The sequence below is a fragment of the Elaeis guineensis genome, chromosome 4 (genome assembly GCF_000442705.2).
Source record: "Elaeis guineensis isolate ETL-2024a chromosome 4, EG11, whole genome shotgun sequence".
In the NCBI taxonomy this organism is placed as follows: Eukaryota; Viridiplantae; Streptophyta; class Magnoliopsida; order Arecales; family Arecaceae; genus Elaeis; species Elaeis guineensis.
Genome location: NC_025996.2, coordinates 36,249,648 through 36,321,736, shown reverse-complemented (window position 1 = coordinate 36,321,736; position 72,089 = coordinate 36,249,648). Strand labels below are relative to the sequence as shown.

The 72,089-nt window shown below is 38.1% G+C and overlaps 2 protein-coding genes and 1 pseudogene across 9 annotated transcripts; 2 read left to right on the top strand and 1 right to left on the bottom strand.

Annotated features, from left to right (window-relative positions):
- Positions 1-19,558: 19,558 nt before the first annotated feature.
- On the bottom strand, positions 19,559-52,010 carry LOC105033802 (uncharacterized). 8 transcript variants are annotated; one of them, XM_073256307.1, is made up of 13 exons: positions 51,764-52,006; positions 51,252-51,411; positions 51,056-51,141; positions 46,027-46,305; positions 35,796-36,081; positions 33,891-33,958; positions 30,740-30,991; positions 25,786-25,861; positions 24,030-24,106; positions 23,903-23,952; positions 23,346-23,430; positions 20,783-20,881; positions 19,559-20,072 (listed from the first exon to the last, which is right to left on the bottom strand). In XM_073256307.1, the coding sequence occupies exons 2-13, from the start codon at positions 51,385-51,387 to the stop codon at positions 19,866-19,868; spliced, it is 1,701 nt and encodes a 566-aa protein (XP_073112408.1). In that variant the 5' UTR covers positions 51,388-51,411; positions 51,764-52,006; the 3' UTR covers positions 19,559-19,865. The 8 variants fall into 8 exon arrangements, 7 of the variants coding, with proteins under 7 accessions (XP_073112408.1, XP_029117235.2, XP_073112409.1 ...); XM_029261402.2 differs by having other exon boundaries at positions 51,804-52,003; XM_073256308.1 differs by lacking the exon at positions 51,764-52,006 and adding an exon at positions 46,677-46,943 and having other exon boundaries at positions 51,252-51,304.
- On the top strand, positions 38,734-40,308 carry LOC140856917 (uncharacterized; annotated as a pseudogene).
- A 9,174-nt stretch (positions 52,011-61,184) lies between the features above and the next one.
- On the top strand, positions 61,185-62,909 carry LOC140857451 (UDP-glycosyltransferase 86A1-like). Its single transcript, XM_073256305.1, has 2 exons — positions 61,185-61,775; positions 61,864-62,909. Exons 1-2 carry the CDS (start codon positions 61,262-61,264, stop codon positions 62,781-62,783), a joined length of 1,434 nt encoding a protein of 477 aa, XP_073112406.1. The 5' UTR covers positions 61,185-61,261; the 3' UTR covers positions 62,784-62,909.
- The last annotated feature ends 9,180 nt before the right edge of the window (positions 62,910-72,089 follow it).

The following is a 72,089-nucleotide window of genomic DNA, read 5'->3' as shown; positions in this document are numbered from 1 at the left end:
GGCTACTGCCCCCTCCGCCTATAAAAGGGGGCCCCAGATACGTTATTCAATAAGCTCTCATCTTTCATCTAAAAACTCTGCTAAATTCTCCGTTCGAGCACTCCATTCTTATTGAGGCAGAGAACTGACTTGAGCGTCGGAGGGTCTTGCCGGAGCAACCCCACCTCCGATTTAGACTTTCTTTGCAGGTCCCGACGGCGACCGCGACTTCCTCGACTCCAGCTTCTCCGGCGCAAGCGGATTTTTGCACCAACATGATTGGCGCTAGAGGAAGGGGCTGTGTCTTCGCAATACCCTTGTTCTTAACGGAGCGCTCAACGGATCCACCTCCGGTCATCTTATCCGGCACCCACTCCTCCTTTCCTCACCTGATGCCTTCTCGCGAGGCATTCGCACAACTACCTCCGGCTATGGTCGCCGACAAGGAGTGGCCAGACGATCGGCCTCTATCGGATTCCGTCAACACCATTTCGGGGGGATCCCGACGGGAGGCAACCAACATACCGGCTGTATTCCCCAAGCGGCAAAAGGTTGAAGAACCCATAACCTTTACCGAAGAAGACACCCGGGGAGTCCAATTCCCTCATAACGACGCAGTCGTAGTTTCCTTGAATATAGCAAATTACGACGTCCGTCGCATTCTTGTCGACAACGAAAGTTCGGTCGACATCTTGTTCTACGACGCCTTTTCAAGAATGTCCGCTCTTGGCGGTCATCTGAGGCCGATTTGCTCCCCCCTGGTAGGGTTTACCGGTGATGCCGTTCCGACGGAAGGAATGATAGCTTTGACTGTGGCCGCGGGTCAATATCCAAAGCAATCCAGGGCTCTGGTGAATTTCTTGGTGGTGAAGGCGCCATCCGCCTACAATGCAATCCTTGGCCGACCCGGCCTCAATGCTCTCCGAGCTGTCGTTTCGACCTACCATTTGAAGTTGAAGTTCCCCACCAACCAGGGGATCGGAGAGGTCCGAGGAGACCAAGCCCTGGCCAGACACTGCTACAACATCGCCTTACAAAGAAGCGATCAGGCTGACCCCTGTCCCGTCGATGGACTAGATGCTCGCGATGACCTCACCGAAGAAAGGGACGGCCCAATCGAAGATCTGGTACCAATCCCATTGAATGATGGGAACGCGGAGCATGTGGCGCTAATTGGCTCCAACCTAGGGGAGGAGGTGCGGACGCGTCTTATTGATTTTCTGCGAAGGAATGCGGACGTTTTCGCTTGGGTTCCAGCAGACATGCCGGGAATTGACACGGAAGTCATGGAGCATCATCTGGCCGTCGATCCAAAGCATCGACCGACGAAAGAAAAAATCCGAAGTCATGCCCCGGAGAGGCAGAAGGCGATAGCCGAGGAAGTGGATAAGCTCCTCAAGGCCGGATTCATTAAGGAAGTCAATTATCCTGATTGGATTTCCAATGTTGTTCTGGTCAAAAAAGCAAACGGCAAGTGGAGGATGTGCATAGACTTCAAAAAGCTGAATAAGGCTTGTCCAAAGGACAGCTACCCCCTTCCCAGAATTGACCAACTGGTGGACGCGACCTCAGGCCATGAGCTCCTCACCTTTATGGACGCGTTCTCCGGCTATAATCAAATTAGAATGGCGTCGGAAGATGAAGAAAAAACAGCTTTCATCACTAATCGCGGCCTTTACTGTTACAGGGTCATGCCTTTCGGCCTCAAGAATGCGGGCGCAACCTACCAACGGTTGGTGAACAAAATCTTCAAAGAGCAGATCGGCCGAAACATGAAGATCTACGTGGACGATATGCTCGTAAAAAGCAAATCTTCCAAAAATCATGTCGCCGACCTCGAGGAGACCTTTGATGCTCTCCGAAAGTATAGAATGAAGCTGAACCCAACTAAATGCGCTTTCGGAGTAACCTCAGGAAAGTTCCTGGGCTTCATGGTATCAGGGCGCGGGATTGAGGCCAATCCAGATAAAATTCGCGCCATCCAGGAGATGACCGCCCCAAAGTCGATCAAAGAGGTTCAGCGCCTCACAGGGAGGATAGCGGCTCTTAATCGCTTCGTTGCGAGGTCAGCCGAACGGTGCTTGCCCTTCTTTCAAACCCTCAAGCAGCCGAAGAACTTCTGTTGGACCTCTGAATGCCAACAGGCGTTCGAAGAGTTAAGAAGCTACCTTAGCTCACCCCCGCTGTTGGCAAAGCCTGAACCTGGGGAGGAACTATTTTTATACCTAGCGGTCTCTCCCATGGCCCTCGCGGCCGTCCTTGTCAAAGAAGAAACGAAAGTCCAGCAACCAGTCTACTACATTAGCCGCGCGCTGAGGGACGCCGAGACCAGGTACACCAAATTGGAAAAACTGACCTACGCCTTGGTTGCAGCTCGAAAGCTCCGACCATACTTTCAAGGGCAGACCGTGACGCTACTCACCGATCAACCGATCAAGGCGGTTTTGCACCGGGCTGACACCTCCGGAAGAATGGCAAAATGGGCGATCGAGCTCATGGAATTCGACATCAACTACAGACCTAGACCAGCAGTAAAGGCCCAAATACTGGCAGATTTCATAGTAGAGTGCACCATCCCAGAGGAGGCCGAACCTGAGCAAAGCAAAGTTGGCGACCTGAAGTCTCAACCGAACTCCCCCAACGAAGAGGCCAATCCCTCCGATCGTTTTTGGACCCTCTATGTGGATGGATCTTCCAACATGTCGGGCGCAGGTGCAGGCCTGATCTTGGCCAGTCCGGAGGGAGTCATCGCGGAGTACGCTCTGCGTTTCGAGTTCCCCGCAACAAACAATGGAGCGGAATATGAAGCTCTGATCGCAGGACTAAGGATCGCCAGAGAGCTGGGAATAAGTCAGCTCCGGGTGCACAGTGACTCTCAACTGGTGGTGGGGCAAGTCAGCGGGAGTTACGAAGCGCGGGAGGACAATATGGCCAGATACCTTGAGAAGGTAAAGGAGCTCACCCCCGCCTTCAGCAGCTTCAACATTAGACAGATTCCAAGGCTGGAGAATACCAGAGCCGATCTTCTCTCCAAGCTGGCGACATCGGCTCCGGCCGAATTGCCCAAAGACGTCCTCTTTGAAGTTCTAAAACACCCGAGTACAGAAGAATCGCGGCCCGTAATGGAGATCGACCACGAGCCCAGCTGGGTCGACCCGCTGATAACCTATCTCAGAGATGGAGTTCTCCCCCAGGACGCGAAGGAGGCTCGGAAGCTCCGAAATCAAGCCTCCCGATACATCCTTTATGAGGGCAAATTGTACAAAAGATCATACTCCTTGCCCCTCTTGAAATGCCTCCGGCCCTCGGAAGCTAACTACGTCTTGTGGGAAGTACATGAGGGGATTTGCGGAAATCATTTGGGGACTAGATCTTTATCCCACAAGCTGCTCCGCCAGGGATATTACTGGCCAACGATGCATCGTGATTCCATTGAATATGTCAAAAAATGTGATCGATGCCAGAGATACGCCAACATCCAGAGACAGCCCACCACCGAACTCACACCCTTGAGTGCCCCATGGCCTTTTGCACAGTGGGGGATGGATATCCTTGGCCCTTTTCCCATGACATTTGGGCAAAAGAAGTTCCTCCTCGTAGCGATCGACTACTTCACCAAATGGGTTGAAGCCGAACCACTAGCAAAAATCACGGAAGCAAAAGTTCAAGATTTCGTCTGGAAATCGATCGTGTGTAGGTTCGGTCTGCCTAGAACCCTAATCACTAATAATGGACGACAATTTGCGGGAGCGAAATTCGCCGAATTCTGTGAAGATCTAAACATCTCCCACAACTTCACATCAGTAGCCCATCCCCAGGCGAACGGCGAAGCTGAGGTAACCAATAGAACTCTTTTGCAGGGGATTAAGACAAGGCTTGAAAAAGCGAAGGGAACTTGGACGGACGAACTTTATCATGTGTTGTGGGCGTATCGAACTACTCAGAGGCTACCCACGGGGGAGACCCCTTTCGCTTTAGCCTTCGGTACGGAAGCCGTCATCCCCATCGAGCTTAAACTCCCGTCAGCACGAGTCGTGGCGTTCGACAAACATCAAAGTTCGCAAGGTCTTAGAGCCAACCTCGACCTACTGAAAGAAAGACGGGAGATAGCTCAGGTTCGGATGGCGGCCTACAAACAGAAGGTTGCTCGATATTACAACGCCCGGGTTAAAAACAAAGCCTTTAGAGCGGGAGATCTAGTGCTTTGACGAGCCGCTGTCTCGCAACCTCAGGACCGAGGGAAACTCGCCCTAAACTGGGAGGGACCTTACGAAGTCAAAGAAGTAGTCCGGCCCGGAACTTATTATCTTAAGGAACTCGGAGGAGCCGACCTCCCGCGACCGTGGAGCTCGGAAAACTTGCGGATGTACTACCAGTAACTTCATTTTAATTGAAAATCACATACCTATATGTCCTTGGACAATGCAAACAAACTGTATCAAGAACGAAAGGGAAACCTCATCCCGACAAGGTCGAAGGCCCGGTTCTTTTAGACCGGATGGGGGGAGAGGCCTTACAGCGCCCTAATGTGCCCCCACAGCCATGTCAGGAACAGGAGGAGAACCTCGTCCTGACATGAGGAGCAAGGTCGAAGGCCCGGTTCTTTTAGACCGGATGGGGGGAGAGGCCTTACAGCGCCCTAATGTGCCCCCACAGCCATGTCAGGAACAGGAGGAGAACCTCGTCCTGACATGAGCAAGGTCGAAGGCCCGGTTCTTTTAGACCGGATGGGGGGAGAGGCCTTACAGCGCCCTAATGTGCCCCACAGCCATGTCAGGAACAGGAGGAGAACCTCGTCCTGACATGAGCAAGGTCGAAGGCCCAGTTCTTTTAGACCGGATGGGGGGAGAGGCCTTACAGCGCCCTAATGTGCCCCCACAGCCATGTCAGGAACAGGAGGAGAACCTCGTCCTGACATGAGCAAAGTGGAAGGCCCGGTTCTTTCAGACCGGATGGGGGGAGAGGCCTTACGGCGCCCTAACGCGCCCCCACAGCCAAGCCGAGAACGGGAGGAGAACCTCGCCCTGGCTCGAGCAAAGTGGAAGGCCCGGACTCCTATGGGAGCCGGGCCCCGTTCACGACGCCAAGGAAGACTCCACCCGGACTCCTACGGGAGCCGGGCCCCGTTCACGACGCCAAGGAAGACTCCATCCGGACTCCTACGAGAGCCAGGCCCCATTCACGACGCCAAGGAAGGCTCCACCCGGACTCCTACGGGAGCCGGGCCCCGTTCACGACGCCAAGGAAGGCTCCACCCAGACTCCTACGGGAGCCGGGCCCCGTTCACGACGCCAAGGAAGACTCCACCAGGACTCCTACGGGAGCCGGACTCCGTTCACGACGCCAAGGAAGACTCCACCCGGACTCCTACGGAAGCCGGGCTCCGTCCACGACGCCAAGGAAGACTCCACCCGGACTCCTACGGGAGCCAGGCTCCGCCCACGACTCCAATCACAGGAGGGTTCCGTCCGGACTCCCACGGGAGCCGAACTTCGCCTTGACTTCAGAGGAGAAAAATTCCGAGCGAGAAGGAAAAAGGAAGGCAACGGACCATGACAGCTACGATTGGAAAACGGACAGCAGTCGAGGTACAAAAACCTCTGTCACCGCAAGGACTGGGGCTCCCATCGGGAGTCCCAGCTTTTGAGGAAGTTTTCAACACAAAATAGGACAACTTACTTAGGGTGACAGAAGCTCAGACCCCCGAATTTAAGCCCTAGGAGGGACCCCCGGCCCGAATGGCCCCAAGCGAACCTGCAGCCATTGACGGAAAAATAACAACCGAGTATCTTCGAATGGCGTAAAAGTCGAAAAGGAGCTCGGCAAATAACAATCCAACACGAATAAAAGAGGTCGTCGATGACCTTAGGATGACGTGAAAAAGAAAAGAAGAAAAGGAGGAAGAGAGAAGAAAAAAGAATAAAGAAGTTCGACAGGCGACTATTCGACGCAAGATGCAGACGAGGTAACAAAATCTCCTTTTCATTTTTCAACCAACAAGGTGTACGTTACAAGACCCGATGGGCCAAAAAAAAAAAATTCAACGACATCGAGAACACAGTTTGGAAAGGATACACCGGAAGCCGCTTCAAGCTGCAAACTTCTCTTCCCATTTCGTGTCTAGTACGTGTGGCGGGCCTATCGGCTTTCGCCCCGCCTTGCTTCGCCCCACCTCCGAAGTCCCAACCTCAGGGGGAAAAGGATGGGATAGATTCCCGGGGACGGTAAGGACAACGACAGCGGCGACGAAGACCTGTTTCAAGAAGAACCGGAGTCACCCTGGGGGCAACGGTGGCGCCAGAGATATGCGTCATCACCGAATACTCCATGGTAGCCACCGTCCAAACCGCTCCGGCAAGGTCGGCATGCGCTACTTCCACCGCCCCCGCAACAAATTTTACTGCCCCACAGTCGACGCCGGCCGCTTCTGGTCCCTCGGCCCCGACGGCATCAAGGATCCCGCCACAGCTTGTGACGACAGCTCTGCCCTCTTGACCGGTATCACCCCGCCTTGCTACTCCGAAATTCTCGGGCAGAATACCCTTACCGGCGGCCCTCGTTATTAAACCCCTGTTGTTGAAACGACGGGGATCCTCAGCGGCCACTTGATGATTGGAGAACTCACCGACCGCTGTTCTCCTCCTCGCCTTCCTCCAAGACCTAGACATCCCTTCGAGGATGGCCTCCGGGGTAGAGGATATGACGTGGGAACCCCTTAGAGAAGAATCGAGGGGCTGAAGACGGCAAGGACCGGTGCGGAGGAAATGGCTGAGTAGCTAGGCTCTCAGACGAAAGAAAGGTGCCGTCCTCTCGACAGGATGAAGCCCCGAAGGAAGAGTAGGGGGTTTAAATAGCCAACGGATCTTAGCGCAGTTATGGCGGCGGATGTCCCTAGGCCAACTGGTGCATGCCACGTGTCCCGCATGTCCCACTCGCCGCTATCGAGGATTGACTGTTCGCAAATTTCCGTAGCGCGACGCTTGGAATCGCGTTTCAGCGGGAGTTCCGAAAAGACTCTTCAGGTCGCCTTAACCGAAAAAAGGGCTCTGACGTGCACACATTAAATGCCAACATATCCAAGAGCGGTTATGCACAGGATTCGAGAGGACAACTTCGGCCATGCCCATCTCTCTGTACTTCCTTCGTTCGTAATTCAAACTCGGAAGTAGGGGGACTGGTGTTGGGTACAAAATACCCATGGCCGAAGTTCTCAGCGGGATTAGCCCTTGCGAGCTCAGCCCGAACCCCTACAGGAGCCGGGCTACGTCGCCAACTTCAACTGAAGAAGGACTCCGCCCGAACTCCCACGGGAGATGGGCTCTGTCCACAACTCTCCGAACTCCCACGGGAGATGGGCTCTGTCCACAGCTCCAACCTCAAGAGGGACTCCGCCCGGACTACTACGGGAGCCGGGCTCCATCCTCAACATCAACTGCCGATAAGCCTTGTCCGGACTCCTACGGGAGCCGGGCTTCGTCCTCGACTCCAACGGCTGCAGACAGACTTCGTCCGGACTCCTACGGGAGCCGGACTCCGCCGACAACTTCAACCGCAAGAAGACTCCGCCCGGACTCCTACGGGAGCCGGACTTCGCCTTTGACTTTAATTGCAGGAAGACTCCGCCCGGACTCCTACGAGAGCCGGGCTTCGTCCTCGACACCAACGGCTGCAGACAGACTTCGTCCGGACTCCTACGGGAGCCGGACTCCGCCGACAACTTCAACCGCAAGAAGACTCCGTCCGGACTCCTACGGGAGCCGGGCTCCGTCCTCAACATCAACTGCCGGTAAGCTTTGTCCGGACTCCTACGAGAGCCGGACTTCGCCTTTGACTTTAATTGCAGGAAGACTCCGTCCGGACTCCTACGAGAGCCGGGCTTCGTCCTCGACACAAACGGCTGCAGACAGACTTCGTCCGGACTCCTACGGGAGCCGGACTCCGCCGACAACTTCAACCGCAAGTAGACTCCGCCCGGACTCCTACGGGAGCCGGGCTCCGTCCTCAACATCAACTACCGATAAGCCTTGTCCGGACTCCAACAGGATTAGCCGGACTTCGCCTTTGACTTTAATTGCAGGAAGACTCCGCCCGGACTCCTACGGGAGCCGGGCTTCGCCCTCGACTCCAACGACTGCAGACAGACTTCGTCCGGACTCTTACGGGAGCCGGACTCCGCCGACAACTTCAACCGCAAGTAGACTCCGCCCGGACTCCTACGGGAGCCGGGCTCCGTCTTCAACATCAACTGCTGGTAAGCCCTGTCCGGACTCCTACGGGAGCCGGACTTCGCCTTTGACTTTAATTGCAGGAAGACTCCGCCCGGACTCCTACGGGAGCCGGGCTCCGTCCTCAACTTCAACCTCAAGGGGGACTCCGCCCGGACTCCCACGGGAGCCGGGCTCCGTCGCCAACTTCGACTGTCGGTAAGATCCGTCCGGACTCCTACGGGAGCCGGACTTCGCACCTGACCTTAATTGCAGAGGACTCCGCCCGGACTCCTACGGGAGCCGGGCTCCGCCCGCGACTTCAACTCCGAGAGGACTCCGCCCGGACTCCTACGAGAGCCGGACTCCGTCATCAGCTCCGACTGCTGCCGAACTTCAGCCGACGGATCTGCACTCCCTGGCAGGCCACAATAACGGCCACGATCCTGCTCCACTTCCTGCGGCGGATTCCGCGCAGCTCCATCACTCCCTGACAGGCCGCAGTAACGGTCACAGCACTGCTCCACTTCCTACGACGGATCCCGCGCAGCTCCACTACTCCCTGGCAGGCCACAATAACGGCCACGACCCTGCTCCACTTCCTGCGACGGATACCGCGCGATTCTCCCATCCGCTGGCAAGTCGTGACAACAGACGCCGCTCCACTCCCCGCAGCAGACTCCACGTGGCACGCCCCAGTGATAGCCACGGGTCTACTCCACTACTCTTCGCAGCAAACTCCACCTGACCCTGGACAGCCCTCTGCCAGACGGTTACAGATGTCGCTATCAGGCTACTGCCCCCTCCGCCTATAAAAGGGGGCCCCAGATACGTTATTCAATAAGCTCTCATCTTTCATCTAAAAACTCTGCTAAATTCTCCGTTCGAACACTCCATTCTTGTTGAGGCAGAGAACTGACTTGAGCGTCGGAGGGTCTTGTCGGAGCAACCCCACCTCCGGTTTAGACTTCCTTTGCAGGTCCCGACGGCGACCGCGACTTCCTCGACTCCAGCTTCTCCGGTGCAAGCGGATTTTTGCACCAACAGTACCAAAATTGTGAACCTTAATTGCAACACTAGGACCTTCATCTCATCGACCAAATCTAGTTATCTAAATGACAGAAACTTCTACAAGTAATAAAAATAAGTTTCCCCAGAAATTCCATCCTAGCCACCTCTTCGCACACTCACATCCATTCATTACATGAGATCTCCACCCTCTCAGCACCTCTACCTCTATGCCTTCACATTTAGGCCCATCAAAGTCATCCTCAATGTAATTTCACTCTCACACCTCCAAAACAACTCTCCTTGACCCCCCATAAATTTCAAGTGATGCCTACAATAAGATAAATGACTTACTACCATCCCAACAAGTAAAAACATTACATCAGTCACTAACATTCCTCGTGGAAACCAAATGAATTGCATACAACTTATCCCTTTTCCAAAAAAACAAAACTAGTAAACAAATAGTTACAAAAAAAGAATTCAACATTTAAAAAAAGAATGTTTTATTATTGAATAACAACATTATTGTAAACTTATAATTATTTCTCTCAAGGATCGCCGACTCAGAACCGGACCCCGTGCCGGCCGACAGATGGTACAAGTCGGCATGCCTCCGTACCGGACCATATCAAGCCCGAACCGACACAGAAACAAGGGATGAACCAAAGAGGAAAAGAGAGAAACAAAGAGAGGAGAGGGAGTGAAAGAGAAGCCAGTTGAGACATTGATGGTGGCCACCGAAGTGCCGCAGAGGCCACGGAGGACCACGAAAGCCACCCGAGCTCCGCACTCTATGAGAGAAAATGAGAGCAGAAAGAAATAGAAAGCAGGGAAGGAAGAGAAAAGGAGTAAGGGGAAGGCGGCAGGGAGGCTGTCAGAGGGCTACCGAGGGGCCTCTGTGGCCACTGCATGGCCCAAAACCATCCCGTAGCCATCACAAGTTCGAAATAGGGGCTTCACCACTGTTTAGGCATGTTTTTTGAAAAACACGATACACCATGAAGCCGACAATGGCTTGCTGGCTTCACTTCACCCCTATTTCAATCCCACAATGGCCACGGGGTAGTTTTGGGCCATCCGGTGGCCATGGCGGCCACCCAACAGCCTCCCTGCCACCTTTCCCTCCCTCTACTTTTCTACATTCTCACTCTCTATCTCTCTATTCTCACATCTTACGAAGCTCTGGAAGCCTCAATGGCCTCAACAAACCATTGCCGGCCTTTCTCTCTCCTTCCCTCCTCTCTCTCTCTTCCTCTCTTTCCTTCTCTTTCACTCCATTTTTACTGACGTTCCGAATCGAATGCTTGAACCGCACCAATTAGCCACTGGTAGGGTTTGACATGCCTCGAACCGCCTGGTTTAGGACAATTCGGTGAGCCATAATTTGTATGCTTTACTATATCAAATTCGATAAAAGCTTTAAATATCAATTTCATTGCTTCCTACCAAAGAATTAAGACCATGTTTGGTGTTGCTTTGGGAGGGCCAAAAACTCTTTTGGGTAATTTTGAGGTATTTAGTAAAAATTTTGAAATAACTTTCTACGTCCTCCAAAAGCTTAAAAGAAAAAAACTACTTGAAAGAAGCTCCAATTTGGAGCATTTGAACAAAACTCAACCTAAGACATGTTGGAAAATTATCTTCATTTTAATGAAAATTCTGCAAAGAAAAGAATACCCATTATAACATAATATAATATAACATGATATAATACTATTATTATATTATATTATATAATAATAACTTATTACAATGTATTATATTATTACATTCTAACATCATAATATTATATTAATAATATAATAACATTATAAAAATAATATTATATTTCATATTATATATAATGTAAATTAAAATATCAGAATAAATAATTTATAAAATATAAAATACTATATAATAATAGATTTGATAATACAAATAATTAGATAATAGAAAGCACAATGCAACATCCTTTATTGTCATTTCTTGATACTAAAAATGCTTTCTAAAATGTTTATAAGATGAATGTTGAATTTTCCTATCAATTTAAAAATGTAGATGCCAAACAACAAACAGCTTTCTATTAGAAGCTTTACTAGTGAAAGCTCTATAGACAATGTCAAACAAAGCTTAAGCACCCTTCCTTACATACAGATTCTGCAATATGCATTGTCTTAATAGGTTATTGGCATGGCATACAGTGCACACCCCTATTTCATGTGTATCAGCCCACATCAATGCTTGTAAACTCACGTCAATGTGCATCATTACAATACACTAACATGGATCAAACATGTGGTAGAAGCTTTTACTCTACTTATTCAATTAAATCAATTTGCAACCATCCTAAACAATTATCCAGTAAGTTGTCTAAAACTTGTAAGGGATATTGAACTCTTCACCGTTGGTTTTTCTCTCTCTTTCTGTCTTTTAAGAATTTGAAGGCTAGATCTACAGATTTGACAATTGTAACAGCAAAATATCATCACTTCACACCAAAACAAAGTTTATAAATCACAGTAATCAGTAGTGTACAAGCTTTAGATTAATCATGATAATGATAAAACATCATCACTTTACATCAAAACAAAGGTCAGGAGCAGTGTTCACCGTACCACCCCAACCGCCAGTTCGGGCCATCCCAAACCATAACGAAGGTGAACCAATATGGTTCCACCCCTCAGTTCAAAAAATCAGGCAAGGGAGGGGGAGGAGGAGAAAGAGACACACACACACACAGAGGGAGGGAGGGCGGGAAAAGACTCTCCCGCCATTCGAAAAAAGCAAGATAGAGGATTGTAATTTTATTTTGTCATTTTTGAACTGAAGTCGGCAAATGGTTTGCTACCTTGCTATAGTGGAGTCAGCAAATATTGCCAACTTGCTACAATGAAGTCAGCAAATGGTTTGCTGACTTCAATTTAAAAATGGCAAAAAGATTATGATTCGTCCAAGAACGGCATGGAATGATCCTTTACCACGCCATTCTAATCTTTGACTGGTACAGATCCTAGTACCAATTTGGCAAATCTTGATCAAAACTTTGTGTATTCTATTGTATATAAGCTTCCATGTTACCACCATTATATGAATTTCCCATTGTACTGACACTAAACATTCGTTGACGTATAAACTAAGCAAGCATCCATATGTACCTTTTTATTATGAATTGTAAATATATTCATGTTATTATGTGAATAATACTAATGAATGCCAATTTCTATGATGAAATACCACAAGTTCACAAATCAAGACAAATATCCACGAACCCGGACTTCTATAACATAGTTAATGGATCTTTTTCTGTTTATAGCATGTCAATAGTCGACATTGGTGCAATAAAATAAGAATTAATCCATGTAAAATACACACAGAATATCTTTGCATATCAATTGAAATCTTCCTATGAAATTGTGCTTCAATTCCAATGCCAACCAAGTGTTAGCATAATAAGCATGTTATGCCACCCCTTAGACAGCGTAAGTGTGACCACCTAGTCATTGAGGGTGATTCTACTACTACCATCAAGTGGATCCAGGATCGGATGGGGACATCTACAACTCACCCACTTCTGCATGACATCTGGCGGGCCTCGAAGGAGTGTCTCCTTGGGTACTAGACACATATCAGAAGGTGAATAGGGCTGCGAACTGGGTCACCTCCTATGTAGCAGAGCATTCGGGTGGAGTTTTGTAGATTGATCTATTATCTGTTCCGGCTATTTTGCATGATACTTTATTTTTTGACTTTATTGGATGTATTCATACCAAACAAGTATGATCTCTCCGCCTTATTAAAGAAAAAGAAAATGACTGCACAAGTATGATACACAACACTTCACTTCTTGCTTTTGAAACCAGTAATGAATCCTTGAATCCTTTGAATATGCAAATGATTAATTGGAAAATTTATAGAAGCTAAGAGACATAACAAACAAAGCGTAGCAGCCAATATGGATGCATCCTGTAATTATATGTTTAGATTTCCTTGATTATATTTTCGCTTTCCATTCCAGCAAGATCAACCTAGGGACACTGGATTGTCTGATATTAAGGCCCTATTTGGATAATTCTATAGGATTGGACTAAAAAACCTTCAGGATTAGTGGGTTGATCCATCTATTAAGCATGGCTCTATCAACCAAACACCTCCCAACCCAAATCCTATGGGAAGAAGAAAAAACCCCTCTGGATCCTTTTTTCTTCATGCATCCTAGAGATTGAGATTTGGGCAGGCCCTTGAAAGATGCCAGTTAGATGGACCAACAGACCTGATTCCTGCAAGATTTCAGCTCAATCCTATAGAAATATCCAAACAGACCCTAAGTAGGATTAATCTGCAGTCTAATGTATACTAACTAAATAAATGCAATCTTGATAGTCTTCTAATTATGGCTGAAGGACTCTGATTATCTTGCTACATGAAGTCTTGGATTATATTTAATTAGGAAAGGCTTGAAGCTATGCCATGTGTGTAAAACAAGTCCCCAATGTGAATGTACTATATTTTTCTCTCATCTTATATTTTCTTTTAAAGCCCAAAATTTGTCCCTCTTTTTGGATACAATCATCTCTAGATTGTAGCCCCTTAGATGACTACTACCCACAAGACAACTATTAGATACATAAAACTCTAAGAGACATTACTTGTAAACTCTATATAACATTATTAATGAACATTCTACTTATTTCTAGCTCTACTTACAAACTGATGTTATAAATGCTCAAAGAAAATACTTTAATAATTTTGGTTTAATATCCAATGATTTAACCACCTCCAGTCATCATCTAAACACTATTTCCAATGATCCTTTAGCAAAAAGAACTAAAGTTAAATATTTTATTAGTTTGATGTGGCCTACAACTTGCCAGTTGAAGCTGCCTCTTGCCACTACTTCAAAGAACTAGAGAAAAATTTCCTAAATGAGCATCAGTTTCATCATCCCCAAGTTTAAAGCTTTGCAATTCTCAAGTATTCCATATGTTTCAGTGCTTCCACTTCTAGGGCTTATAAGCTAGCCAAGTGCACTCACCACTTAATCTTTCTACCGCTTATCATCTTATATATGTATTGAATAATCTCTCACTTCTTTTATATAGTAAACCCTAAGTACTGAAGCCAATCAGCTTGTGGTATCTCTTATCCATCAACCTTGACTAAAAACTCTCTTCACTTGTCGCATTAAGGACCATTTTTTAAATATGATAATCCAAACATGTTCCGTAATCACATTTTTGATATGTATACATGCCCCATTGGCCACCCAACATATGGGCCACACAGCACTAATATACATCTGTCCAAGCAACCTGCATATACATGACAAGCAAATCTACTAGAAAAGATAAATTAGGCATTATGTCACATCACGCCTACTCTAATCTGTGGAGATGTTTACTATTGTTATATATAATTCAAAAAGCACTCAGGACATCCCAAAGAACCCACAGATTTAACTTCTCAAAGATCATCATTTCTGCAATTCAGTCTCCCAACAACAACACGCATTCTACAAGTTGAATAAGTGGCATAATGGTTAACAAAAGCAGCAGCAGCACTCATTTCAATTACTTGCAGCGTTTGTGTTGATTCTTAAAATCTCAAAAATTTTATATATACAGTTTAAGCACTTTATAATGATAATCTCTATCTTGTTTGACAACATATTGCAAATCTGATCCAAAAACAAAATTTAAAGAAAAATCACGCACCAGTTTCAATGCTGAGAGCGCCTGGCTGACATATAATATGACGGTGAGCTTCTGGTGCAACGCGACAAGGTTCCCCCGCGTGGCATTCAGCTCCTGCACCTGCCTCGCAGTTCCCACAAGATCACCAGTCAAGACCCTGATCGTCTCCTTCAGCTCCCGAATTCTCATACACGCCTCCACAATCTCCCCGTTCAAGCTCTGCAGCTGCCCCTGAGCCTCGAAGAACGAGTTTGACCGCAGTGAGATCTCCCTCACCAGGTGCATCTCCACCACATCCAGGTATTGCGTCAGTCTCTCCTGAAGCGCAGTATTCTCCTGGGCCGACGGCGAGAAGGGGCAGGCGGCACGGAACGTCGTGCCCTCCTCCAACGCAAAATCCTCCTTGAAGAAGAGGGACGGCACCTCCCGGAGGCACGCGACCAATGCCTCCCCCAGGCCGCGGACCTCGCCGTCGACGGCTGCGGCGGCGGTCTCCTTGGAACTGTGATTGCGGACATCCTCGAAGCGAGAGTAGGGCTCATAGATCGCGGAGAGATAGGGCTGGAAGTCGGCGCGGGAGACGTCAGGGAGGGAGATGGAGGGAGCGAGCGGAGGGGGAGGGTCGGGAACGGTGGCGGAGGCGGAGGGCCACCAGAGGGTCCAGGAGGCGTCGGAGCGGCCGGCGTGGGGGTTGTTGAGGATGGAGGAGAGGCTCTGGCTGACGGCGGCGGTGGAGGCGGAGGAGAAAGAGGGGGATTCGAAGTCGGATCGGCTGGAGGCGGAGCTGGAGCGGCCGAGGGCGATCGGGTCGCGGGGGCGGGGGACGCCGTCGGTGGCGGTGCGGAGTGGGGGCCTTCCCGGCTGGGAAGGCGGCGCTTCCATCACGGCGAAGGCTCAGAGGGGGAGAGGCATCAGAGGAACCCTAATTCCAGGGTCGTAGAGCCAAGATTTGGGAACTGGGGGAGGGAGGGGTCGCGGATCCGATCGCGATCTGGTTTGATATACAAGAACTGGAATGCGATGGAGGGAGTTCAGATCTAGAGAGAGAGGGAGGAGGGGTAGGAGAAGAGTTTATTTCTCTCTGACGAGGAGAGAAGGGATGTGGGGATCCGCGGGGTTTTTATTTGACGATTTTAGTATGGGAGGGAGGTCGCGTTTATTTGCTGGACTCCAGTGGGGAGCGATTTTGGCATTTGACGGTGCGTTGGCACGTGCAGTGCACGTGTTTATTCGGTTGCCTTTGCCCGTCCTGTTAAGCAAGGTCGCGCGTCGTAACGGCTATCCTTTCCGGCCCAGGATTCCAGGTGGCCCACCGCTGACTCTTTTGGGCTACACTGATAGGTCGCTTGGGCCAGCCCTGCTTATGATGTCAGGGTTAAATTTTGATAAATTTATAGTTGGATGATAATTGTATAAACTCCTTTGCTCACAAAAGGAGATAGTATTTTTCTTTTTTAATGGATACATTTTTTATCATTTTTAAAGTGAGATATAATATATAGAGTGAAGCCAAATGGATGCCTTTGAAAGATTGCTGGATACATGATCTTAATTTTACATTTTGGGAGTTACATAATACAACGGCAAAAGGCAAAAGGCAAAAAGATAGTGATGGAGTGTAATCATTTAAAAATTATTATATTTTGAATAAAAATATACAGTAAGAAAAATAACTATTATTCATCATGCACATGTAATAAATAGTAATGAAAATCAAAAATATTATTTGTATAGATCATAATTTTTTATTTTACATACGATGATTTGAACAAATAACAATATTAATGTTTATATTATTATTCAACACTTGTTATTATATCTTTTATTAGTTATCCTAACAAAACAAAACTTAATGTACGACTAATATATATATTTGTGATTATCCTATGATGATAAATATAAATGGCGTCTATGAATTGAAGATATAAATGTATGGCCAAAACATTTCTCAATCTTTTACCAGCATCATTTTATCTTCCAAAGTATTTTTTGCCTTCTATAAAGCACTTTCTAGCCCTGCAATATCATTCCCAAGTAAGTTCTTGATCTTCAGAGTCCTTGATCGGGTAGAGGATATTATCAGGAAAACCTCTTAGCTATCTTTTGAAAGGTAAAAATGACAAATTTAGCTTGAGTTAATAATCTTAACAATTCAAATAGATGAATGAACAAATAAAAAGATATGCATCAGTACACATCACGTCCTACAGCATTATGCTATTTTTCACTCCATGATACTCGGTCTCATGATCCGTAAAACCAAAGAGAATACATCATAGCAATAGTGGAATTTAAGGTGGAAAGGGATACTCTAGATGAAGACATAACTGTGTATAATTTACTGATAAATCCCATCTTAATTGCTCAACCATACTTTTAATGTGATAACAAATAAAAGTTGTAGCACATTAGATCTTCAAACAAGAGTATGTAGAATGTCATGTTGACAGGTCGATACATAACCACAACCATCAAGCCTTAATCCAATTATTTCGGCTAGCTTCAAGAATTCTCTCCACCAAGCATTCCTATTTATATTAAATTAGCCAGAGTATATGAAGCTTCACCGTTGCCCATGAATCGGTTGAGTTTGAGAACTAGGATTACTTGGATTTCCAGCAAGTCAAGGTTGAAGTTGAAACATGCAACAACTTTTAAGCATCCGGAGGCAACAGGCATAACACATTTAACTTCATCTGTGATAAATATGCATCACAAATAAAAATGCTAGTGGTGGAAAGATAGACCACATGTAATCTATGCATATAGTCGAAATCATATTAGTAACATTCTAGAAGAAATTTTTGGTTAAAATAGAGAAATAAACGAATATAATGAAGCGTCCATGGCAAAATAGATTCCTATCAGGCAGCAAGAAAGAAAAAGCTTATGTGCATATTATTCAATACACCTTAGTCAGGCATAATTTGAAGTGCACACTTTAGGTCTCGAGAATTGAAAGATTGTTAAGCTCTAATTGGCAACGTATTGAGAAGATCTCGGTGGAGCAATCATCTATTTGGTCAAATAATGTGTGATCTATTGACATCCATCATATACACGGATCATTTCTCAGAGACTACGGTTATAGCAGGATTCATGTTCCGTTAGATCTCAATCTGTTATCATGTTTCATCCATCTCAGTTAATGCTAAGTATACAATTATAAATCGACATTGAGAGCTTATGCTAGAGTTAATGCAGCTGTCATGTCTGGAAAAGGCCTAATTGGTTGGCATTGTCCTATTCAAATAATTATATCCTCCGCCGCATGCACTGTGCGGTAGTGCAACATGCTAATCACAGACCGTTCTTCCTGTAGGCAAATTACTGAGATGAGCACTTGATGAATCAGGCCTAAAAGAACGAGAGCCTGTAATTGATGTGGTGCACCACCAAGTGATCCATATGATATAGAATATAATTCTTATTCTAGATCACTTGCCAAATAAATGTATTAATGTTTCTTTTCCATCATGCCCATGTTAAGAATTACATGGGAATAGCAATCCAGAAGCACTTTGGATTCGGGAAAAAGCCATGCATTAGTTCTAGTACATTATGTAACATATCAAGATGATTCCTTGTTGCCTCGCCACTGTCTCACATTAGAAACGGATTTTCTCGGCAACTATCATTTTCTAATTAGTTTGCTGAACCGAAATTACGAATGGTTAACATTAATGAGCTGCACTGCTATGCCAATTCATGGTGTGCCAATGATTTTAATATGCGTGCTTCAGCATTACCTTAGTCCTGGATACGTTTGTCTAATTGCTCTTTTGGGCTTGCACGCATCTTAACATTTGGTAGGCTCTCACATATCCAAATTTTAAAATAAATACCTTGATTTAGATACGTAAGGTTGCAGACCTCTTACATTCCTATGGTGATTTCGCAAGATCTTCCATTTCTTTTATTTTTTTATATCTTGTATCATTATATCAGGATCTAAGAAATAATCCTTTTTTTTCTCTCCGGTCACTCCCGTCACCTATCTCAATTCCCAACTGATGTTCCCCTGCCCAACCCATATACCATAAAATTACTTTTAGCAGTTTAGAAGTCGTGACGTACAAATTTATCACAATATTTGCATGCTTAGGAATTTGTTCAACCTTAGAGTGCAAATAGGAACAATCAAGAGTTCTAGTCAACGAAAATTAGGTCCTATTTCGGTATTGCTATTGTTTTCTGTTGTTGTTTTCAAAAACCCAAGAGCAAAAGTTAACGGGACAATAACGTGCCAGATGAAAAGATATAGTTTTTCAGAATCACATTTAAAATATTTTGAGCTTCCAGTACCAAGAGCGAGAAATAAAAGCAAGGAAGCACGGAAGTTTTGTGCAAATGCTATATTCAACACCCACCTCCTCTTGGTAATTTGCTTGTTCATAGGGAAACAAAAGTATAAAAACAACAGAAAAATACGAAAGTGGCTCTAAAACTGTATCCGTACATCTTGTGAACAACTTTTTTAGGTACAACATCTTATGAACAACTTTACTGCAGTGTATTTAAAGCTATACACCATGTTCTCTAGCTAGACCCATTTAGCTTTATTTCTAGTTTCCAAAGGTTTTTCAAATATAGATAGTGTCGCATTTTTTTTACCTTTAGTTTTATATAGTTCATACTAGTTCTGTCCATTCAACAAAATCGACAATGTTTAGACTAAGTCTTTCTACATCATCAGGAAATCAACTATGAATATATATTCTGCACTCTCGAGGTTTGTCTTTGGGATTCCTAAGAACGCAAACTCTGTTTTGCTGAACCTATATAATTATGAAATACCTAGAGCACAAAATACATGGATCCATCACAAGCTATAAAAATTTAAGGACTCAACTGAAATAAAAAAGAAACAAAAAAAATCTGCCTGCCTATTTACAACACAAGGATAAAATACATGAACGGCTAGAAATGCTGAGCTACATATATTAGCTCACTCTACAAAAGCACTTACAGATGACCAAATATAAATTGGTTGTTCTTGTGGTCATCGAACTTTTCTAAGCATAATTCTAAACATGGGAGCACCTCGATCTATGACATGCTGTTCCCAATCTGACCGAATACCAAAGGGATTTTCCTCTCGCCATCCCATGTTCTCAACCCCATCCACCACAAGTCTACCCTTCCCGTACATGATGAATTGTTCTTTCATTCTTCTGGCGACAGCCTCAATGTCAGACTGTAAGAAGACCTGCAACGTCAGCCTCCATATAAGTGACATTTAATCAGGAATTGAAGTGCTTCACTTTGCTTGAAAATGAAAGCCAAAATGCATCTAACTAGAGTACAAATGTATCAAACCCAGAAAATATGGTAAAGAAACTATAGACTAGAGCACTGACTTAGCACATACTTTGTAGACCACCAAAAAATAAGCAAGACTGATTGTCCAAACAAAATTTTCTAACCAGACAAATTTACCAACCATAGGCCAGTGCATATGTAACTTACTAATTGGTGGATAGGGATCTTTGCTGTGTGGACACACTTACTTGAAGAGGCAGAGTTGATTGTCAGAAAAAAGGGGAGATTTGTAGAAGTGCAATGCTATTGGGGAGCAATTAATTAGAGAATCATTTGGCTTAAAGTTGAAGGGACAAAACTATCATCTAGCCAAGCAAATAGAATTTTCTACAGGGGCATTGACATTGTTATCGACCTTCTAAAGCCACTCAGGATACTCATATATGGCATCACAGCCAATGAAGGGTGTCACTTAGGCATGACACCATGCATTTGTCGATTGAATGCTTTCGGTGTAAATACTGGACAGCAGATCTGCCAACCAGAGTTTATCATACGCAAGTCCAAAATATGGACTTCTCCAAGTAAATAAAATACGGGAGAAAAGATGTTTTTTTAGTAAAAGAAAGCATGAAAATCCTGTACAAAGATAGATACCTTTCCATTCGTTATGAGCAGATCAACGATTGCTTCGATAAGCATTCTTTGCACCATCCGCCATCTATGTTCTTCTCTGTTGAAATCAGGATTGGGGCACTAAATGGAGAGAATTAGCTTGGTAAGATGACCTTTTGTCATCAAATTTTAAAGATTTTAACATCAAACAACAAATTTGAGATTTCAGCATACTTCTATGCAAGACAAAAGCACAATTCACCATATGTGAGCACATGAACAATTTCATGAAGATTATGTTGCAGAATAATGTCACATATACATCGAGTACACATTGAATTCAGAGAGTTTGTAGTGCTAATAGGACCTTGCAGAAGGTAAAGAGGTTCTTTCATTGTCATCTAAAGGTAAGGAAGCAAAACTAGAGGAAATATGAATTCTGAACAGGAAGAAACAAGGTTCTGAAGAAATTTGAAAATTACTTGAAACTTTACTAGAAAAAAGTAAGAGAAAATAAATTTAACCAAACCTAGTATTTGATATGCGCAAGACTTGAACAATTAGGATCGACAAATGTTGATCACCTATTTAAGTGTCATCTGATCATTGAAATTCCACTGAATAAAAAAATAATAAAATGCATGAAAACAAGTTGGTGATATAATGTTAGGATGCAAGAGGGTACGATGCAACATAAGCAAAAGATTTAGAACACCAAATTGTCTTACTGTGGAATGGTGCCTAGTCTGTAAGGTCCATTTCCCTATATCCAGCACAAACAATGGTCCATGCAGCTTTGCACAAATGATGATCTCTGGATCAAGGCAAAAACAGGTATGCACCCTTTGTTAGATGCAGGACTGCATGACGATACCATGCTTGCAGTCAAGGATGAATAAGGGAACAAATTTAAGGAGTCCATGTGGAACAAGAGCTGAATTCAGCATGGAAGATTGTCTGACTCTAGGCACACAGAACAGAGTGATTGAATCTATGTGGAGGCCAACCCGAAGGTCTACATGAGCGAATTTCCCTTCCTCATCTTCCTTTCCTGGTAGGCCTGTATCAATATGATTTAAGTAGCCATTTTATAGACCTATCAGCTATCAAACTATAACTAGATGTTAAATCCACAATCCTCACCAATCCTGTTGCGCTTGAGACGAGCATCACATGGTGGTTGGTAATATTTCTTTACTTTTTGTATTCCATATTAACATGAAATACGGAAATATAACTATCACTTGGTTTAGAGAAATTGATACTCTGGAAGTCATTCACTTTCCATAATATCTGACTGCTGGCATTCTCACCAAAGTAGTAACAAAGTTCACCCACCAGTGAGCACTGCCATGCTTTTATTTCTGCTGACGCTGAGCAAGGGAGCATGAAAATGTAATATTGCTTCAGCGTATATTCATAAATTCTGTATAACACAGAAGATGGCGAGAAACTTTTATGATACAAAATATAACTTATGTGCTGCGCACCCTAAGAAAGAACCGGAGCTACATCCATTTCTTCAGTTTCTATTTTAATTCTAAGGTTAGTTGATTTCTGATTATTTTGATTATGAATTCCGCTAAGATTTAAAAATCAATGGATTGAAATGGAGAATGATAGATATTCACCATCATAATCAATTAATTCTCTATAACTGTATGGGAATAAAGATCCATAACTAACCATCAAATTATATAAAAAGTGACCATCTGTTGTAATAAAAAATATATAAGATTGCCGTACCTAATGTTTGTTTAAGTAAAACTACTCTCTAAATTCCTTTTTTCTTTAAGATGAATCTTCTCATTAAAGTGATTGATCCTTTTTTGTTTTCTTTTCCGGATTTGTGGTAATTCCATTGGCGTAAAAATTCTGTACCAGGAATCTTTAAATTAGTAAGTTGGAGCACATTATGGATTTGCTAGACTATGGAATTAACATATAAAACAAACAACAAGGTGTAATACTGGAGGATAACATGTAAGATATACAAAAGAATAACCATAGAGAATAACCAAGCCAAGATTTTAAATCTTATGGGACGAAGGCGTCCCAGTTTCTCCATGGGACACCCCGTTGTGCCATCTCATCCCAACAACAGTCCTGGTCATACATCCAGGTAGATATCCTCCATCTTTCTCCCCTTCTCCTTTCCTTTCTTTATTTCTTTATTTTCTTCTTTTGATTTTCTTTCTTCTTTCCTTTCTTTTCCTCTACCTTCCTTTATTTCCTTTCCTTTTTCTTTCCTTTTCTTCTCCCTTCCTTTCCCTTTTTCATTTTTCTTCTTCTTTCTTTCATTTTTTTCCTTTTCTTTAGCTTTACTTCCTTTCCTTCTTCCTCTTTCTTCTTCTCTCCCTATATGGATACTTTTCAGTCCCAAAACCATTCCAGTCCTCATCGAGATCTTTTTTTGTGTTCCACTCCTATCTAAAATCATCCGATCAGACTTTCATTGGAAAAACATCTCGTAATGTATTTCACCTCCATTTTCTCACAGGAACGGGACAACGGCTGGGATACCCTCTGACCTAGTAGGATATAAAACCTTGAACCAAGCAATAAGAAAGCCAGAAGAAAAATGACAGCAAGTGAAACCTTATACCTGTATTGTAACAAGTATCAGATATCCAGGATAGCTTGAAACTATAGACCGAAATGTAGAAGTTGCATTTGTTGATATAAAATATCTAACAAAAAAGGTAAAAAAAAGAAATCGATTAGAAATAAGTGTTCCTGCAGATGTTGAAGCATAATAGGGAAATAGTTGGCATAATGGCAAAATAAACTTGGCAAAATAAACTCAAACACATTATTTCTTAAGTATAGGCTATAGCACTTGCAACCTTCGGGAGTACAAGACTGATGAAGAAAGATGCAAATTATTGACTTGGCATCTATATTCTTTCTCTAGGCCTAAATTGATGCACAAAATATATACATTACAAAATTCTTTCTGGAGGAAGAGAGAGCAAGAAACACTCTCCAAGTTTAACCAATAACCCTTCAAAAAGTTAAGATAGATAGCATTATAGCAATTCATGAGAAATTAACAACATATAAACTATGGTATAGAATAATGATTGAAATCTAGTTTAGTTATAGTGACTAAGATGGGTAATTCTAACTAAACTAGCTATTTTTTTCAGGCAAGGCACTTACCCATTCTTTATGTTAGACTGAAGCACATTATTTAGACAACGCCTAACAAGCTGCACAAAATGGGAAAAATTTAAATTTTAGACATCCTTCTGCAACAAATGTAATCATGATGAAAATATGAATTTACCTTTTTGTTAATCTCAAGCCCAAGAAAATTATAATTTTGCCATCTTCTAGCCATCTTTAAAAGAAATAAACCATTTCCTACATTATTAAACAAGCAAATTTATTTATAAGGATCATAATAAAGAAATAATAAAGTAAAACAAGCCAAAGAGCATTAGGTACTAGCATAATAACAATTTCACAGAAAAAAAAGCATCAATCTAGTTAATGCATATGTATTGTACTTTTTCTTTAAACATAGAAGTTAGAACAGTAGTAAGTTAAAGGACTTACAAAAAATGGACTAGAAAAATTATTATTTTGAAAAGCTTAAAATCTATTCCAATCAACTTAAGATAAATGTTTATCATGACATGGACTTTAGGATTTCAGTTTTTGCTCCAATATGACTAAGACTCAACTTTAATCCTTGCAACATTTTCTTGGCAAGGTTTAAAGCTTCCATCTGTATTGATCCATCTTGGCCATCTCGAATTATATCAGTGAGATTCTAAGTCCTAGGATAGGTCTAGAACCTCAGTGCACCAAAGATTGGGTTAACTTGGTACTAGCAGGGATGAACAAGGATGGTGACCACGTAGGCTGATAATAGTTGTTTTGATCCTTCGGATGAATTGGCATTTTGATAATTCAACAAGATGCCTTTTTTTTATTTTTTTATATTTATTATGTTCATTGTTTTTTGAGTTGTATAGAGACAATTGAGGATTCATTTATTTCATAATTTAGAAGTAGAGGATGTTTTTGAGGATTTAGGGTTTGGAGTTTGGCCTTAGCGGCTAAAGGCGCAAGGAGAGGCATTGGGCTAGCACGTCCTCAAAATACAAGATAGAACATAAGAAGAGAAAGAGAGAAAAAAGAGAGAGCTTAGTCATGGGGCACCTTTATCAGATTGATGCCAATACTAATATAGCACCGTAAACCCAATTCTGAGCTCAAAAGTCTTCTCTAATCCTAAATTATCAAAAACCAGCCCTAAAACCCTTTCATCAATCATTTAAAACAACAAAAAGCATAAGCAACAAAACAAAAAAAAGGGCCTCCGACTGAATCTCTAACCCATCTTAAGTGTCACGATAGTGCTGTAATAGTACCATCCCGACCAACTTATTGACCTATACTGGGTCTGATTTAAGACCATATTTTTGGCATTACAAAAGATGACCCATAATCAAAATAAATCAGATAAGCTTTCTATTTAACAATAAATATTGATATGGTTTATTGGAAATTTAAAGAAAAACACCACTCTATTTTGATATATGGCAAAAGGCCATATTTAGTAAAGTTTGCATGCTCAGGACTTTACTAGAACATTATGCCCCTATCCCTTAAATCAATGAAAGTTTACCTTAATCGATGCACAAATATTGGTGATGGATGAAATCATGAAAGCATATTAGAAGTGGATGAACACATTTTACAGGTCAGTGCACAGTAAAAATGTTCTTACAACTAGTTAGGCGGGCAGGGCTATAATGGTCCAGTAAAATTTTGAAACGAACTAATGCTTGAAAAGTGGTTTTTTTTTTTTTGCAAATTTCACAATTGAGTTATTTTGGAAAATCCCCATGACTAATACTCCAAAGACAATATCACTTGGTTGATCCTATTCTAATATTAATGACAAGCATTCTTATGTATTAATTTCCAACAGTCTAAATAATAATAGATAATGATCATCTTTAGATGGTATTAAAAGCTGCAAGGTGGTAAAATTTGCCTTTGGATGAGAAGTAAATAAAAGAGAAATGTACCACTTCCAATATCAACTATCAAAGGTTTAGATGGATCTGGAAAAGCAATATTCCAATCAAGGTCATGGGGATAAGCCTGCAAGAAGAAAGCACAAAGTATGAAGGAATGTGATGCTTTCTTAAAAAAATATTGCGCAGTTCACTTTCTATCTATGCCATATGTTGAATTATTTCAGTGGAAGGTTTAGTGAGAACATCACTATGAACATAAAGTCTTAGCTTAATTCCTAGAAAAACTTACACAACCAGTAGTGGCTATAACTAATACAAAAAATATATGGAATATATACACATAGAACAAGACAACAAGGATCAAGTGCTTAAAATTTCGTTAAATGTTAAAAATAATGCCATATTTCAGATATGTGAACAGGGTGTTTAAGTTGCTTGTGGATTACATCCAACAACAGGACAATCGATTGTCAAATTTGTAAGTTCTTTGTTTAAGACAGGAATTGAAGACTGACATTTTAAGTCTGACCAGAGAGAGTCATCAATCATGAGTTGGTGAAGCAACTTAGGTTAAGTAAAACAAAGGGATGATGATCCTTAACAAAAGAAAAAATATGAATTACCTGGCTGTCTTAATACAGGAATCTTGATGCATTACGGAAAATCAATCCAATGAGTATTTGCCATGAAGTGGCACAATGTTAAGAAGTATAATCTAGAAAAAATCCAAGACTTTACCTTGATATCTTGACTGCAAATAAGGGCTTTTAAAGAAAAGTTCTTCACATCAATGTACTTTAATATGTCACAGAAAGCATGTTATGCACTTCAAAAACAACACTACCCGTCTTGGTGACTAAAAGAAACCTGATGAAGCCACTACTAGTTAAAAAAAGGTTAAGCAGTTCTTTGAGTTCCTCAGTGTCCAATACAAGAAGAGTTAGAATTCATGGCCATCAACCATAAGCACTAGACTTTATTATTTGGAAAAACATCAACCATATCATAGCCACAACTACAACTATAACCATAACCATCAACACTAGTTTCAGCTTTTTGAGGTTGGCCTTTTATGCTGAAAATGTACTCTAAATATAAAGTCAAAAAACAAGAAGCAGATGAATGAGAAATTCTTGGAGAACCAAAAAGACATTCTTGTGCATGGTCTCTTCTAATTAGAAACTTAAGGGTAGCAGAAGAGATATATTAATGTCAGTTATTAATCATAACAATTATCTCCGTTTGACTCCATTTGAACTAAAAAATAGAACTTAGGTATTGATTACAAACAAAATGATGGATGTTCCAGTGACTTTACATCATGCATCAGTGCACTTGTAGGATACATGATGAAGGCAGGGCTTCTAATAGTTCCTTCAAGTCTTCAACAAATTAACACAAATCAAGTAGTCTAGTAGATAATGACATAGGAAGCCTAAAATTTTTGTTCCATGCTGATTAAAATTTCCATAAGTCAACCATCAATCAACAAAGGTAACTTTGGTCAAGTAATGTAAATGAATACCACTCACCATATGAATATAGAATTGAGATACATCATTATATGAACTATAGGAAATATAATAACGGATCATATATATAAATACGTGTTTGCTGTCCAGCCTTACTAGAAGCTACCTTGAATTAGATGGAGATAGTAACAGAACAGGAACCACTCGAGCAAATCTGAATCAGCATGCACTCACTATAAATGCATGCAATAGATAAATGTGTGCAAGGAATGTGAACCAATCTTTTGCCATTAGTTCATACATATAATTAACAATGGGAGTGTGCCTGCTCAAAAGAAACAGAGTGTTAAGAAACGGACGCTTTACAATTCTAACTTGGAGTCGATTTGATCTAGCCTTGTTCAGTTTTAATGGCTATATGATGCAGATCTACAGCAACTTTTGGCTCAGTTCTGATATATGAATCACTGGACACATTTGATCAATGTAATAGCAATCACCTAAAAACTGATCAGTGATCTGCTGTTTAAAGAATGACAAGAGTAGAAACTGATTCAGAATTAAATTTGGATCCAAAAACAGCAGCTGATCTGCTGGATGTTAATATATCAGGAGAGTTATTTGCTCAGCAGTAGAAGAAACTAAGAGAAAGGGAAAAAAAATTAGAAGAGAGAAGAATAAATAAAAAAAGAGGAGGAAAACGAAGGCTCATGGTCAAAAATATATTCAAATTACATCATGTAAAATCCAGAAAAAATTACCACAAATAGTCGGCAGAATCTCTTTATATTAAACTAAACCGGCTGCTAATCCTCCTATAATTAAGTCTCAGATTCAGAAATAGACCAAAATTAAACAGCTAATTAAAATTTTTCTTAATGGAGTTGCTGGCTCACTATTAGATTCACAATAGGACTCCCTAATTTAGGCATAAACTGAAACAGAACACCTATTGCCCCAGTTAGGGTCGGCTACTGTTCACGGTCCTGCATAATGAATATGCTACGGTATATTAATCCACCCTCTCCTTATAATCCAAAAATAATGACTAAGAAAAAACACCAAAAACAATTCCTATTGCATCAAATCATTAATATATCATACCATTTAATTTACCCGCATGATATATTTTCAAATCTTGTCATTTTTTTGATCTAGTTTATGCATATATGGTTTCTTATTGTAGGAAAACAGACCAGTATGCAGCGACATCTGTTTTATATTTTTTAAGCATAAAAGCACATGCATCTTTAGAATCTTTCTTTTCTAAAATTTATATTCCTTGATGATAGTTTTGATATGTTGGTTTGTAGTTTTAAGTAGTATATTTATGCAAATATGCGTTTATATTGATGTTTCCAGAAACTATTAGCAAAGTTGCAGTTCAAGTGTTTAAAAATGTGAAATATACTTAAATTGTTCATTCTCATTCTCATTTGCTCTGTTTTACACCAATGGTGAGCATCACAAAAATACAACCTGCTAGGAACTGGCCAACAAGAAAAAATATTTAACTATGTGAAAATTGGTCTCTGCCATATTCATTGATATGTACATTCAGAAAAGGAAGTTGCAATGGAACTATCCAACATCCTATATAGTGATTGTGAGCTTCTGCAGTTATATTCAGTAAGGCTGATGATGGAAGAGGCAATTTATTCTGATTATCCAGTTAATGAGGTTGCTTTAATTAATCTGGATTTCTTTGGGTGAGCATACAATGCTCTCTTGAGGTCATTTGAAGCATGTGCCAAAGAATGATTTACTTATGTTCCCATTATTAGCTAAGCAAACTGATTTCTCCCAGGCCCCCGACAATTTAAGTAACCAAAATGGTCCAGCTGACTATATAAGAGGAAAAAAAAATATGAGAACAAACAAATTGCTGAACTAGTGCAGCAAAGGTGGGTTTACTAATAGAAACCAAGAACTTACCCTATCTTTGATTGGGGTCGTGAGAGAGAGGATGGATGGGGTTGGAAGGATTGATGCCCTCCATCTACTGTTTGGTTCAAAAAGTTTAGAGAGGATGGAGGAGAGATTGCTCATCTATCCTAGTCTACCAATTTGCATCCTCCCAAATTGGGAGGATGCAAGAAAAGATGGATAGAGTATGTAAGGGGAAGATTTTTGCATTGACAAAATTATCTCTCATTAATTTTTTTAACAAAACTATAACACTTATTCACTTTTTCATTCATATTATTTATATATATTTTATTTTATCTATACTATCCATCCTATATTATTAAATTTTATCACTAATTATTTAATCTTAGTACATAATTTCTGCAATTATAATTAAATAATTAAAATAGTCTTCTATTTTTTTATTTATATTTACTATTTTTAATTAACTATTTGTAGAAAATTAACTTAACTATTTGAATTAAATTATTAATTAATTAATTATATAATTAATATAATAAATTAATTCATTAATAATCTATTTATAAAATCATTTATTCAATTGAATTAATTTTAAATTAAATATTTATATTTTATATAATTATAAATTATAAAGATTATAAGGTTATACATTGTTTACTTTTTTAATATAAATAAGTATTATAAATTGATAATAATAATATTTTTATCAAAAGATGGTTTCGTAAAAATATCATACAAATATCATCCATCCTTCCTTTCATTCCACCTATACTAAATATAGGAGGGGATCATTCCCATCCATCATTTGATGATTCGCCAAGCATATGAAAGGAAAGATGGATGGAATCCATCCTTCCTCCACTACCCATCCTTCCAATCCATCCTTCGTACCAAACAAAGAGTTAATGATGGGATCAATGATGTACAGGCCAAATATAGGGAGCTAGGGAAATTATATTCTTCCAAACAAATAGCACAGCACATTGTGGGTGGAGAGGGTCACTAGTTTCTGTTGGAAGATGGGTGGAGATCAAGAATGGCTGAAAAGCAAAGAACACAACCAGCTACCATCTGAGGAACTCAATGGTGGAACAGCATTTGGTCAATAATTGGGTATTTAAGCAAAATTGGATGGAACTGAAAATTTAATAAAACCAATACAAATAAAGGTACAAACTATTGGGTGGAGAATGAGACATGGGTACTTTGTAGAACCGCTCAACAGAATCTTTAACATAAATCACAGTGGAAAGCTGATTCCATTTTACTAATAACCAGGTGGATCATCATAGCAGATATAAGATGATAGGGCAATCTGAAAAGCATCTTACAATATACTAAGTCTGAGATTGCCAAGAGTGAACTTTCCTCCAATCACGTTTTTCTTAAGAGTAAAAAGTGAAAAATTACATTGAAAGTGAACTTTGAAAGAATGCAGTGTTAAAATCAACTATTAGAATAAATCTTTACAACATGCATCGGAAGTTATTGTGTGAACAATGCAACCTCTACAAAAAGTACATGTTGCAATTTGCTATCCCAAACTAAGTGCAAAGACAAATTTTGATGTTTGATCAAAATAATTCAAGCAATTCATATAAGCATGAGGCACAATAATCCAGAGTTCAGAACAGGCATACTATATCTAATGCTGCGACACCTGGTAGTATTCTTCCTTTGAGAAATTCCCAAACAACTGATGCATTTTTAAACATTCTATATTGAGTTATAGAACATGATGTTCCTGCAACTGCATTGCAGGCTGCATTCCCAACAACCGTCACATCACAGTCGGTCATACTTATTTTTTGAAGCATCAGAGCCAATTCAGATGCTCCCACTGTGTCTTCTTTTACTGAATCAAATTTGATGGAGCCAATCAATAAAATCTTCTGTAACACAAAAACAGAGACTATGAAAATGATACTGTTGAAAAATATAACACCCTTTAGATAAAATATTAATATTAGAAGAGATGAAGAGCATCAATGGAAATACAAAGGGAGATCTGTCAGCTCTAAGCATAAGAAACCTAATTAAGGAGCAGAATTATTCACACAAGTACAAAATAAAAGAAAAGAAACAATTTATGACGATGAAGAGTTGCCAATTAGATATAAATCACAAAAATCTTCCACAATGATAGATCATAAGGAATAAGCCTCATCCCAGCTATTTCAGATTAGCTTGATGAATCCATCTTTGCCTATTGTCTCTCCCAAAGACTATATCTCTGCTGCTATAAGCTTTACCCAGTCCTCACAAATCATCTAAATTCTCTTATAACTTTTCCACTGGTTCTCGACCATTCAACACATAATACAGCCTCACCCTTGCCTACTCTTAGTCAGATCATTTATGCACATGCTCCTATATTTTTTCCCCCCTCCACTATTTAGTCCTTGGCTAGCGCAACCCTTAAGCTTCTTCTTGTATGCTCATTTCTCACCCTACCCCTCTGAGCTGCAGTGATCCACCTTAACATTCTCATTTTTTTCCATTTTCATTTGTGTGCCAAGTTCTTCTTCATTAATCAACGTGAACCAAAACATCTTGAGCATTTTATAAAATCTTTTGTTGTCATATACGAATGTGTCAATGACATGACATCCTTGATTTACCTACATGCTTCACCACTTGGTGCTAACTCAGTAAGAAATATCTTCATTAAAATCTTAGTTTTTTATTATTAGATCCCAGAAACAGTCACAGAAGAAAGAATTGTTTCCTGTGCCTGTGTTGGTGAAGCTATGACATTAACATTTGTGCCGTGCCATGTAATGTTGACAGTTTGTAAAAATAAACAAGTTTGTAAAAATGGTCTCAAATGGCATGCTGAAATATGTTATTTTATTCAATTTCTTCCAATTCATGATACATTACCATGCCATACTTGCACTGGCATAGCCTGGCACTAGCATGTGACACTTAAAATCTTAATTTTGACAAGTTTGACTACTTTGCTTAGTCTTAGGCATGTTTTAGACTTGTACTTGACATATGAGATATGGTTTGGTAGTTTATACCAATGTATATTAGCAAATACTCATCTGCGCTGGACTTTATCACAAAATATCATAGGCATACAATATTAATACAGGTTAGTGTGGTTTCAATCCCTTCAGACTTAAATTACTGATGGATGATCTGCACATTCCATAAACATATTGGAATTTTTACATGAGAAATCAATAGATAAAATTATCTTATATAGCAGTTAAGGAAGAAGAGAATTAACAGGATTTCTCTTTAAAATCAAAACTTCTTGTCTTCTATTTGTATTTTTAAACTTGTTTATGATAGTTCAATTTATGAATTAAATTTCTTGAGATGCATAATGTTGCTTCATACGTTTAAATTATATTTGTCAACAATCGCATTTCTATTATCTGACTTAAGATGCTAAACAGAAGTGGCAAATGTTTTGTTTTAGTGTGGAAGGATGTAGGGGGTTGGGAAGATCTAAGATGACATGGATGGGAGTTGTTAGAATCGATATAGAAAGGCTTAAAATCACATCCAAGGTTTTACATCCCAACAGGACAGAAGGCGTCCTGGCTGTCCCATCCCGTTACTGTGAAAAAATGGGACCAGCACAGGGTCGGGATTCTGAAATCCATCCATGTAGGAAGAGAAGAAGACAGAAAGGAAGATGAAGAAGGGAAAAGGTGAAAGGAAAGAAGAAGAAGAAAAATGAAAGAAAGAAAGGGAGGAAGAAGAAAAAGAAGGAAAGAAGAGAGTAAGGAAAGAGAAAGAAGAAGAAAAAAAAAAAAGAAAGAAAGTGATAAGAAAAAGAAAGAAAAAAAAGAAAGGTAGAAGAAAAAGAAAGAAAAGAAGGAAAGAAAAGAAAGAAGGAAAGAAAAAAAGAAAAGAATAAGGAGAGAGAGACGCCAAATATCTACGAGACAATTGTCAGGATGGGATGGAATAGTGGGGCATTCCGTTTCATGGAGATATTGGGACATCTCTGCCCCACGAGATTTAAAACCTTGACCACATCAAATGTGGCACTAAAGAGGAATCCTTGCTGAATGAGTGAGCAAAAATAGTTGGGATCAAAATGCATCTACTTCCCGTCGAAATGCTATTGCACAATAATTACTAGAGAAGAAAAAGCTAAAAATCTAACTCTGTACTTAGTTAATATAAAACTTATGAATTTTGGCATATCGAACAGCTCTTCAGTGAAAATACCAGAGTTCCTGTATCAAAGCTCTGGTTCCTACATTCCTAAGCCTCTAGTAGGGCAACAGAAAACATCTTGAGCAGGGACTTAAGGAGGAGAAGAGTCATTATCAGGCCAAAAGAAACAGGAATAGATGAAGGCCAAACCAGAATAGGAATATGGTAAACTTTGTTAAGCATTGCTGCACACCAAATGAGACTGAAGAAACCATGCTTGGCACTCCCCAACAAGCCGATAGTGGATGTCCATTCCCACCTATAGATCGGGCCAGGAGATTTAGGCTAGGCAGGTCAGGCTGTATATGTTTAAATTTACACTGTAGATAATCCTAAAAATGGAGGAAGGAGTAAAATTTAATCCAACAACTTGTGCAACACTTATACCTTGAACTTTATGAAGTGTAAAGGAAGGAACTATAACCAACCTTGATGGAACTAGTGAAAAAAAGCCTTTAGAACAATTAACTTCAACAAAAGATTTCACCTTGGATGATAGCAAATGTTAAATGATAATCAACAAAAATTACTAAAAACCACAAATAGATGAGGACAGTGCTTGAATTTGGCTAAGGTAATCAAACCACTTGCATGATGTGATTGTCATACCTTGCATATTGAAAGCAAAGAAGAGAGTTCCTTCAATGATACTGGCCCTAGATCTATAGGTGTCCAACCTAAAAGAAAAACACGCATGAAATATCAGGTACAGATATACAAGGCTCTGTATTCAAGAGATGTATACTGGTAAGACATAAAACGCTATAAAGCTATAACCATGCTAGCTCAGATGTTAAAAAGGAAGAAGAAACCATTTTTACCTCAAAACTTAGGTCATATTTTTATTTTGCATGAAATTTCAAAAAATTATAAAGTTATGCTTCTAACATTTCCCATATCATGGATATGTTTAGAACAAGAATTGAAGTACTAGCCATACTGACTAGGAATCTATATGGGGTACCCATTGCATGCCCTCAAATTGCATACCAACCTTCATACCAACTTGTAACATCCCAAATCAACTCATATCAACTGATATTGCTTGACACACCTTGTCTTTTCCCCCTTTTTTTTGGGGGGCACATTTGAAGTGTCCCTGTATCAGCTTGTGCCAACTTGATATCTCCCCTCCCCCACCCCCCACCCTGGCCCAACCCACACACATAGCACATTATGTATCATAATCACCAACAAGAGACACAGATCTGCTCATCTGCAGCTTCAAATTTAAATCCTTGGTTTCAATGTATTCATCCATTAGATATACAGTGCAAAACAACCTAAATACCTTCCTTATTTCCAAGTACTAGAAAAATCTAATAGGATATTTTTGTTTTTTTGCTATCAAGGTATTCTTGTAATTTAACCAAGTATTAAATGCATCCAAGAAAGTCAATCATGAGAAAATCATGATACATTTAGCCCAGTGAAATTACAATACCCTTGCATGTTTCAAGGGCATTAGAATAAGGAAAGGATATTTAAGATATATGATGATCTGTTGAATTCCTCCCCTTCATATGTATGGTGTCATATGTGGATATATTGGGATCTTTAATAAGTGCTTTCAAATAAACAGTTCTATTTTGGCCCTAAACTAGTTAATAACATAGAATTAGATTATTGTGGGGTGGAAGAAATATAGATTGCAATTGGGAATACAAAATTATAATTGCCTTTATGGATATTTGCTCTTTTGCAATTAAGAATCCATTAACAATACTCCAAATGATCATTAACAATAGGAAATAATTCGTTGCTTTTGAAAATTTTAACCAAGTTATCAATTGAAGACCTGTTAATGTAATAAAAAAGACTATCCAAAAGTCAAGAATCACTGTATGTATATTGACAATAATGATGGAAGGACCACCAGCCATCCATCATTTTCGTGAAATTATGAAGAATTACCCATGCCAAACACTTGAGCGATACTTCCCAACATTGAAGTAGGGAGGCTCTTTCAAACGGAAGAGGGGCACACCTGTTGGGTTATAACCTAGCTTACAGGAATAACTATATTATCAAAATAATTGATGACCGTATTAACTGGAAAATTGAACAAACACCAGAGCAAACAGAGGGATGGAGAAAAGACCAAGATTACAAAGCATCTAATTTGTCTGTCATCAGTCCCCGAAGAAAACTTCGACTTCTATGGATCTCTCTGATTACCATTATAGATCAACTATTCTCAAACATGCTTGCCTAATTTAAGAGCACTTCCATAAAGAGAAGGCCATAACATCTCAGATTGAAAGCAAAAGGCAATTAATGAAACAAAATAGAAAAATGAAAGTCGAACTTAAGCATGCACCAATCTAAGTTAAATGGAACAATAAGCAAAAATGTGATGTTAATTCTAATGTATATGGAACAACAAAGAAACCAAAAAAAAAATTAAAAGGACAACCCTCAAAAAAAGCTAATTTGAACAAGAAGAGCACAAGAATTGTAATTAACTAAGACCTGAAAAAGCTGATGATTTAAGACTAACAACTTGACACTCACCAGTCAAGATACCACCAGAAGGAAATATCTCCCGCAGGTCCTGTTTGCTATTATTAAAACACCAAAAATCATTTGGAAAATAAATTGAGATTTTCCTACAATGTGCATGCTGGATTAGTTTCAATGCTTCTCCAACAGCATCCTGTTCCACAAAACATCCAGGGACAGAGAGGCCCAAAGCATTCATTATTTGAAATGCAAGTTTCCCAAAAAAATACAGTCCATCACATTTACAGGCAAGAAGATGCAAAGCATTTGCTTTTTCCAAGAAATTACTCCCTCCGATCTGCAGTAAAGTGCAGCAATATTAGGATAAAAAGACAAGTAAAAAAATACAGATGAGCAAGATAAAAACAAAAAATAAAAATAAAGATGTAAAATCATTTACTAAGTACCATGATGCATGTCTATATAATTACGAGATTTATCCACAATTTCACATCCTGGTCATGCTTATCAAAAGAATACTGCAGTAAAAAGAATCTGGGATAAGTTCAGAAACATTTCTAACAATTTTCACAAGTTTCAAAAAACACTACATATGAGTATCGCCCCAACAGATGTGATACTAAAGTTTGTGAATTGAGAGAAGATAATCTCATTTCATAATTATATTACAATGACTGGCGTCAAAACATGCAAGTAAAATAAACTTAAAGATAAAAGACATGACGAAATAAGTGGGAATTTATTTAGTCAAGCAAAATCAATGTTATCCATGATGGATATGTTAAAAGTTCAATTCCAAGAATTATGGGATTGAAGACTGATGTAATATCTGATGCAAGGCTCCAAAACAAAGGAAGAACCATTATATATAATTATACTATAATTTTTCCTTGAATAAATAAGTGCATTCAGTACATGACAAGACAACGTATGCATGTAGAAACTGTTAGATTATGTGGCCCAGCTTACAAAATTTGAGTTCTCGATTATGTGATCCGGCTTATGAAATTTGAATTCCCAATTATGTGATCCCGTTGTGAAATTTGAATTCAAATTTAATCCTTAATAATAAACAAATCTCGTCGGTTTCATTCAGTTACTTGATAGATGTATCGCATTAGGAAAAGATATATATATTGGTCCTCTCCCTGCCCATTGAGGTAACAGCTACAATAACCATCAAAATTGCTACGACAGAAAGAAGGGAGAGGGGAGAGAAACAAATTTATCAAGGGGATCAGTTTCTCCTAATGGGATGTCTTCCTCCTCTTCCGCATTAGGTCTGCTTCCTAACGCATCTGTGAGAAATTTTTTGTTCAAGATCCTGGATTCATGATGTTCTTTTGAACATAAAAATTTTATTTAAGATTCTAGATTCATAATGAAGCATGTATGTTGATACTTAATTTTGCTAACATTTGGTATCAGATCCAGATTTAGAACAAAAATTTTCTCCATTAAAGTTGCTTAAGAAATCTTGCCTTCGCATCAAATTATCTATTGAATCATAAACTCTCAGCAAATTGATGGATGATGGCATCTTACCACCAACAGGAGGGAAATTAGCATTGATTTCTAGAAGGCCCTACCCATCATCATGGCACTGTAAATTCATTTAATGCATTTCTGATCAAGTTGTCTAGAGGCCCATAATTTTGGGCGACTGTGATTATACCTTTCATGTTTAAGGTGTTCCCCACCTGTACAAGTTCCACAAGGCCAAAGCCTTTAAGTTTCTCCAAAGAATCTGTCTATAAGAGACATATATAGGACATTGTAGTCAGGCTACCCATTCCTGGTCAAATTGATTGTTTATTGGTTTTATCTATCCCATGGCATAAGGCAACAAGGGTGTTTTTAACTGAAGTGACTTGACACTTCAGAAATCGTGAAGTGTCAAATTTCTAAAAAAAAAAAGGAAAAAGGGAAAGAAAGGGGTTTTGACTATCCATAAGCTAATATCCATATTTTAAGAAATCTTTTGGAACAATTGAAATATGGAAAATGCCCTATGAATGTACTATTTGGAAAATAGCTAACGTTACTTGTTTAATTAAATTATGCTGATATTTTAGTGAAATTTTGACATTATTATATTAGGGTTGCATTATTAAAATGTCTATTATTTTGGGAATATCAATTATTGTTTATATGTATGATCTTATGTTTACATATAGTTTGTTAGTCACCAAAGTGGCCAAACTAGAATGCTTAAGAAAATTAACATGCATAAAATGATCATTTATCCATGACTTTAATGAAATGCCTATTAGTGAAAAATCAGTGGATAAATTGACGTTCACTAGTCATTGGAACTTTAGGATTCACCCAAAGGTAAATCAATTATTCTATGAATAGTGAGCATGATAGAGGTAAATTAATATTTTTTGGTCAAATATATTTGTACATCCAAAGATAACATGTATGTTTGATTGAGAATGTTTAATTGCCTAATAAAGATCAATAATGGCATTTAAATTATGATAGTATATCGTAGTATCTACCCAAAGGAGAACTATAATATGCTTTTATTGTTGTTTGTCTGAATCCATAATGAAATTATTTTAATTTTGAACATTTATGTATTACTTTTGCAGCTATTTCTCTTCATTTGCATCATGGAATGCCATACCGCCCCGTACCACCCCGTACCGCCCGTATCGTACCGTACCGGTCTCGTATCGGTACGTCATACTGAAGTGTACCGACATTACCGTACCGTACCGAACCGCGTACCGACATTAAACAGAATTTCATCGGTACGGGGTCCGGTACCAGTACGGCGAACCTTGATTTGCATGCTTCATCTGTTACCGTATTTAATGGTTTGAACTTTTCTGAATGGTGCGAATAAGTCAATTTTCGCTTAGGTATGTTGGATCTTGACTTAGCACTATTGGAAGATAAACCTACTGCTCTTACGAATACGAGTAATGAGGAAGAGAAATCATACCATAAAGCATGAGAACGGTCTAACAGATTAAGCCTCATGTTCATGCGAATGACTATTGCCAACAATATTAAGAGTACCATTACACAAACAGAAAGTGCAAAGAAATATCTGAAGTTTGTGGAAGAATGTTTTCGTTCTACAGAAAAGTCACTTGCTGGTATACTAATGGCAGAACTCACGACCATGAAGTTCAATTGGTCATAGAGTATGCAAGAGCATATTATTGAGATGACTAACATTGCAACCAGGCTAAAGACTTTGGGGATGACGGTGGAAGACTCCTTAGTGCAGTTCATCTTGAACTCACTACCTCCAGAGCAAGGTATGCTGAACCGGTACCGTCGGCCGTTTCGGCCGACCGACGGTACGGTTCGTTATGGTTTCATACCGTACCAAACCGACGATCTGAACCGGAAGAAAAAAGAAAGAAATAGAGAGACAGAAAGAGGAAGAAAAAAAAAAGAGGGAGGGGAAGGAGCCGGCGGGGCCGTCGGATAGCCTCCGACTGGCCGCTGTGGCCGTCGGAGGGCGCAGTCCACGCGCGCGGCGCCGCAGGCGTGAAACAGGGGCATCGCTCCTGTTTCGCAAATTTTTTTAAAAAATATGGTTTTAAGTGAAGTCGGCAAACGATTTGTCGGCTTTACGATTTTTATTTTTTTTAAAAAAAAATTCTTAAGTCGGCAACCTAGTTGCCGACTTCATAAGTTTAAAATTAAAAAAAAAAAAATCGAAACAGACGGCGAAAAAGAAGAAGGGGCGGAGCCCCGGAGGGGCTCGGCCCGCTCGACCGCCCTCAAGCCATCGGCGTCGGCTCGCCGGCCACCGGGAGCCTCGCAACGCAGGCACCATTCATCCGGTAGGTTCTCCGCCCCCCTCCGAGCGCTCTCTCTCTCTTTTTGCTCTCTTGAAAGCCCTATCGAGCGATACGGGGCTCGGAAGCCCTTCGACGGCCGCAGCCGGCCACCGCCGGCCTCCGACGGCTCCCACCTTCCTCCCTTCCCTCCCCTCTCTCTCTCTCTTTCTCACTTTCCGTTCTTTTTTCTTCAGTACCGTCGGTGTACCGATTTTACCGACCAAATCGTGCCGGTTCCCCGCCGGTCTGGTACGAGATGGGGTGTACCGACTGGTTCGGCACGGTATGGCAAACCTTGCTCCAGAGTATGGACCTTTTCAAATTAACTATAACACTATTAAGAACAAATGGAATGTTAGTGAATTGTCCAGTATGCTTACTCAGGAGGAAACAAGACTGAAGAAGCAAGTAAGTCATTCCATTAACCTCGTGAGTCAAGAAGTTGGTAAAGGAATCAAGATGAAAATCAACAAGTTTAAGAAGAAGAAAAAAAATGCTTGCTAAGATTCCTTAGGCTAATAAGAAGGAACAAAAGATAGACAAGTGTCACTTCTATAAGAAAGTAGGACACTATCGAAAGATTGCCAGAAACGTAAGGCTTGGTTCAAAAAGAAAGGTAAATTCAATGCTATTGTATGTTTCGAATCAAACTTAACTGAAATTCCTCATAATACTTGGTGGCTTGATTCTGGTGCTACTACTCACGTATCCAATATGATGCAGGGATTCCTTACGATCCAAACCACAAATCCAACTGAGGACTTTTTGTTCATGGGGAATCGTATGAAGGTTTCAATTGAAGGCATAGGGACTTATCATTTGATCCTGAATATTGGTTATCACCTAGATCTATTATAGACAGTTTATGTACCTTCAGTATCTAGGAACCTAGTTTCTCTTTCAAAACTTGATGTTTTTGGGTTTAATTTTAAGTTTAGACATGGTTGTTTCAGTCTATATAAGAATACTTCTTTTATTGGCTTTGGTATTCTTATTGATGGTTTATATAAATTGAAACTTGAGAATCTCTTTGCAGAATCCCTATTTACTATTCATCATAATAGGAATTAAGCATAATTTGCCAAATGAAAATTCTGCTTACTTGTGGCATAAGCATTTCGATCATATATACAAAGAAAGATTAGAGAGATTAGTAAAGAATGAGATTCTTCCGAATCTAAATTTTACTGATCTTGGTACATGTGTGGATTGCATTAAGGAAAAGCAAACCAGACGTAATAAGCAAGGTGCCACACAAAGTACTCAGCTTCTTGAAATTATACACATTGATGTGTGCGGACTTTTTGATGTTCCATCTTTTAGTGGAGAAAAATATTTTATTACTTTTATCGATAATTTTTCATGTTATAGCTATATCTATTTGCTTAATGAAAAATCTTAAGCAGTGGACGCCCTTGAGGTATATGTAAATGAGGTTGAAAGACAATTAGATAAAAGAGTGAAAATCGTAAGGTCTGATAGAGGTGGTGAATATTATGGGAAACATAATAAATCAGGACAATATCCAAATCCATTTTTAAAATTTCTCAAAAGACATGGCATATGTGCACAATATACTATGCCAGGCACACCTCAACAAAACGGTGTGGCAGAAAGGCGTAATCGGACATTATTAGATATGGTTAGGAGTATGATAAGTAACTCCTCACTAACCAAATCATTGTGGATGTATGCTCTCAAAACCGCTATGTATTTACTAAAGAGGATTCCTAGTAAGACAGTTTCAAAAATCCTTTTTGAGCTATGGACTAGAACGAAACCTAGTTTAAGGCATCTCCATGTTGGGGTTGCCCAACGGAAGCAAAAATTTATAATCCACATGAAAGAAAATTAGATTCTCGAATGATTAGTGGTTACTTTATTAGCTACCCAGAGAAATCTAAAGGATATAGGATTTATTGTCCAAACCATAGTCCAAAAATTGTTGAAATCGATCATGCAAAATTTATTGAAAATTGTGAAGTTAGTGGGAGTGATGAATGGCACAATATGGAACTAAAGAAAGTTAGGGTAGATGTTTTATTACCCGTAAGCATTCCTTCTTCCATAACTATGCCAAATGTTGTGCCAACAATTGAATAACATTCAAACAACAGTGAACAACATTTGGATGAGGAAACACCCCATAAAGAAACTAACTCACAAATATTTGACAAACATAAAGCACAAGGAATACCTTGAAGAATATCTCAAAGAGAAAGAAGATCAGCTATTCTGGATGATTATATGGTTTACTTACAGGAGTCAGATTTTGATATTGGAATTAGTAAAAATCCGGTTTCATTTTCACAAGCCATAGAAAGTGTTGAGTCTGATAAATAGATTGATGCCATGAAAGATGAATTGAAATCCATGGAACATAATAAAGTATGGGATCTCATCGAATTGCTAGAAGGTTCTAAATGAGTTGGGCGTAAATGGGTCTTTAAGATCAAGTGCGACTCGAATGGCAATATTGAACGATATAAAGCTAGACTTGTTGCCAAGAGTTATACTCAGAAAGGAGGCATCGATTATAAAGAGACCTTTTCGTCGGTCTCAAAGAAAGACTCATTAAGAATAATTATGGCATTGGTGGCTCACTATGATTTAAAGTTATACCAAATGGACATGAAAACAGTCTTTTTTTTTTAAAAGAGACCTCGAGAAGAAAGTTTATATAGATCAACCTGAAGGTTTCTCAATAGAAGAAAAAGGTCAAATGGTGTGCAAATTAAAGAAATCAATATATGGACTTAAACAAACTTTTCGGCAATGGTACATCAAGTTCAATGATACCATAACATCTTTTGGATTTAAGGAAAACACCATTGATCGGTGTAAATACCAAAAGATCAGTGGGAGCAAGTTTATATTCTTATTTCTATATGTTGACGATATTTTACTTGCTGCTAATGATTTAGGGATATCGCATGAGACGAAAAATTTTCTCTTGAAGAATTTTGAAATGAAAGATATGGGAAAGGCATCCTATGTGATAGGAATTAAAATATTCCGTGACAGATCACAAGGTATTTTAGGATTGTCTCAAAAAGGATGTATCGAAAGAATTCTAAAGAAATTTAATATGGACAAATGTTCAGTAAGAATTGTTCCAATACAAAAGAGGATAAATTCAATCTCATGCAATGTCCAAAGAATGATATAGAATGTAAAGTAATGGAATCAATTCTTTATGCTTCAGTTGTGGGTGGTCTAATGTATGTGTAAACTTGCACAAGATCAGATATTAGCTTTGCGGTTGGAATGTTAGGCAGGTATCAGAGTAATCATGGAATAGATCATTGGAAAGCTGCAAAGAAAGTTTTGAGATACCTACAAGAAACAAAGAATACATGCTCATGTGTAGGAGATGCAATCATTTAGAAGTGATTGAACACTCTGATTCAGATTTTGCTGGATGCATTGACAGCAGAAAATCCATATTTGGTTATCTGTTTATGTTGGCTAAAGAAATAGTATCGTGAAAAAGAGCCAAACAGTCTGTCATTACTTCATCTATTATAGAAGCAGAGTTTGTGGCATATTTTGAAGCCACAATCTAGGCATTATTGCTGTGGAACTTTATTTCGAGATTTGGGATTATCGACACCATTACCAAGTCGTTGAAAATTTATTGTGATAATGTTGCAGCAGTATTCTTCTCCAAAAATGACAAATACTCAAGAGGTGCCAAACATATGGAATTAGAATATTTTTCCATTAAAGAGGAGGTTTAGAAACAAAGAGTGTTTATTGAACATATTAGAACTGATCTCGTGATAGCAGATCCATTGACAAAAGATTTATAGCCAAAGACATTTAAAGAATATGTACATAGAATGGGTCTTGGTTGTATTTATGAATAATGTATTAATGATGATTTTGGCACTCTGAGCTCAATAATGTGTTTTTGATATACATCAATGAATTTCCTGTTTCTCACAATGGTGTACACATAACTTGTATCTTGAGTTAATTATAATAGAAAAGTCTCTATGAGACATTACTGTGGACCATAATGAAAATAGATATATATATAGATATATACATATACATACACAAATACATACATACATACATACATCCATAGTGTGTTGAGTTGCAAGTGTTGTGGTATATGAAAGGAAGTATACTGTATAAATAGTATATGACCACCATACCTTGCATTTAGCGATTTGCCATACTAAGGTAATCATGATGAACATTAATACAGAGATTTGTTTCTTTATGTGCATCTAATGTTTATGTTATTTGATTACTTAGCCAAGTGGAAGAATGTTAGATTATGTGGCCCGGCTTATGAAATTTGAATTCTCGATTATGTGATCCGGCTTATGAAATTTGAATTCCCGATTATGTGATCCGTTTGTGAAATTTGAATTCAATTTAATCCTTAATAACAAACAAATCTCATCGGTTTCATTCGGTTACTTGATGGACGTACCGCATTAGGAAAAAGATATATATCGATCCTCTCCCTACCCATTAAGATAACAACCATGATAACCATCAAAATTGCTACGACAGAAAGAAGGGAGAGAAAGAGAAACCAATTTATCAAGGGAATCAGTTTCTTCTAACGGGATATCTTCCTTCTCTTCCGCATCAGGTATGCTTTCTAACGTATCCGTGAGAATTTTTTATTCAAGATCTTGGATTCATGATGTTTTTTCGAACATAGAAATTTTATTCAAGATTCTAGATTCATGATGAAGCATGTATGTTGATGCTTAATTTTGCTAACATAGAAACCACAACATTCGCATCTAAAGCAAATCTATTCCCCTTTCAAACCCATGATGGATCAAAGTCTTGCCTATAAAATAATCAAAGCTTGCACAGTAGCATGGTTCATTATCAAAAAGTCCACAAATAGTGATATAAATTACATGAATAAAGTTTTAGGCTGGAATGACAGGTGGACAAAATGCCAATGAGTAAGTACTTCACCCCCTCTTGAAAAAGTAAGATGGCTGGCAATATGGTTCACACTCAAGTCACAAGTAGTGACCATAACAGTTTAGATGGAGAAGAAATACAAAAACCACATGACAAACCATTTTTTGTGGATCATTTCATTACACTAGACAATGGCATCGAAGAAAAAGATAAAAGATTTTGTTTCTTCCTATGCATTGAGATCATAGAATTTTCCAGAAAGGCACAGAAGAGTACAACAGCAATTATAATAGCATTGCTAGCATGATCAGAAATAAGCAAAAAAAGCAAAAGACAAGAGGAACTAACAATACCATAGGGCAATCAAAAAAAATGTAAATGGTTACATTATGAGTGAAGAAAATCAATTTTACAGCATGAGCTGTATGGTTTTAGCACGAAAATCAAAGTAAACTGTGCGCCTGTGTGGTCAAGCAATGAAATTTGAAATTGACGTTTTCCATTAAACTTGATTATAGAGGGTGACTGTGACATATAATCTCATTACTATACTAAATATCTACTACAAGCACTGCAGGTTGCTAGACAGTTTTGGGCTAAACACATAAGAACTAGATATTAATATATTTATTTCTGATAGTTCCATAGAAAAAAGGAGTTTGGGAAACTCTCTTGCAATGCTGCAACTAGGGAAAGAAACAAGGGACAATTCTTGAATCATCGAAGCAATCACCCTGTAGTTTCCTGATGGTTTGCTGATTAAGTGAACTGATAACAAGTCTTTTAAAATTTCCCATCATCGTAGAATACATTCTTATGCGCACAAGATGCAACTGAGTCCTTGAAACTTGGTGGATGAACTTGCCAATAAGTTCTCAGTACTGAAAATCAAACATTTTTTGGACCTGTTACACACTTAGGAAATGGTAGCTTATATGTTACACACTTGCACAGTAGCTCTAATGTAATTGTATTGCAACGACTGACATGTACGACTTTGTTAACTAAATAAAACGTTCCCCTCTTCCACTAACTAAAGGAAAATGTTGCCAGATCAAAAGATGCAGAAGGAGATACCTACAGGCTATAACAATTTGCCTTAAATATGCAGTCCTCCACAACAAACCCATCTCTACCAGCACTGGGGCAAAATTACATGATCACCACAAACAAGTTATTGCGAGTATTTCTAACTATGGCAATGTACGTGTCTATCTTGAACTACATCAATGGCAAGCCCAAGGTCCATCATGTTCACTAATATCATCAAATTTCTAGGAGCATCGAACCATGCACTGTTAATTTCAAAACCCCCAAAAGTCCATCTCCATAAAAACAATATGGATGATACTAATGCTGTTGGCTACCCTTCATATGGTTTAAAAAAAAAATTAAAAAAAAAAAAGACAAAAAGCAATTGAATTTTTCCCGGCAACTTGATATAGAAGAAGAACTGAAAAAAAAAAATGTTGCACTTCACAATCAAACAAAAAACATGTTATAAAGAATATGTACCAAATCTGCATAGCTTGCGATGATTACTGCTTAAAAGATGAACGAGGATAAGAACATACAATTGCAAGGTATGGTTGTCTAGTGGTTTTGCTGATCTTTTTTAATTGGAGTAGTTCCTCCTCAAAATTGAAGCCAGCAACAGATGCATGGCAAAAGCGAGTGACACCAACAGTCGATGCAAGAATCTTATGTGATAAGGAGAAAGCATCATTAACAAATATGGTGGCGCCTGAAGATAATTTCTCAGAAAACTTGGAACAATTGGCAACTTCTTCTCTGAACTTCGTCAGGTTGTCAAGAAGAAGAATATCTACATTCTCCCACTTATTCATCTTGGACTGCATCAAACCAGAAACATCATTCGCCGGCACAACTTTTACTTGGAGAAGTGATGACAAAGGTCTGTTGATCGTTAATGTTAAAGTAAAATCAAGTCGATAAACCAAATTTAATTTTTCAGATTATAGGCCAAGATAATTTAAATAAATATCTATCTAAGATTTTCTAGTATTCAGTCAATCTGCAACCTAACAGTAATGATGCCTAATAAAGCTGATAAAAAATAGAAATTCTCAAAGACACTATGAAATAGCAAAAGAAAAACTGATTGCAAGATCACAAACAGTAAAGAGGCATTGGCATCATTGCGAGCTCTAAATAATCTACAAGAAAGATAAATCACATGTTTGACAACAGGAATGCTACTGACCTGCAAGGGACTCTACGGAGAGAAGCATGGGATCGCCTGGTCGACCCCAGTTACTGACTAGAAGTACTTTTGCCCCAGCATTAAATAAATATTTGATGGTAAAAAGAGATTTATCTAATGAGAAATTATTAGAGTCCAGTGCTTCCAGCAAAAGAGTGGAGTCAAAACGTACTATGACAACCTCTCCATAGATCTTTTCAATTGGAAAGTTCCTAAGAGTTTGGACGTGCGGAAAAAATTTGATTCATCAGAATCACCATCCTTATCCTGAAGGCAAAAAATGAAAGAAATGCATAAGTCAATGTTACAGCAGGCAATATAAGTGAGGATTACAGTTATAACAGACAAAGGGAGGTCTATAGTCTGCATACAGATACATTTGGTTTGACATATTAACTAATTTTGGTTTAAAAGACATTATACCATAATTAGTAATATGAGGTACCAGCACATATCTAGCTGAACTAAGCGAGTACTGGTTAAGAGTCTACATACAGAAAGATAAATCGGTTGACAGAGACACAAATTCTGGACAAATAGCCATAGTCAAGAGACAGGTAATGTAATGATGCTGTTCTGCAATGATGTAGGAGATAAACTAACCAAACACAGTTTATTTCATCTCCTCTCTAATAGATCTTGACTATCGGACCAACCCTATTCTATGCCATCCTCTGTCCATCATCCATGCATCCTAAATTTCTCCTTTCCTTATCACTACTTTTTCCTAATCCTTTTAAACAAGTCTACCTATTCTCCATCAAGCTAATTCAGGAACTTAAAAAAATAAAATAAAAAAAAAAAGAGGAGCGACAAAAGATTTCATCAATGGTAAAATAAGTGGAGGCATTCCATTTCTGTCCAATAGGGAGGCTCCAGCCTCGTCCACTTTGAGCAGTGTGGCAATAAACTGGAACAAAATGTGACATTTAAAGTTATCCGATGGACTGATTCTTCTGCAAATATGAACTATCAAAACCAACAGCAACCATCAATGCATTCAAATCCAAATTATCACCTTTCATCAGGCTCCACACAATTGATATATTCTGACATTAATTTAGGCATCCCTAAAAGGGAAGTCTGCTTCAAAGATTGGCAAGATGCCAAAGCATTTGGGCATCCAAAAGAGCAATGACACTTCAACCTATGTATCCGTGTTGGTGTACGCCTGCATATGTGTATGTGTGTGTGTGTGTGCGCGCGCGCATGCAAAAAAAATATAAGGGAATTTATTGACTATGCGGAGTAATTGATAGTATTCTTTTTCAAAAAAAGGAAAAAAATGCGAGTCCATTTTTCATCACATTATAACAGAAACAAGGGCATCAAATTCCAGTAGAAGCATATAGCAATGTGATGTGACTATTACAACTGTGAAATCAAATTAAGAATTGAAGTTCCATTACTTGCTCTAGAGGTCTTTTGATAGGGCATCAACAAAATTATGCCAAGTACTGATAACTCTTGCTGATATGAGCAAGGCATCCATTTCTTGGGATACCCATATGTGTCATGCCATGTCCAAGCTTCCAGAAGTGTTGACACTCCAGATTTCAAAAGCTGAAGTGTCTTAGTAATATGAAGCCTCTACCATCACTATACAGTATATACTTTGATCCATTCCATCTGAAGCGCTTTTCAAGGAAAATAGATGGGTTGGTTCCTTTCAGGGTGTAAGGAACAACCTCACCAATTTATGAGAATCCTGAGATTCCAGCATGCAAGACTGGATGCAATACTGAACAAAAGGAGGACATTTTTTAACACAAGGTTTTCTATGTCCCTTGCTGGTTTCTTTCTGCCCAAATATGCCCAAAAAAAAAACAACCAAAAAAAGGTCCTGCTCAGAGAAAACAGGTGGTTCATATTTCTGATAGCACAGGATATCAATTACTTCTTGCTATAGCATGCAATTCTAGATTGATGAAGACCCAGCTTAAGCCTATATATATACCATGGATTCCTCCTCCTTTATATTATATTTTTCAATACATTTTAATTGATCAGAAATTTAGAAGTACTAGTCTTTTATTTATTTATTTATATCTTTGGGACTACTGCTATGTTTGCACATTAGATTACAAGTAGTGAATGATTGATAGTGTTAGGAAAGTCCAAAACACTTTGAAAGAGTATTTCATATAAACAAAGAATGCTGCTAAGTGAATTGGGTCCTATTCTTTCAACTAGAAAATGAAAGTTAGACCTAAGCCTGAAATAATTATTCAATTATGCTTTAAGAAATGAAGAAATAATTCCATTATGACAGTCCAAACACAAATGAAGGATCCAAGTGCTAGTGCTGATGGGCATGCTGGGCATACTGACATGTGGCATGCAGAAGAGGAAAAAGAAAGAAAATGAAAATTTGGCTTGGTAGGAAGTGGTATCAACCTATGCTTAACTGGTGTGGATCTATATGAGTTAGCATTAGGCAGCACCCTGTGATACACAGGGTATCAAATGCCTAACTGGCATGGATCTATATGAGTTAGCATGAGGCAGTACCCTGTGATACAGAGGGTACCACAGTAGATGTGCATTCCAAGTGCCTTACACCATGTTGGCGTGGCATGGCATGGTTGGCACTGATGGGTACAGTTAGCACCTGTATCCTTGAGCCAAACAATAAATAACTACAGCATTCATGATTGGTTTTGGTCATTTTTATCCTTGGCCAAACTTAATTAGTTTAAGTCAAAATTGGCAGAACCTGAAATCAGGAACTAAAGTCTCCTTCAGCCTACTCAAAATAGAGCCATCTTGCACAAAATCAATTGAATTGAAATTTCTAGAACTAAAATTCATGATGACAATACACTTTATCAACATATCAATCGTTATATTCTTAACAGGAACTTGGGGGATAATCATGAATAGCTTGATTAATACCTTCAGATGCAAGAAAGTGCAAGAGCATTGGTGAACAAATAACATAAATGTATTTTCATGTACAAACAAGTTGTATGAGTAAAACTTAAGTAAGGTTCCACCGAACATGGTGAAATAGATGTTTCACTGTGTTTGACCACACACATGATGGACAAAGGTAGACGTGACACAAGTAGCTTACTTTCTATATTGAAGAAGGTGCGGGAAATGCTATAGCACCAAATTTAAATATGATGTGTTCTTTGATGGATCCTAGTTCGATCCAATAACAAGGTTTCTTCTTCTTCAAAAAAAGGAAGGAAGATCTTTTCTGAAGTCCACAAAATTCTAACTACTTCATGGATCCAAGATTTGCAAACCTCGTATCGCGCATACCATATCGTATCAGTACCTAAACTAACCCCTAATACTGGGATACGAACACTGCACTGGTATGATGCCTGCATAGAGTCCAGTACCAAGATTCCGAACCTTGCATGGATCTTTCAAAACATGACTATTTGCACAGCTCAAACCAAGAGTGAATAATCAGAATATGATAAAGTTTTCTTAATTTTGTTTTATTTCTTTCTGAGAAAGAAAAATAAACCCATTTTTGGTGCTTAGCTAGTGAATTTAAGAGATGGTAATTTTTTTTCCAGAAGTCCAAACTGAGATCCACGTGTTCAAAAATACAACCAGTCACCACAACAAAGCAAACTGAATAGTCAAGATTATGAAAAAAAACACTACAAGGCTCTTTTTATTATCTTTCGGATACCAATAATATTCTTAAATAGGGCACATTCATTTCCTTATAGCTCCATGCCAGTACTTAGGAAGGAATAATATAATATCTCACCAATAACATGATACTTCAAACATATAGAAAGAAGGTGGGGGGGGTAGTGAATACAGGCTTATTCAAAGAACAAAACATGTATTATGCTCGCCTTGGAACTCCCTTTTAGTTGGTTAAAACATGTAGAGGTAACTTTTTGAATCACTTCCATCACTTTTCTCTACCAAGAATTCTTAACAGTTTTATTTAGGTCGAGATTGAAATAAGTAATAAGAGAAAAAGAAGCTCATCATGCATGGTTGGGTTATATAGTTTATGTTGTTAGGTTTGTTTGGATAAATCAAACATGTAATTCAAACGTTCATAGCACGCCATTCTATGATTTGAAATGGATAAAACTGCAATATTAGTTTTCCTAAGCATGTCTCTGCATATTTTTTAAGAATCACTCTAGACAATGCTATGAATCTCTCCATAAGCTGTGTACCAGTAGCTGGCATTTACGCTGTATGATCACTTTGGAACTAACTGACGCTTGCATGATAAATTTGATTCAAGCCCTAATGGTGAGCATTCTTGAAATATCGCAAATTGTTCTCATACAATGAATAAAATTCCATGACCTTCAAGTGATAATGCAACCAATTATAAGATAATTTGATGACCAAAACATAGGAGGCTGTCATAAATGATTTAGAATTACCACTTCTTGAACACGGCATGTCTTTGTGGAGTCTAGCACTTGCCAGCACGTAACTCTGAATTCTGAACGACGAGATCTTAAATTACCTGGAGCAAAGAAAATAATGAATTGGTAGACCACAATTTCGAAAGACAAAGGAAGATAAAAAGAAGAAGACTGCTACAAAAATTATTATTTATTACTTTTGACGACTTACCTAAACGAGATTGAAGCTGTTTAGAGCTCCAAGATCCAGTAGCGGTGTTGTAAGACATACATGAGTAATGTGGATGCAATGTTGATGACCCAAAACGGCAATGGAGTTGATAAAGGAAGTTTGAAGTGTGAAGCATTGTCTGAGGCCGACTAATCGCTTCCTAATCGACAAAATATACTGATTAACAAACAAACCTAACAAAAGTATGGTAGCTAATAAATGTTCTTCAAACTAAAATTTAAAACGATATACATTCAGTCAATCCCTTAACTAACAATACAATGAAAAAAAAATGAGAGAAGGAACACAACATAAACGATGTAGACTGTTCCTAGTCTTCCAAATTATATAAAAGGCCCCTCGATTGATTTGTTTTGTTAAAATATGCCATTTTCTTTAAAAACAATATCATGGGATGGCTTTTCTCCCAGACACCAAGCACGATTGCAAGGTTCTTGGTATGCGAGGGCAAGAAAGGAGGAAAGATTAAGAGGTAAAGGTGGAGGTGGCACCTTGGGTACAATCGGTTAAAGAGAGACGGCGAGGCCTTACCTTTGAGACCGTTCGAACTCCTTCAGCCTCCGTCTCCTCCTTCGCGGGAGAGAATCGGATGAGGCTGTCGGATTGGATACAAGTGATCGAGAACCAAGGGATTGGGTTCGCGTCTAAATTAGGGCGCGGGAAGAGAAGTGGCCAAGTGGGAACGGTTCGCCAGGACCCAACACGCAAGCCGCAGATTGCAGTCCGGTTCAGGGGATATCCCGCCAAAGCTTATCGCCTCTGTCAAAACGCAACTTTATGGCACCGTTTGGCGATCCGAATGAGATCATCACGGTAATCTAAAATAATCAGTAATAAATCATCAAAATATCTCCAATGAATAATTTTTTCTCAACATCAAATAAAATAGTATTAGAAAGAGAAACAACAAATATTCTCCTCATCTCTCTTGCATCTAGTACCGAAAAAGTGAAGTAATTATTGCCTTATAGCATTATCTTTCCCAATAAAATTTCTAATATTATTTTTAGGAAAATAAATTTCATTTCTTCACCTTTCAATAATAATAGCCTGATAAAAAAAAATTTATTGTACTCCTCCTTGAGCCAAGAAAACCTAAATTTCTGTCTCCACATAGTTTTTGACTAACAAACAATTGAATTATGTTAGACCAATTTACTATAAAGAAAGGACAAATCCCCATTCAATAATCCTCCCTCGTCACACTCTTTATGTTTGTAATTCTGATATTAGTTTTTCGACCTCCACCAATTTACGAATAATATCCCACGCTACTTTTCTGTTTCAAGATTGTAATCTCCTTTTAAGGAGTTCTAATCTCCTAAATATACGGTACATAGCATCCCCTCTAATATAAATAGTCCACATACTATGAATAATGTCCTAAAAAAAAAAAATATGACTAAAACTTCTCAAATCTAAAAGAAAGTTTATGAGAAATTTCAAAAGTGGTCTCAATCATAATAGGATAATGATTAGAAGTAATTCGAAGAAGATGACATACCTGATAATCTGGATAACTTTGAACCCATTCTCCGATAGCAAAAGCTCTATTAATTCTCTCTTACACCCTCGTCTAACTAGTCCGATTATTATACCATGTAGAATGTATGCCTAAATATCCTAAATTAAATCAACCAGATCATGTGAAGCTATAAAAGATAAAAACGCAAATACTAATTTTCTCAATAAAAGACTTGCCACCCATCTTTTCAGGTAGCCCATCAACGTAGTTAAAATCATCTGCAATAAAGTTGGTAAATCTAGATTGAGAATAGTAAGGCTCAGTCCATAGCAGTTGACAATGCTAATATTTTAAATCTATATAAATGGCTCACAAAATCCAAGGATGTTTTCCTGACTCTATTATAATAAATATTACTTGCTGTGAGCTCTTATCGAAAGCTTCAATTTTCTCATTTTCTTGTTGCCAAATTACAATAATACCATCTTCAAGTCTTGAGACTTCATTGTATGTAAGCACCAACTTGGCAAAGATGAAGACGTGCCCTATCTAAACTTCCACCACTTAATCTTGTTTCAAAAAAGACATAGATATGAGAATTATTTACTTGTAGTAGTCTTTAAATATTTCTAAAAATGTAGGTTTACAGGCCTTCTACAATTGAATCTTCATTGTAAATTAGAAGAAGATTGATCGATGCCCCCTCTGAACTTCACCTAATGGTTCTAATGGATGAATGCAATCCATATCATCATCTCTCTCCTCTGTGAAGAATTTAAACCCATAGCCTGCTTTATGGAAACGATTGCCTGGTCGTACTCATCTTTTTTTGATTTCTAATCCAACTTCATCTACCTTGTGTTCCTCATTGAAAACAATTGTAGCAAATGATTCCACTAGTAATTTAGCATTATTGTGACCTACAAATGATGACGCTTCACGGACCATCTACCATATGTTAAAGGAAATACAAAGAGCTTATTTGATGGTGGCCTAGGAAGAGAAAGATCAACCGTCACAGCTTTTGGGTCCGCCAAATAATTGGAGCCATTCGTATGTGCGATTGCTGGCAATTTCATGGCATAGTTTGATCTCCAACATTGTTTTCTCCCTTACCAGTAGTCTTACCTTGGACACGAATAGGTGATCGAGCCCTTTTTTCTTGATTTGATGCCTTTCCTAGAGTAAAAGAAGTGGGCATGGTAGAATCCTGATGCCCATAGTCCATAATTACCAAAGTTCCAAATTTGTTCAGTGGGCCAAGTCTACCATGCATAAGAGATTGGTGCCAAGCCAATTAAGTGGAATTTTCCTAGCCCATTTATGAAGGTTCATGCTTATGTGAGTTAGGTTGTTGAATTAACCCAGGTGAGTTAACTTGCTATGAAGCGCCGACCCAGTCAACCTTACATGACTCGATCATCTTCCTCATCATCCATATGTGAGTTAGGTTCATGCTTCTGTGAGTTAGGTTGATGAGTTAACTCGAGTGAGTTAACTCGCTATGAAGCGCTGACCAAGTCAACCTTACATGACTCGGTCATCTTCCTCATCATCCCCACTGCTCCAAAGCTAGGGTTTCCCAAGGACTTCTCGAACTCTACTTTTAACCATGGGCCAAACAATATACTGGGCACATTAGCTCCATTACCATCGCTGGTGATGGGAGGAAGTGTGGAACGATCACCCGCATCCTCATCAGTAATGATAAAGTTGCTAGGTTTGACTTGTTTTCCATCGGGAGAAGAGAAGATACCCATCTCACGACAATCTCCTTTCAGATGCCCCAATCGACAGAATTGGTAATAAACTATTGGGATACTCTCATACGCAAATGGTTGCCAAAAGGATGCTTAGTCCCTTGAATTATCCATCTCGATTGTAAGCGTTTCTTGAGATTAATTTTAACACAAACCCTAGTATAACTGAGTCGTCGGACTTGCACCATGAAATCATCAATGAACACAGCTGGCCAGCTATTGAAACAGGCTTAAACAAAGTTGCCTTGTTCCGGTACTCCCATGGGAGATGTGGTAAATGGATCCAAATCAATGTGAGGTAATCACATCTTCTGTGGGAAAAGAGTCCGACAACCATGGCTCAACGGCAAGGACCTGACACCCGGCTACCCAAGGACTTTTTGCAAGCACAAAATCTCTGTTTCTTGAGACGACAACCGGAATGATAATATCCTTCATCGAGAAATTAAGATTCAAAATCCTCCGCAATCTGGCATCTTGTTTTGATATTTTGTGGCAATCATATCCACCAGAATTTGGGACCCTAAGCTTCGGGCATTTCCCATTGCCTACGAGCCACCAACTCTTCCTCCAGCAAATTAAGATGTCAGAAAAATATTTTGAAGTTCGATGATCTCTTCATCACTTATTTTACTCATATGCTAGGAAGGCTTTTGCCCATGAACTGCCCCCTTTCGTATTTGAGAATCGGAGCCTTGAGTCGGTGTAGCAACCATGAACCCGAGGATCATCATTGTATCGTCATCGCTGTAGTAATTAAGGATGAGAAATCCTAGGGGTTGCATGAACTCCAAAGCATGCATAAAAAATGCAACTTGCGACTCTTTGATTATACTTGGGGTTTCTTTTAGAAATGAGAATTTACATTGTTGGTAACATATTGGCTAAAGTTATGTGGGGCGAGATTACAGGTCTTTTAACAAAAGAGAAATTCTTTGTACACCACCTGCGGTGTAGAAAATCTGACGTGGAGCTTATCGTCTCATCTGATTGGCCATGTAGCCATCACTTTTTAATACATATTTAATATTCACAGTTTTTTTTTGTTTGAAATTTTAAATGATAAAAATATTTCTTTCTTTTTAAAAAATTATGACATCCTATGTTAATATTATGATATCCTACATTCAAATTATGACTTCATGCAGAGGATATTATAATTTTTTCACAAGATATCATAAAGAAGGAAGATATTTTCTGACGAAAATATCTCTATCAAACTTATGACATCCTGTGAAAAATTATGACATCATACGTAGGAAGTCATAATTTCAACGAAGGATATCATAATATCGACATAGGATATCATAATTTTTTCAGAAGGAAAGGAGTATTTTCATCATTCAAAATTTCAAATGAAAAAATAGAACTATGAAATTAAATGCACATTGAAAAGTAGTGGCTATGTGGTCTAATGGATGAGGTGATGTGCTCTACATCGGATTTTCTACACCGCAAGCGGTGTACAAAGAATTTCATCTAACAAAAATTTGAGTTGGATCAGATTTTATCTTGAACTCAAACATAAACCATCTTGCAGACGATTAAGCATTTTCAGACTCAAGCCTCACTAAAGTCAAGCATCTAATGGCTAGGTCTGCCTAACCCAAACTACAAGCTTGCATGGCCTAAACTCATTTTTTCCCTGCACCCAATTAGTTAAGATCTTTTAATTCTACGATGATTGAAGAGTTAAATTTTACCAGCATCCCCATGAATCAAATTTTAACAGCATCTTCAAAATCAAATTTTACTAATCCCATATTTACAATTAAAGAATTAAAGAGCTGCATATACATTTTTGGCGAGAAGAGCAGCAGTTGGATGATGAAAAATGTGACAAAAGTTAAGAGAGTGATTAAAAGACAAAAATAAAGTAAAGTTTAGGTAGATGCACTCTAGTATGGTGCATTTTTCTTTTGGTATGTATCTTTTAGTTAATAGCAAAATAATAATTTTTTTGATGAAAATTTATAATTTATTATAATAATAATTTATTATATATATATTTTTAATCAAAAATACATGCAAAATTTTTCATCAAAAAAATAACAAAACAACGATTTATTACGTGAAATTTAATGGAGATGTAATTGTGAATCTTTTAGAAATCATATAAACAAAATTTCAGTTATTTAAATAAAATTACTTTTTCTACAATTAAATTTTTTTTTCTATGCTACAGTTTGATGTATTGTAATTTCATAAATTTTTATTTTTTTTGATATAAGTGAGCGATCGCACAACTTTGGTGTGAGCACAACCTATAAATTAAAGTACAAAAGATCCCATGCATGGGCCAACGGGCACGCCTCATTCTATCTCCAGGTCCAGTCGTTAAGTGCTCTACAATATAAGATACAACTCAATTTGCACCTCTGAAAAATATGTCAATATGCACCATGACTGAAAAATGAAAGCAATTCGAATGTCATAGAGAAGCGGATAAACCTTCAGCTGTTTTGTGTTATCTTGGATCCATCCGATAGCAGTAGCAAAATCTTCCTCTATGAAAATCTTTTTTGCCCACAGCTCCTTGATAAAAATAATGCTTGTCCAGGTGCATGAAGCTTGTCTCCCGAGATAGAAGGCTCAAAGAGATAAGAACCCTGACCATCAATAATGTGGCATTTGGATCCTGGATAACAAAATCCGCACCGTCCCTACCATCTCTGACATTACCACCAAAATTCACCTTAACAAATTCCAAAAATGAAGGCTTTCGGATATGAAGATAACCCTCCAGACCATTGCAAGGGTAGCATGTAAGTTCCATGGATCTAGAGCATAAGGGACAGGCCGACAGTGTTGAATTGGCTATATTCCGCAGTCAAGCAAATGGCTCTCTCCAGCACTCAATAAGCAGCACCACATCACCTTCGAAGATCAAGTTGTTTTGAAAAATCAAATCTGGTAGGTGATGTAAGCATCCTCCCCTCTAGGTATATATCCTCCTCTTAGTCACACTCTAACGGATCGCATCCAGTAAGGACTCCCACTAGGAGTTACTGCTCATCTTTCAAGACTGGCCACCCTCCCTCTTTCAGATCAATCTCACCTTGGATACTGCAAAATGGCATGTTCCATCAACTTGTCCTTTAGCTGCAGATTGGGCAAGAAGCCAGAAGCTCCATGCCCTTGTCTTTGAGAAGTGTGCACGTCGAAAGCTGGTCCTAAGCAACCTTCTTGAGAAAGACCTCAACCAGGGTGGATGGTCACTCTCCAGATCTAGACAATCTCATCTTTCTATTTGTTGCCAGCCTACACATCTCGGACAGATGCATCATGGGAACCTTAGGGCAACTAAAGTGGCCCCATACTCTCACATCCTGGCTACAGTGCATAAATTTTTATTCGGTACCTAAGCATTTCACCAGGCTTCTCTCTCTTCATCTCATCTACATATTTGAATATGGATAAAATCCGACATTTGGTATGGAGTGATTCATCCAAGATCAAAGATGATGTGGATGAAAGTAATGAATCATCATATTTAATTGTATTATGGTGATCCTATATATATGGCAGTGATTTTAAATCATCCTCACATTCTCAAATCATCCTCTAACTCAGTGATAGTATATCTATTTTTGAGATTGAGAATTTAAGATCACCCTCAGGCAGTGATCTTATACTGAAATATAAGAACAAAAATATCCTTCAGTCTTGTAAAAAATTTGATATACTAATATATTATTAATATATTATATCAATATTGTATATATGATATGATATTATTTTGATATTAATATTATATTTATGATATATATTAATTATAATATATTATTAATCATATTATTGTCATATTATGATTCAATGATAATTTTAAATTAAAATAAAAATATCTTATTATATTTTATATTTATATAATAAAAATATTTATATATTACTTCTATTTATCTTATTTTTTAATCAAAAAATATTCATATTAATAAATAATATATTATAAGTATAAATAAAAATATTAATTCTATAATAACAATTAACATATTTTTATAAAAAATAAGATAAATAAATAAATTTTTATAGAATCTACTAATTATTAATATATTAATAATATAGTAATATTTTTACTTATAATGTATTATATATAATTAATAAATATAACTTTATAGAATATATCATAGATAGTTTTGATATTATATAATCAGTAATCTTAGATTTCATAGAATAACAAACAAGGTACTCATAAAAATTTGAAAATTTTTAATCATTGGACCATGACCTACCAAATATGATGATTTTAAAATATGATAATTAGATTATCATAGGATTTAGATCATCGGTGATCTTAGATCACCGTGATCCATTTAGACAGGGCCGATCCTGATATTTTTTAGATCTCGGACCAAATGAAAAAAATAAAATCTTCTCTATTAAAAATTAACATATTTTAAATATTAATTATATTAAAAAATTAATCTACATACAATAATTTTTTATAGATATATTCGTTAAGCAATGTATATAATCCATCATTAACCTATTTAATTATTTTTTTTGTAATATTGTAAAAAATTATCCTTGCATCCCATTGGAATATTAATGCAGGCTTGGGCTGGGCGATCACTCATTCGATCTGCCCAAGATCGTCCTGCATTTAGATCACCAAATACTACAAAAAGATAAAAGTATATAATTAAAACTGAAAGGTTGGTAGATTTTTATTTTATTTTTTATTTTTTTTCCTTGAGTCATGTGCTTTGGCCGGTAACATGGAAAGTTTTCTTCCTATTTCTTATCCCATCATCGGATGCTTTGAGATATGTGGATGGGTCGGATAGAATGAAAAGTTTTCTTCCCATCCTACCGTATCTTTTTCCATTCTATCTCGGAATGCTTTGAGATTTGTGCTTAGTTTTCTAAAGCCATTTGAACAAAATGCAGATCATTTGGGATTCTTTGGAATATGTGCTCACTTCCCATCTAAAGCCATTTGAGTCTTTTTTTTTTTTTTTTTTTTTAAAAAAAAATATGCATATTAGTTTTTTTTGGTACAAAAATATGCATATTATTTGAAATGCTTTCATATATGTGAATCGTAAAAAGGGGAGAGAGCTTGTAGCCGAGACGCCAGAGTTCAGCTAAATTATAAATAAACTTATATATTTTTACTTGCTGATCTAGTAAATCAGTAACCAAGCATCACTATTAAATATAAATTAATTGGCAAAAAATTTTGAAATATTTTATTATAGTTTATCAGGGTAAAAATGGTTAGGTACGGAATCAGTCCAGGTAAATGTCACATACAAGTGCCTCTAGCTTCAAACAGTCCACATGATGTGTCATTGTTTGAACGTGAAAGGGGGACGGGAATGGAAGGCAGGCGGTAGCAGCCAGAAGCCTCAGCCACACCTCCTTTCGTCATAGTCTATCAGCATTGGAACGTCCTTCTATGCTTGCATTTATGTCCATTTTTGCTTGCATTTGCTGATATGGATTAGTGATTGACGTGGCAATCTTGAAGTGGTGAAGCGCTCGTCACGACGTACAAAAATCAAAATCCACACCCACATCCGGAAGTTGTCATGTCCCTAAAAGTTAACAAAAAGACGCTGGACTAATTGAGCACTTGAGCGGCACATCTAAGTGACATTTCTGTCATGCCAACATCGCCCAGAAATTAAATGAACTTCGTGACTTCGTCTTCGTAAAAATAGTAAATAGTAAACGGAACCTGTCAAAAATTTTAATAAAAGAGGATGCTCGAGACGTATATCCATTGAAACTCATAATTGTGATTGACTTAGTCGGCTTAAACCGTTCTAAATCAAAATTATATAAAAATTAAATAAATATTTTATGCAAGAAATATTATTAGTTAGAATTATTTTATCATGTATCTTTTGAACTATTCAATAAAAATTATCACATTATTTATTAGCAAAAAAAATTTATTATTAATAAAATTTGATCAAAATTTTAAATACAATTAATGATTTTATTGATTTGAATAAAAAAATTATTTTTTTGAATCATATGATAATTTTTTTCTCAATGAAGCCACACACGTCATGTGCAGTGGCAGAACGTAAGAGGGATCGAGGGGCCACCATCCCTTCTAAAAGAATTTAAAATATTTATTATTTATATATTTATATATATGATATTCTTTTAATATTTTAATCTTGCACACCTTATAAGTCCATTAATTTTTTAAAAAAATTATATAATTAATTTATATATTAATTTTTTATTAAAAATAATATTTTTTTAAAAAATATTTAATTATTTATTTTTTAATTTTTTATTTATCCTTCAATTTACCGTGAAAGAGATTATTGAGATTTTTATACAATTAAAATTATTTTATAGATAATATAAATTAATATTTTTTATTTATTTTATTCATACATAAAATTAAAAATTAATAAATAATTTTATAATATTTTTATGATATATATTTTTATTTTATTATTTATTATAAAATAATTTATTTAAAAATAATTAATAAATTATTATTTTATTCTCGCAATGTTTGGTGTGAGGCACGGACACTGGGATGTGCCCAAACCTCAAAATGACACGTCCCTCTCTCTTACACCCAAAAAAAAAAAAAAAAAAAAAAAGGAAACGACACGTCCCTCTCTCACCTGATAATGAGTCGAGGGCGTTTCAGTCCATTCAAACCTACGACCAGGTCAATAAATTGTTCACCACCTTCTCTCACCGTTCAACCAGCCAGAAGTCTGGATCCCTCAGTCTCTCTCCGTAACTTTCTGTATTACTCCTATCTCTGTAGAGCAACCATCCAAGAAACAATGGCGGAACAAGGCCAGAATCCCCACGCCCTTATCATCGCCTATCCCCTCCAAGGCCACATCATCCCCGTAGTCCACCTCGCCATCAAGCTGGCTTCCAAAGGCTTCACCATCACCTTCGTGAACACGGAATCCGTCCACCACCAGACCTCCCAAGCCCACAACTCCGACGACATCTTTGCCGGTGCCCGTGCTTCGGGCCTCGACATCCGCTACGAGCTCGTGAGCGACGGCCTTCCCGTCTCCTTTGACCGATCCCTTAACCATGACCAATTCATGGCCGCCCTCCTCCATGTGCTCTCGGCCCACGTCGAGGATCTCATGCAAAAGCTTCTACCGCATGCCAGCCCCCCCATTACCTGCCTCATCACGGACACCTTCTTCGTCTGGCCCTCCGCCACAGCCAAGAAGTTTGGCATCCCCTACGTCTCCTTCTGGACCGAGGCTGCAATCATCTTCACCCTCTACTACCACATGGACCTCCTTAGAAAAAATGGCCACTTCGCTTCTCTTGGTAACACTTGATATTTCCCCTCATCAGTACGAGTTCTTCATCTATTGTTAGAATTTGTTACCAACATCAACATGTTTGCCGATTGTAGAGAATCGCAAGGACACCATAACGTACATACCGGGAGTGCCAATGATCCAGCCAACCGAACTCATGTCATACCTCCAAGAGACCGATACATCCTCAGTGGTGCACCAAATAATCTTCAAATCGTTCGAAGATGCCAAGGGGGCTGACTTCGTATTATGCAACACAGTACAAGAGCTCGAGCCGGAGACCATCTCAGCACTGCAGAAGGAGAAGCCATTTTATGCCATCGGTCCAATCTTTCCAGCCGGTTTCACCAAAAGCATCGTGGCGACGAGCTTGTGGACCGAGTCGGATTGCTTGCAATGGCTCAACTCCAAGTCGGCAGGCTCCGTCCTGTATATTTCTTTTGGGAGCTATGCTCATATTAGCAAGAGAGATTTGGAGGAGATAGCATATGGGATTTTAGGCAGCAAGACTAACTTTATATGGGTCCTTCGACCGGATATTGTGAACTCTGATGATCCCGAGCCATTGCCCAAAGGATTCTTGGAGGAGAGTCATGGGAGAGGGATCGTTGTTCAGTGGTGCTGCCAAATAGAGGTGTTGTCACACCCTTCGATTGGAGGCTTCTTGACGCATTGCGGGTGGAATTCGATATTGGAGAGCATATGGTGTGCCGTTCCGCTGTTGTGTTTTCCGCTGCTCACTGATCAGTTTACAAACAGGAAGTTGGTGGTCCAGGATTGGAGGATTGGTGTTGGAATTGGAGAGCTTAACACTGTCGGTAGGAAGGAAGTCTCGAAGAAAATTGACATCTTGATGGGAGGAGAAATAGGGGACCAAGCCAGGAAGGAGATCAAGAAGGTGAGGAAGGTCCTCGAGAGTGCACTCACTCCCAACGGCTCCTCGCAGAAAAACTTTGATCGATTTATTGAGGATCTAATGAAACATGGCTCGGAAATAAGAGCTAATGGAAAATGATATGGATCTTATTTGTAGCTCAATTTCTTCTTCCATCCATCTGTGAAAATGTAGTATCTACGGAAGGAAGACAATGAGCTAATTATGAATTATGTTCTATAAATAAGAAGTGTTCACCATTTTAGACATGCTAGAATTTAAAAGGACTGCTATTTTAATGGCGTGGCTTACAAAAAGTTGTCTGGACGCACTAACACTTGATTCGTAACTCAATGATTAAACTTCTGCTAACAATAACAACATCACTGTGCCATATATGGCAAGAATGGACTTTCCATGCATAAGCATACAATTAGCACCGAACATTATTCGTGAAAATATTTGAAGATATGTATATCCCAATTTCCAACATGTAGATTTGGCGGGGCAATTACCAAGCAGGTAGGTATATGTGACAAGGAAAAAATATTTCAAATACTTTTATAGAGGAGAAGATAATATATACAAGAATGCATTGAAAGTGGATAAAATACATAGATTGTAGCCTTAGACACTTAACACTCAATTCTGAAACTTACCATTCTTGTATGTTTACTTGCATCCAGCAAGTTAGCATCTAGTTGATAAGTCTCATTTATTAAATTCTATGCACTAGATCTGATAAATAAGTCAAAATCCTCCCAAAAAGGAGTTCGGAGGTAATTGAACTCGGACTTCTCAAAAGAGCATATAGTAAATTATGTATTTTTAAGAAATACGGTAAGGTTGTTAATACCAACCAAGCAAAGATTAGTTGGCTCTATTATACTTAAAAGTTTTACAATTTCATGTTTTTTAAAGTTATATAGTTTTTTAGATCCACTATGTCAAATAAAATAAGATAGTAAATAGCAATGCTTAGGGCACTTAGAAAGAACGAGAGGACACTCGCCCATTCACCTTAATATTTGATAGAGGAGTATTATGGTGTCTCATGAAATGAATTCCTAATCAAAGCCAATACTGTAGACATCTGCAAATAAACCTACGATGACACCCATACTTATTAGAGGGTAGAAATCCAACTACGATTAATATCTTTTATAGGAGAGAACTTTTGAGACCGGACTAGCTTGAGGCAAAGCCAATTGCGGATAGAGCTTATTTGAGGTAGGCATATTAATTGAGGTGAGACTTAATATCTCAGGCAATCGAGCACCCAAACTTTATTTTGAGACAAAATTATTTACATATAATCATTTGAGATATGTCAAACAGTTGAGGTGTACTAAATAAATTGGACCTTGACACATGTGTTTGCTTGTGGAGAAAGAATTTATTAATAATATTTCATATAAACCATTTACTCAAGATATTTAATTTTCGCTTCCTATTAGCTTCTAATATAAATACAACTTGATATGCTTTCATAAGACTTTTGGCTTATCTAGTTGACTGAATAAAAATATATACTTTAATAACTAATTACTTGGAAATCCCACTTAAACTCGTTGGCATGAGCTTTCCTGTTTGCTGGTTCGTGCAGTTTAATTAATTTTATCTATCATAAAATACGATAGTGTAGTTGTCATTGTTTCTCTAAACAGAAATTATTTTGCGATGCCTAATAGTGAAAATGAAGTGGGTGTCTGCTATGGCCGCCCTCGCTTCATTCCAAAGATCAAGATGACACATTGCAACGACTTGAAGGTAGAATCTTACCAAGATTGAAACAGGTGAGCGAATGTTCTAGCTCTTGAGTTCTCTATCTCAGAGCCGCCTTATTTAATTGATATCAACCGGGCAAAAAAGCTTGGTCATTTTCTTCATACAATGGATTATCTCTTGACATTTCAGCCATGTCTTGGATCCTTTTGAGAGGAATCCACTTCTTCTGAGGATGACTGAACATAATTATTTATCTAATGACTTCTGTTGTAAACGATCCATCAAAGAAACCAAATGGGCAATATCCTAGTGCTTGGACTGACCCACCTCCATGATGGGAGGTTCCCTCTAATTTTCATTGAACAGTCCATCCTTATCCTGCTCAAGGGAATTGTCTTCTTCTAGACGTCATTAAGCAATCAGTCTACAGATTCCTTGAATACTCCCTGCGACATGCATATGGGCTGTCCTTATCTCAATTTTCTTTCTTGGAAAATATGATTAATCTAATTGTCCAAAGCTTGCCTTTGTATTTTACATTTTAAATTGAAGAAAACAATGAAAGAATCATCTAAAATTATGCAAGTGCACTTGCCAATTTACCTATATCAATTTCCCAAATCATATGTATAATAGAGATTGAACCAACAGTAATATATTCATCAGCTTTTGCAAGGTATTTGAGTCAAGTGCCGCTTAAAAATAACCTGCATATGTGAGGTATTGTCCACTTTGATTTTAATCATCTTTGAACTTCAGTGAACTTTGGCCATTTGAAATCTCACGATCAGATGACTAGATTGACTCCATGCCCATATATGTGAGATATTGTTTGCTTTGGTTCTGATCATCTTTGAGTTTCAGTAGGTCTTATCCATTTGAAGCCTCATGATTTTGTCCTTTAAAAAATCTTTCACGTAGAAAAAAATATTTCAATCTACATAAATCATATTTTTTTTTGATTCATAATCGATGTTGGATTAAAGGTACCATCCTCCCATAATATCATCTATAATTTTTTTATCCCCGTCAGCTTCATTAAGAAAAATGAAGGTACACAGCAAGCCACCGAACCGCTGCAAAGTTAAGCCGAAAAGGTAGATGGAAGAAAGAAGCTTTTAGAAACAAGTAAACAGAAATAAGGCAGAGTTTTTGCGGAAATAATTGGCTTCCAACTGTAGGAGATGTAAATTTGCCAAAGAAGAATATTGTTTTATTACTACCAGTCCAAAGAGACCAAAAGATGGCAATGATCAAGAGGAACCAAGCTGGCTTCAGGTGAGAGCCTTGCTGTCAATCGACCATTCGCAAAGGATATGGATAGAATAGACTTCTCCAAGGTGGTTTGCAGGAGCCCCCAACCATGTTCCAACTGAAGGCCGAGAAGTGGCATTGGAAGGGAAGGCGGTCCATGGCATTTGGCCTGAGAAAATAGTTAGATGGGTCTGTCTTAATTGTAACACGTGAGAATGGTGATGGCCCTCAAGCCCGTCCAATCAGCCAGCTTGTCAGTATGGCTAATCCACACTGACTTGGACTTCACCCATTCACCCATGTCTGTGTGCAATTATTGAGATTATTTGAGGTTGAGCAATTCTTTGTGCACCGCGCGCATCGCGCAGTCATTGGATCATGCGTGGGATTTTTTTTTTCTTCTTTTTTTCTTTTTGGCAGTCTCTCCGGCTCCCCGTGTGATCCAATCATCACGCACAGTGTACAAAAATTGTCACTTTGAAATTATTAATTTATTGTTACTGCATTGATCGGAGAGTCCAATGTTTTTCAAAGCGCCTTTGCTCCTTGGGCTCCTTGCATGGATTGCATCTTACACTCTTTGTCCTTGCCGGAACCGCATGTTTAATTAAAAAGAAATTGTTTGGGTACCGCACGTGGTGCCCGAATGCGTGCACTGTGCATGATGAACGAATGCAGGGTGATTAACTCATGTACGAAATTGGATATTTTTTTGTGTCATTGGTTGGTTCTATGTGTGAGCCAATCACCATATAATACGTACGTGAAGTATAAATTTTTTTTAATTAAATTATATTTAAATTTTAAAATTTTAAAAAATAAATCTAAATTTATATAATCATGTAGATGGGTCAAAAGCAGCTAATAAACATCACCCAAACAGCTAGTGAGTCCACGATGTCTAACTGTAGATTGGTCGGTGAACCCAATTATTTTATGAATCTGGCCTAGATTTGGATTGGGTGTTTATTTGGTTTGGATTAATTTTGCCATATATCTCTATCAAGATGGACTCACATAATTCGCTTAAGTTAAAAGGTTTTTATTATTTTTTATCATTTTTTTATTTTAATAGGTAAATTGAATTTCAATCATATATTTTGAACATCATTTTTAGGTACATATCACTATTTTTATTTATTTTATCTTATTTTTTTAATTTTTAATAGCTAAATCAGATCTTAATCATACTTCTTAGCATCGATCTTAAATATATGCCACCATCGATGATTAGTCTAATCTTTTTTTTTGGAGAAGAGATTAACATAACTTGCAGTGAATGTGCCAATATGGCGTACGTCGTCAACCCATTTTTCTTATCCTTATAATCAATACACAATTTTTTATTTTTAAAAAAAGTCATGCTTGCATTTTTTTTTTCTTTTGGTAAGAAAAGTCATACATGCATTGCTTTCTTTTTTCTTAAAAGTAAGGAGAGGGTGCCGACCGGCACGCAGCAGCCTTAGGCGTCCCCCGGCCCCGCCCCCTTTTCCCTTTTTTTGCGAACGCTGTTTTTCCTTAAGAAGAGACAAATACATAATGTTCTTTTTTTTCTTGTAAAGGAGAGAAATAGAGAGAGAGGTAACAAGAATAATATTTGAACTATGTACGGAAACGGCTTCAAAGAGCTTACGGTTGTATCCATAAAATTAACTCTCTCTTTGCTATTACATTGAGGACCTATGCAGTGATCGTATATTTGTGGAAAATAAAACTGGTTACCATCTAACTTGACTAGGTCCAACAAGGACGGAGGGAAAAATCTCAAATAAAACAACAGATGGAAAGGGCTTGTTTAGAGAACCTAAAATAGAATTGGCATCTCTGTACGCATAAGAGATAATGACGTGATGGGTATCTGGAGGCAGAAGTGTAGCATTATTTAGGATGAGAAATGGAGAGGTCTTGTTGTCTTTCTAACTTCGAAGCTAATTGATCACCACCAGTGAATCCTCCCCATTTTTTCATCATAAAATCAACTACTGCAGAGGCTATTTTTTGAATGTGATATAGCAGGCAATGAAACTATTTTTTGAATGTGATAAGATAACAAGAAGAGTCACACATCCACTACTAGCTCCAGCTAGGAGTGACAATTTATAATCAGATTCATTAATTTGATCTGCAAATGATCCATTTTAAGCAAATTCAAATTTGTTGTAAATGGATTTTTATCATAAATGGACCAACATGTATATAAATCTATTTATTAAGTGGATTGGATTTAGGGTTATATTTTTGATCCATTTAATATATTTTGATCTATTTAATAATTGAATCTAATGATAACCTATCAAATTTAATCTGTTTAAGACATGATTAATCCCTTTAAAATATGTTTAATCCATTTCTATCCTATTTAATCTGATCTACTTAACTTATTTAACTTGTTAACTCTATTTAATCTATCAAAAATCCACTGAACCTATTTAACTTGTTAAACTAATTCGATTCGTTTAATAAATCTATTTTATGGATCGGATTAGATTATCTATTTAATAAATAGATCAAAATTAAATTTAAATTTTTTATGTACTTATAATGAACTGATCGAGTTTGAGTTGATAAAATTCTTGATTCAAACTATATCTAATCTAACTTGATTGCCACCGCTTGCGCTGACTTATGAAAAGAACCAAATAGGTCATCAGAAAACTATAGAATGGCATGTTATCTTGTGTATATTATAAATCTGCTCAAGATCTAGAAAAAAAGCACTCAAACAGTGCTCTGTAGCAATAGACAAGAAAAATAGAATCAGAAAAAATAGAATTGAAAAAAATACAAAATTTATTAAAAAATTGTTACATTGAATTGTCTTATGTTCCAAAAAGATGCCTCGCAGGCCACTGGCACTATTTGCAAAAATCAAAGATACACTCCCTTTTTCCGTAATCTATTAAGATACCCACAATCCTGCTCATATACCATATACAAACAAAGCTCAGCAGACTTAGAGTCCAATATCCCACCTCTCTCCCAAGCTTTCGCAAGCGGAGTCATTAAAGCAAAATAGCTATCCTGCATGGGGTAATATTAAAATAACTCTAAATTGACAACCCTAACCTAACTAGGTATAATCCTAGTATATATAATAGGTATAAGCAGTGATCAGCCAATGAATACAAAATCTGAAGCAGGTCTTTTATGAGTTTTAATGGCTTATCTTGTAACTTTAAATCTATATGATAATTTACAAAATGTAGTACATTTATGGTAATATGTTTACTATTTAATGATAATGGAATCTGATACCTTGCTAACCCTGATTTAATCAGCAGAAAAATAATAAGTATCAAGTTTGGTTCCTAAAACTACATTTAACAATTAAGCATGATAACTGCATAAACTATATAATAATTTTCTCTCATATTATCTGTTTATCAAGTATCATGTGTAATGGAAAGTCTGAAGATTCTGTTGTATGTCTGTTGGACCACCAGATTTCCTCACATGATGATCGCATGATCATGTAATTTTTTATTTTTAATTTTCAATTCAAAAGGCTAATATATATATATATATATATATATATATATATATGTATGTATGTATGTATGTATGTATGTATGTATGTATATGTATGTATATATATGTATATATGTATATGTGTGTGTGTGTGTGTATGTATGTATGTATATATATATATATGTATGTGTGTGTGTATCTCTCTCTCTCTCTCTCTCTCTCTCTCTCTCTCTCTATATATATATATATATATATATATGTATGTATGTATGTATGTATGTATATATGTGTGTGTGTCTATATATATATAACCTGCCACAAGATTATGAATATGAACATCAATATATAAGCATTGCTAGACATTCCATATTTATATTTTAAAATAAAATAATCATTAGTTCATATATTTATTTAAAAAAAATTTATATATATTATTCTATAAATTATCTAGTTAAGATGCTTATTACTTAGCTATTGAGCTTGGACTTTTTTTTTTTTTATTATTATAGATTCGGAGAACTAATCATTGAGGGGGTAATGCTATGAGCTTATGCATAGAGATGGACAATGGGTCGGGCCACCCATGACATGGCCCGGCCCAGCACGAGACGGGCTGTATTAAGTACGGTCCATAAAAGAGGAGTCGGGCTGGGCTAGCATTTTCTGACCCCGCAGCCTAGGCCCAGCACGGCCCATAAGAGCTTGGGCCGGCACGATCCGTGGGCCAGGCACGGCATGGCACGGCCTGCGTGCCAGCCCAATCGAAATAGGTCATGTCCAGGCATGATCTATTTAGAATTTTTTAAAATTTATAAAAAAAATTATATGAATAAATTAAAAAAAATTGGGGACTAGGGATTTAAATATAAAGCCATCTTGTTAGGTGTAGGGTTTGGCATGGATCCCTATCAATTTATTAATAAATATTAAAATGATACAGTGAGGGAGGAGGTTAGGCCTGACCTCCAGAGTATAAAGAGGAGGGAGAGAAAATAAAAAGAATTATAGAAGTGACTCATCTTAATAATTAAAAAATTTAATATAATTAATAAAAAAATAGATAAAATCATACCAGCTTATCTCTGTTCTCACTGAACTCCTTCAAGATCCTCTCTTTTCTTTTCTGTGCTAGCTTGATAAAAATCTTACTAATTATGGTCTCATTTGTGCTGTCTTCATCAGAAAATATAGTAGAATATCCATCTTTATCTTGAAGCCTCGCTTCCACATCCAATCAAAAACTCCAACAAAAATTCTTTCAAAATCTTTTCAAACTGCACTAGTCCTCTTACGAAAAGAGGTTTGATCTTGATTAGTTTCAGAGAAAGTAGGAGCAACGAGATTAATTTTTTATTTCTCAGAAATAAGAAGAATGCCAAAATAGCTCTCATCATAAGATGCCATTTCTAAATCTAAGAATCAAAATAATAAAAACTAATCAAAGGTGGAGGACTTGAGTAGAGGAGGAGGAATTGAGTAAAGATAGTGTCGAGATTTATGAGTTTCTTCTTGTGCTCCTTGACAAGGACCTCCTCTTGTGCTCCTCAATAAGGATCTCTTTTTGTGTAGCACTTGAAGATTTACTAAATACAAACTAAAAATTAAATTGCTAGAACACTTGCAATATTGCTAGAAGAGAGAAATAGTAGTAGTAGATAAGGAGAGAAGAGTAGATTTGGTGTAGTGAGAATGAGAGAGGAGGGAGCTATTTATAGGAATCCAAAATTTTTTTTCTAAAATACCGCTCAAAATAGCTGTTTTATGACCGTTAGGAGGGGTAAAAAGGTAAAAAACCTTAAAAATAGCCGTTTTTGGCCATTATGGGCCGAAATGGACCGTACCAGGTCTGGCCCGTAATCGCCTCAAATGGATCGTGCTAGGCACGGCCCGTAATAGATTGAAAATGACTATGCCTGGCATGGCCCGTTTGTAATTTTTTTTTAAAAAAAAAAAGAGACCTGCGGGCATGACCCGCCACCCACCGGGCCTAGGGCTGTGTTGGGCTGGGACCTAAGGCTAATCGTGCCATACCAGGCATGGCCATTTAGCCTCAGACCTGATGGGCCTGGGCCGTGCCTTTCACTACTTATGAATAGAAGCGAGAGTTAGCGATACTGATGTAGCTTGAATTAGTACTTTTTCTTAGTTTATTGTTAGAAGTATGTTATAAAACTATTATTTTGGTTAGTGTTTGAAGGATAATTGAGTTATAAAACTCTTGCAAATAAAGATTCAGGATATTTCTTAAAGCTTGAATTTATTAATTATCAAAATGTAGAAATGAAAGTTGAGTTACTTGATTTTACCCTAGAACAATTATTGTGATATCCTGATGCAAGCCTTGAATGTTTGTGGAGAAAATTGATCTATGAGTACGTGGCAGTTGGGATGTCCTAGCCTTATGATTTTGAGATTAGGACATAGCACCTGTAACCGGTATTATCAATTGCTAGTGATTAGTAATGATATGTTATTTTTTTTGTGGCAATTCATGTTGATAACTATCTAGTTAGCTAACATGATTTGATTGTTGGAAAATAACTAAGTTAACAAGTTATTCTATTATTGTATATATTCAAAATAGGGGCTTAACTTGTGTGGAGTTCTGAATTCTCTACATAAATGCTAGCAGTAATAACACCAATATTAATGTGCTTGACCATTATTTTGAGCTTATTGCTTAATTTGCAATGCATATTAATTACACTGCTAATAATATGCTTGCTCAATTCTCCATTCACTATGCAAAATGCTGATATTAATATGCTCAAGCATTGTTAAAGTTCATTACTTAATATGCGATATATATGTTAATAGTATCTATTGTCACATCTCGAACCCAGCATCTATATCGGCCGTGCAATGCGACTGTACACTCTCTAAGGTAAGATCTTAGAGAATTAAGACTTTAAAATTCATTACAACCTCAATACCATAAATAATAACGATCTCAATTCATAATAAGTAGCAAAATTTATGCAATTATAAATTTAATCA

What these genes read in the sequence shown, in the direction of transcription:
- LOC105033802 (XM_073256307.1), bottom strand. Translation starts at nt 51,387, where the DNA reads ATGCTTCACACTTCAAACTTCCTTTATCAACTCCATTGCCGTTTTGGG. An exon ending in ACAGCTTCAATCTCGTTTAG is followed by an intron (nt 51,142 to 51,251) that starts GTAAGTCGTCAA and finishes TCTTTGCTCCAG; the next exon opens with GTAATTTAAGATCTCGTCGT. An exon ending in GTGTCGCAGCATTAGATATA is followed by an intron (nt 25,862 to 30,739) that starts GTATGCCTGTTC and finishes TTCTTCTTGCAG; the next exon opens with GCTTATCCCCATGACCTTGA.
- LOC140857451 (XM_073256305.1), top strand. Translation starts at nt 61,262, where the DNA reads ATGGCGGAACAAGGCCAGAATCCCCACGCCCTTATCATCGCCTATCCC. An exon ending in TGGCCACTTCGCTTCTCTTG is followed by an intron (nt 61,776 to 61,863) that starts GTAACACTTGAT and finishes TGCCGATTGTAG; the next exon opens with AGAATCGCAAGGACACCATA.